General features: G+C 46.0%; 1 protein-coding gene across 3 annotated transcripts; it reads right to left on the bottom strand.

Annotated features, from left to right (window-relative positions):
- Window positions 1–31,985: 31,985 nt before the first annotated feature.
- On the bottom strand, window positions 31,986–67,480 carry LOC121007928 (nuclear factor 7, brain-like). 3 transcript variants are annotated; one of them, XM_040440193.1, is made up of 10 exons: window positions 67,323–67,480; window positions 67,029–67,290; window positions 60,383–60,457; window positions 56,273–56,430; window positions 52,393–52,854; window positions 51,198–51,293; window positions 50,869–51,102; window positions 50,762–50,784; window positions 50,553–50,683; window positions 32,208–33,217 (listed from the first exon to the last, which is right to left on the bottom strand). In XM_040440193.1, exons 2-10 carry the CDS (start codon window positions 67,237–67,239, stop codon window positions 32,625–32,627), a joined length of 1,983 nt encoding a protein of 660 aa, XP_040296127.1. In that variant the 5' UTR covers window positions 67,240–67,290; window positions 67,323–67,480; the 3' UTR covers window positions 32,208–32,624. The 3 variants fall into 3 exon arrangements, with proteins under 3 accessions (XP_040296129.1, XP_040296127.1, XP_040296128.1); XM_040440194.1 differs by lacking the exon at window positions 32,208–33,217 and adding an exon at window positions 45,553–46,316 and having other exon boundaries at window positions 67,029–67,480; XM_040440195.1 differs by lacking the exons at window positions 56,273–56,430; window positions 67,323–67,480 and having other exon boundaries at window positions 31,986–33,217; window positions 67,029–67,102.
- Window positions 67,481–72,089: the final 4,609 nt, after the last annotated feature.

The following is a 72,089-nucleotide window of genomic DNA, read 5'->3' as shown; positions in this document are numbered from 1 at the left end:
ATTTTCCATTTTAATCAATTTTTTTCTTTAACACATCGATGGTTAACAGCCAAACAAAACTCAATATTTATTACCCAGATTCTGCGGTTTACAGAAACACCCCACATGTGGTCGTAAACTGCTGTATGGGCACACGGCAGGGCACAGAGGAAAAGGAACTCCACATGGTTTTTAGATGCCATGTCCCATTTGAAGCCCCCTGATGCACCCTTACAGTAGAAACTCCCAAGAAGTGACCCCATTTTGGAAACTAGGGGATAAGGTGCCAGTTTTATTAGTACTATTTTTGGGTACATATGATTTTTTGATCATTCATTATAACACTTTATGGGGCAAGGTGACCAAAAAATTGGTTGTTTTAGCACAGTTTCTATTTATTTATTTTTACAGCGTTCACCTGAGGGGTTCAGTCAAGTGACATTTTTATAGAGCAGATTGTTACGGACGTGGCGATACCTAATATGTATACTTTTTCTCATTTATTAAAGTTTTACACAATAATAGCATTTTTGAAACAAAAAAATTATGTTTTAATGTGTCCATGTTCTGAGAGCTATAGTTTTTTTATTTTTTGAGAGATTTTCTTATGTAGGGGCTCATTTTTTGCGGGATGAGGTGACGGTTTTATTGGTACTATTTTGTGGGACATACGCATTTTTGATCACTTGGTGTTGCACCTTTTGTGATGCAAGGTGACAAAAATTGCTTGTTTTGACACAGTTTTTTTTTTTTTTTTTTACGGTGTTCACCCGAGGGGTTAGGTCATGTGATATTTTTATAGAGCTGGTTTTTACGGACGCGGCAATACCTAATATGTATACTTTTTTTTATTTGTTTCACTTTAACACAATAATAGCATTTTTGAAACCAAAAAAATGATGTTTTAGTGTCTCCATGTTCTAAGAGCTATAGTTTTTTTATTTTTTGAGAGATTTTCTTATGTAGGGGCTCATTTTTTGCGGGATGAGGTGACGGTTTTATTGGTACTATTTTGTGGGACATACGCGTTTTTGATCACTTGGTGTTGCACCTTTTGTGATGCAAGGTGACAAAAATTGCTTGTTTTGACAGTTTTTTTTACGGTGTTCACCCGAGGGGTTAGGTCATGTGATATTTTTATAGAGCTGGTTTTTACGGACGCGGCAATACCAAATATGTCTATTTTATTTTATTTTTTCTATTTTTAATTATTTTTTTTTATTCCTTGGGAACTTTTTTTTTTTTTACATGTGAAACTTTATTTTATTTTATTTTTTCAACCCTTTATATTTTTTTTACACTTTTCGTCCCCCATAAGGTCATGCAAGACCTCTGGGGGACATTTGCTTCACTTTTTTTTTTTTTTTTCACTGTTGATTTCTCCTGTAACTGGGGCTGACATAGTAGCCCCAGTTACAGGACAAATACACCCCTATAGAGGCTGTACAGCAGCAATCCAGCGCTGTACAGCCTCAGAGCAGGGCTGATCGAGGTCTCTGAGAGACCTCACACAGCTCCTGCACACTCCGGTCACGGCGGTCACATGACCGCCGGGCCGGAACAGGAAGCGCACAGCGCTTCCTTCTCTGCAGACACAGTGCTCGGTGAGCGCTGTGTCTGCAGTGATCGTGAAGGCAGGGACACCTGGGAACTGTCCCTGCCTTGTCTTAGGGTTGCCCTGCTGTCACTGACAGCGGGCAACCCGATCAGCAGCTGCACGATTAGCGTGCAGCTGCTATTTCTGACAGGACGTTTTAAAACGTGCTGTCAGAAATAGACGTTCACCCATAGGACGTTTATAGTCTATGGGCGGACGTGAAACGGTTAAACAATTATAGCACACTTTCTGTAAATCCAATAAACTTCATTTCACTTCTCAAATATCACTGTGTGTGTCTCCAATATGATATATTTAACTGACATTTTTTATCGTAACAACCATCGATTTATACAGGAAAATCATGACGATTAACAAGGTTGCCCAAACTTTCGCATCCCACTGTATACTATTGATATATAGGAGTATTGCAGGAGAGGATTCTGAAGTTGTGCAAATCCTCAGGCCTCTTTCACACGGGCAAGATTTCCGTGCGGGTGCGATGAGTGAGGTGAACGCATTGCACCCGCACTGAATCCAGACCCATTCATTTCTATGGGGCTGTGCACATGAGCGGTGATTTTCACGCATCACTTGTGCGTTGCGTAAAAATCGCAGCATGCTCTACTTTGTTTGTTTTTCACACAACGCAGGCCCCATAGAAGTGACTGGGGCTGCGTGAAAATCCCAAGCATCCGCAAGCAAGTGCGCAGGCGCAGTGCCGGCGACTGAGGGCAACAGCTTCAACAGCGTCACTGGGCATGCGCCGATCCCAGTGACGTGTTCGCTGTTTCCTCAGCCAGCTGGGATCGGCGCATGCCCAGTGACGCTGTTGCCCTCAGTCGCCGGCACTGCGCCTGCGCGGGATTTCGGATGCAGGCGAGAGGAGGATCGGGGGTGTTTGCCGCCGAGCGCGGCGCTTGGGGGGGGGGGGGGAGCACTTAGCCTCGCCTCTGTGAGGCGATCTTGGAGGAGTTATTAGTTTTCAAATTTAGGCGGGCACGGCACTTCAGAGGGGCGTTCCTGGACACCGTGGACAAAGAATAACGCCCCTCTGGGCTCCTTACAGCTTCATTTGAATATCATAAAAAGCGTTTTTTTTTGAAGAAATGACAAGACACAGAATAAAAAGAACAAGACATATGGAAATAAGGTACTTTATTACACATGGATTCATAAAAAAAAAAAATTGCTAATATGCTAGTGACAGATTCCCTTTAACAAATCTGATTCCTTCCAACTGTAAATCGACCTTTAAAAGTTTATACGTAACCTCACCCTGGCCCTCCACCTCTCTATCAAGGGGAACAAGAAGGAGAACAATTACTGGTGATAGTGAACGTAATGATGAAGAACTCCGTGGTAAATCACCTTCGGTACCCTCGGGCCTCAAGGCCCTATCCAGGTTGTACCCCTTGAAATCCAGGTCCACCTCCTACAGTCCTTCAGCGAGATGGTAGTGGCTCACTTCAATAAAATTGTCCCCACCAAAAGGAAACTCACTCTCCAGGAACAGGAAGCCTTCGTCTACCACCCCATCGACAAAGGCAGATCCATTATTATTCAAAACGACACTAATTACCAGGACGAAGCACAAAACATTCTGCATAACACCGATTACGAATCACTACAGATCCATTCCCTGAAGTTTCTAGGAAACTGAATCCCCCTTGATGAGGCCCAATGTAATCAAATAATAAATGAGCAAGAAAATAAAGTTTTACACACTCCATATCCAGGAATACCGTATTTTTACCACCTGCTGAAAATATATAGGGATCAAAGAAACCTACCTGGCAGACCAATTGTGGCCACAACCAATTCAGCAACCTGTCGCAGTACCTGGATACTTACCTTCAGAAGTATGTGGTACAATTACAAAGCTATGTGAAGGATTCTACCCAACTCATTAATGAAATCGCGGATGTAAGGTGGGACCAAGAGCTACTTTTGGTGACCATGGACGTCTCAGCCTTATATTCCAATATTGAGCATTCCCGCAGTCTGAGTTGTATCAAGCGATCTCCAGATCTGGACAAAGATTCCACCATCCCAAAAACGGTTCCTGTATGGACCCTCAGTTCTTATACCTGGTGAATAACCTTCTCCTTGGAATACAGCAGCGATAACATCAACTTCCTTGACATTTCCATATTACACAATGACAGCCATCTACACTTTACCACCTACCATTTCAAGAAATGGCTGATGAATGTCCCAATTAGTCAATTCAAACAAATCAGGAAGAATTGCACTGAGGACAGGACATTCGGCGAATAGGCCGGTGTTCTGAAATGTTCCTGGAGAGAGGGTACTCTCCCTCACTCATCAAGGAAGCTTACCATAGAACAAGAAAACTCCCACAGACCCAATACTTACAGCCAAGGAGTGGGAATAGTACTACGAATGAGGAATCTCAGAGAAGAAGTTTTGTTACAACCTATTCAACATCAGCGGCATCCTATCTAAACATTGGCCACCACTCCTCAAGGAACCGCACCTCAGCAGAATACTATCCACTAGGCCCTCCATTACCTTCAGACATGCGCCCACAATAAAAACTATCCTGGCCCCCAGCAGATTAGACAACATAAGGAGAAGAACGACACCTCTGTGACCAACCCTTTGCTGTTCTTCCATATCTCACAGCACAACAGTTTTTTGCTCCAGTGTCACCAAAGAGGAATCCCCAATGAAACATTCTAGAAACTGCAAGATCGATTATTTGATCAAATGCCAGTGTGGACTACAGTATGGGGGCCACACCACCCAGCAATTGCATGACAGATTGAATCAACATCACCGCAATATCACGAAGAAATTTACCAAACATGGGGTGAGCAGACACTATACTATGAAACATGAAGGGGAGGCGCTATCAATCAAAAGATTACATCTATCGATCATATTCCATCTACAACTTGATGTTCTGAGAAGAAAAGTAGTATTCTGGATCGACTCCAAACTATCAACCTGTTGGGCCTAAACGAATTAATCAACAGTCTTACAAATAGTTACAGGTTCACCCATTCTATGTGGCGCACAGATACACTCTTCAATTATTTATTACTATTATATGCAGTACAGACAGACCAAAAGTTTGGACACACATTCTCATTCAAAGAGTTTTCTTTATTTTCATGACTAAGAAGGCATCAAAACTATGAATTAACACATGTGGAATTATATACATAACAAACAAGTGTGAAACAACTGAAAATATGTCATATTCTAGGTTCTTCAAAGTAGCCACCTTTTGCTTTGATTACTGCTTTGCACACTCTTGGCATTCTCTTGATGAGCTTCAAGAGGTAGTCCCCTGAAATGGTCTTCCAACAGTCTTGAAGGAGTTCCCAGAGATGCTTAGCACTTGTTGGCCCTTTTGCCTTCACTCTGCGGTCCAGCTCACCCCAAACCATCTCGATTGGGTTCAGGTCCGGTGACTGTGGAGGCCAGGTCATCTGGCGCAGCACCCTATCACTCTCCTTCATGGTCAAATAGCCCTTACTTTCAAAGTTTTCCCAATTTTTCAGCTGACTGACTGACCTTCATTTCTTAAAGTAATGATGGCCACTCGTTTTTCTTTACTTAGCTGCTTTTTTCTTGCCATAATACAAATTCTAACAGTCTATTCAGTAGGACTATCAGCTGTGTATCCACCTGACTTCTCCTCAATGCCACTGATAGTCCCAACCCCATTTATAAGGCAAGAAATCCCACTTATTAAACCTGACAGGGCACACCTGTGAAGTGAAGACCATTTCAGGGGACTACCTCTTGGAGCTCATCAAGAGAATGCCAAGAGTGTGCAAAGCAGTAATCAAAGCAAAAGGTGGCTACTTTGAAGAACCTAGAATATGACATATTTTCAGTTGTTTCACACTTGTTTGTTATGTATATAATTCCACATGTGTTAATTCATAGTTTTGATGCCTTCATAGTCATGAAAATAAAGAAAACTCTTTGAATGAGAAGGTGTGTACAAACTTTTGGTCTGTACTGTATATATACAGTATATATTTTACCAACACAAACTCATTCTGTGTATACTTATTTTAGGTTATATGGCACCATCTAGTGGCTGTTTTTATGAATCTCATCCTAGCTTTCAAATAGTTATACACGAGTAATTCTGTTTATCTTTTTTTTGTTTTATGATCTTTTTAACAATTGACTTATAACCTTTGTTTTAGTTCATTGTGTGCTAATTTAAATGCTTGGACACGCCCCCTCTGTTCTTTGGCCTTCTCCAAAATCTTTTAAAAATGTCAGTGTGTATTATACCCTTACGGATGCGATCTGATGGTGCAGCTCCGAAAGTCATCATCTTATCATCCCTATCAATAAAGAATAAACAAGAAAATGTGATACTATAAATGGGCAGAGGGGAGAAAGCCGCTGTCAGACACCGCTTACCTCCCCAAGAACCAAAGGACTGGGTAGTAGAAATCAAACATGTCTGATCCTTATCTCCCCTGACATCAGCAGAGGAGTCAGTAGGCCATGAGGTAGCTGTAACACCTGAATAGGTGCTAATTACTTTTAGGCCCCCAATAATAAGCTGTCCAGAATAAATCTGAAATGCCAACCAGACATACTGGAGGCTCCAAGTATTATATCCAGCTTTGGAGTCCCACAGACCCTGCCGCCAAGCCAGTTGCCGAACTGCGGCCGGACCTCCGGCCTGCCCAATTATAGTGAATGGGGCCGGAACGGACTTCCGGCGGCACGGTGCACTAGCGGTAGCACGGATCCGGCAGGCTGTTCACCCGCCAGAACAGCCTGCCGGAGAAGGCTACCTCTAGTGTGAAAGTAGCCTAATTCGACCCTCCCCGCGCACGCTGCATTTTGCTGTACTCGCTATACAGCAGCACATACCTGTCACATCCGGTGCCTCCAGGTGACGTCTCCTCTGATGTGGATCTTCTCTGTCATCATCTTCTTCATTCAGTCCGGACAACTTCTCTCAGCCGCCTCGTCTCTGCAGAGTGTGACACACAGACATCTTAGCTTCCTCACATTTATATTATCATCCCCCAACCTGGAGCCCCCAGAGTGTTATCCTGCTGCTTGCTATGCCCCCCAATACTATCCTGAAGAAAAATGAGTGCTGTACAGATAGCTCCCCCCATAGTAATAGTGCTCCTTATAGTCCCACCAATAGTAATTCCCTTCTAGAATGCCCCCATTAGTAATACTGCCCCCTACAGTGCCCCCAACAGTGATAATGCTCCCCAAGTGTGCCCCCATTAGTAGAAGAGCCCTCTAGTATTAATAATGCCCTCACAGACCCCTCAGTAGTAATAAGGCCCCCATAGTGCTCTTTGTAGAAATAAGGCGGATCTATAAGTCACTCCTACAGAGCCCCCAGTAGTAATAGGAACGCCTAATGTCCCCTATATTTAAAATGCCCCCACAGTGCCCCCAGTATTTATACTGCCCCCTCCTGTTATAATGCTCTCCCCTGCAGTGCCCCCTGTAGTTATATTCCTCCTCTTAGTGTTCTCCCAAATTATAATTCCTCAGCCCCTCCACCATAAAGTCCCATTTAAATAACACTATTTCCCTCCCTCCGCCATAGAGTCCCATGTAAATAACATCACCCCTCTCCAGCCACCATCAACATACAGTCCCATGTAAATAACATCACACCATCTCTCGAGCCCCCTCCAATATACAGTCCCATGTAAATACGATCCCCCTCTGTCTACAGCCCCTCCAATATACAGTCCCATGTAAATAACATCACACCATCTCTCCAGCCCCCTCCAATATACAGTCCCATGTAAATACGATCCCCCTATGTCTACAGCCCCCTCCAATATACAGTCCCATGTAAATACCATCCCTCTCGGTCTACAGCCCCTCCAATATACAGTCCCATGTAAATAACATCACACCATCTCTCCAGCCCCCTCCAATATACCGTCCCATGTAAATACCATCCCTCTCTGTCTACAGCCCCTCCAATATACAGTCCCATGTAAATAACATCACTCCCTCTCCAGCCTCCTCCAACATACAGCTAGGGCTGAAACGATTACTTGATTGAATCGAGTAATTTGACACAAAATTTTTTGCATCAAAGATTCGTTTGTGTCACGTGACCACGGAGCGGGAGTGAAGCGCTTGCTATTACTCCCGCTCCGCGGTCTACCGCTGGCCCGCAATACTCACCTTTCCAGCAGGGGGCCTCCGGACACTCCACAGCACATCTATGGTTCCGCGCTGCACTGACCTCCTGACGTACGCACGCCGTGACCTGACGCGCTGTGACGTCAGGCGTAGAGCAGTGCGGAACGATGGAGTGTCGACGGCGCCTCTGCTGGAAAGATAAGTTGGTGCGACTAAGGCCAGGCGCCCGGAGTGCACAGCGTCATAGCGACCAATGATGCTGTGCACTCCAGGTGTCAGGAGGAGCAGGGGGGAGATGATTTCACAAGGGGGGAGAGTTGCTGGCACAAGGGGGGGAGCTGCTGGCACAAGGGGGGGAGCTGCTGGCACAAGGGGGTGGAGCTGCTGGCACAAGGGGGGGAGAGCTGCTTGCACAAGGGGGGGGGGAGCTGCTGGCACAAGGGGGGGGAGCTGCTGGCACAAGGGGGGAGAGCTGCTGGCACAAGGGGGGAGAGCTGCTGGCACAAGGGGGGGGAGAGCTGCTGGCAGAAGGGGGTGAGATGATGGCAGAAGGGGGTGAGATGATGGCAGAAGGGGGGAGAGCTGCTGGCACAAGGGGAGAGAGCTGATGGCTCTGGGGTGGGGAAGAGCTTATTACTCTGGGGTGGGGGAGACCTGATGGCACTAGGGTGGGGGAGAGCTGATGGCTCTGGGGTGGGGGAGAGCTGATGGCTCTGGGGTGGGGGAGAGCTGATGGCTCTGGGGTGGGGGAGAGCTGATGGCTCTGGGGTGGGGGAGAGCTGATGGCTCTGGGGTGGGGGAGAGCTGAAGCCACTGGGGTGGGGGAGAGGTGATGGCTCTGGGGTGGGGGAGAGCTTATTATTCTGGGGTGGGGGAGAGCTTATTATTCTGGGGTGGGGGAGAGCTTATTACTCTGGGGTGGGGGAGCTTATTACTCTGGGGTGGGGGAGCTTATTACTCTGGGGTGGGGGAGCTTATTACTCTGGGGTGGGGGAGCTTATTACTCTGGGGTGGGGGAGCTGATGGCTCTGGGGTGGGGAAGAGCTTATTACTCTGGGGTGGGGAAGAGCTGATGGCTCTGGGGTGGGGAAGAGCTTATTACTCTGGGGTGGGGGAGAGCTGATGGCTCTGGGGTGGGGGAGAGCTTATTACTCTGGGGTGGGGGAGAGCTGATGGCTCTGGGGTGGGGGAGAGCTGATGGCACTGGGGTGGGGGAGAGCTGATGGCACTGGGGTGGGGGAGAGCTGATGGCTCTGCGGTGGGGGAGAGCTGATGGCACTGGGGTGGGGCAGAGCTGATGGCTCTGGGGTGGGGGAGAGCTGATAGCTCTGCGGTGGGGGAGAGCTGATGGCACTGGGGTGGGGCAGAGCTGATGGCTCTGGGGTGGGGGAGAGCTGATGGCTTTGCGGTGGGGGAGAGCTGATGGCTCTGGGGTGGGGAAGAGCTTATTACTCTGGGGTGGGGGAGAGCTGATGGCACTAGGGTGGGGGAGAGCTGATGGCTCTGGGGTGGGGGAGAGCTGATGGCTCTGCGGTGGGGGAGAGCTGATGGCACTGGGGGAACGGAGCTGATGGCACTGGGGGGAACTGAAGCACTTTGGCTGATCACACAGGGGGGATCGAATGGTGTTGGGGTCTGATGAGTTTTTATAAAGGAAAACAGTCTATTCATAAATTTTTTCTTATTAGAATACTCGATTTCTAAAATAATCGTTTACTGCAGCCCTACATACAGCCTCATGTAAATAAAATCGCCCCCTTCCCAGCCTCCTCCAACATACAGTCCCATGTAAATAACATCACTCTCTCCCACAGCCGCCATCAACATACAGTCCCATGTAAATAACATCACTCCCTCCCACAACCACCATCAACATACAGTCCCATGTAAACATCACTCCCTCACAGCCGCCATCAACATACAGTCCCATGTAAATATCACTCCCTCCCCCAGCCACCATCAATATACAGTCCCATGTAAATAACGCCACCCCCTACCCAGCCTTATCAAACATACAGTCCCATGTAAATCACTCCCTCCCCCAGCCACAAACAATATACAGCCCCATGTAAATAACATCACTCCTGAACATTTAGTCCCATGACAACATCCCTCCGTTCAGCCCTAACATACAGTCCCAGTTAAATAACCACAACTCCCAGCATTGCTCTGCCTCTCCCTTCACTTACCTCTCCTCATGTAGCAGACATCACCACAGCTTCTTCCCAAGGACTTCTCCTCTTCACTGCGGGCCTCTCCTGCACTGGTCACATGATGGTGACATCATAGCAGGTCCTTCTCAAACCCTGCCTTCTGCACTGATCACATGACCTGTGATGTCATCAAAGGTCCTTCAGATCTTGCAGTGCATTATAGTCAATTGTATTGCCGTCCTAAGGACAGCAATACAGTTGTATCTGCCTGGCAGGCAGTACATTCAGGGCCTGAGACAAAACATCAGGGGCCCAGGCCCCGAATGTTTTATCAATGCAATGCCCTGTCATCAAAGCTGCAGCCTGCCGTGTGCCTATGAGTTGTCAGGGTACAGCTTACTTTAAGGTTACATTTTCACTTTTGCAAAATGCAGACAAGGACAGGGGTTTCCAGCAAAAATCCTGTATCAGGGTAAACCAATATTGTCACCGAATTTTTTTTTTTTAACACAGATATCAAACATCTTCTGACCATAAGACCTGGAAGCAGGTCATAAGATAATGAAGTAATTCAAGAAGGGAGCATCAATACAGCATAAGGCTAAGTGACAATCTTCATTTACCAGATTACACACTATGATGTAATCAGCGCCGTACAATAAAGATGAGACCCTCAATCAATACAGGGGTCTCAAGTGTCCTCCACAGAGAGACCTTCAACATCAGAAAGTCCTGAGGAGTAGTGATGGACGAACATTGGCTGGGACGTTTCGCGTTCGCTATCAAATGTTCGCGAACTGCGCGTTCGTGGCGGTCCCCATTCACTTTTATGGCAGGCAAAGCTGAAAAACCTTCGGGTCATATCTGCAGCCACCAAATACTTACTAGAAGTGCACAAATAGTCCCACAAAATGGACAGTGACATACCAGAGGGGGATCAATGGCAAAAATTCCCACAAAAAATATGTATTTTAATCAGGGGCCATTTTTTGGCGTCTTAAAGGGAAACTCTAAAAAATGTGCCCTGCTGGAGCCTAGAAAATTTTTATTTTAGGCCACGGGAGTACAGGCCCCAAACATTAGGCATTCACCTGACAGAAAAGAACAAGTGATTATGTGGCTGGAGGTATATTAGACGGTCAGTGGATAACAATTTTACTGTAGGCCAGTGGAGTACAGGCCCCAAAAATTTGGCATTCACCTTTACAAAGCGTTGGTGCGGACTCATCTGGAATATGCAGTTCACTTCTGGGCACCAGTACATAGAAAGGACGCACTGCAGCTGGAAAAAGTACAGAGGAGAGCGACTAAACTGTAGAGGGGAATGGAGGGTGTTAGTTATGAAGAAAGATTAAAAGAATTAAATTTATTTAGTCTTGAGAAGAGACGTCTAAGGGGGGACATGATTAACCTATACAAATATATAAATTGGCCACACAAAAAATACGATGAAAAGCTGTTCCATGTAAAATGCCCTCAAAAGACAAGGGGGCGCTGCCTCCGATTGTAGAGGAAACTGTTCAGTCTCCTGAAGCGTCAAAGCTTCTTTACTGTAAGAACTGTGAAATAGACTTCCTCAGGACGTGGTCTCAGCAAGAACAGTAGGGTTTAGACAAATTCTTAAAAGTAAAAAACATTAATGCTTATGAAAACGTGTAAAATTTCCGAGTCTCAATTCCTTTTAGGATTCGCATCACCACCTATGCCTTGGTTGAACTTGATGGACGTATGTCTTTCTTCAACCGTATTAACTGTGTAACTATGTAAAAGAAAAGAACTTGTGATAATGTGGCTGGAGGTACATTAGGCGGTCACTGGATAAAATTTACTGGAGTAGAGGGCCCAAGAATTAGGCATTCACCTGACAGAAAAGGCCTTTTATACTGCTGTATATACATAAGACAAGGACCATTCTTTGGCGGATATGTGTGGGCTGGCATGAGGAAATTCAATTACACATGGTCGTCACAGGTGTTGAATTCCTCTGAGATCCATGCCTCATTCATTTTTAGAAATGTGAGGTAGTCCACACTGTCGTGAGCTAGGCGAGTGCACTTATCAGTCATGATCCCCCCTGCTGCGCTGAACGTCCTTTCGGACAGGAAACTCGACAAGGGGCAAGCCAAGAGTTCCATGCCATATTGTGCCATCTCTGGCCACAGGTCAAGCCTGCACACCTAGTAGTCCAGGGTTTCCTCGCTTCTCAGAGCGTCCACATCGGCCGTTAACCCAATGTAGTCGGACACTTGTCGGTCTAGACATTCCCTGAGGCTGGATCCAGAGGGCAGCTGTCGATGGGTTGGTTGCAAGATTGATCTCATATCTACAGTGACCAACACATCTTCAAACCACCCTCTTCTTGCATGCGCGGTAGGATTGGTACCCGCACCTGTTTCGCTGTGGGTGGAAATACCTCTGCCAGCGCCTGCAACAGCAGAATTCAGCATCTCTTGCAGCAAGGCCTGGAAATGCTGCATTCTGCCAGCCCATTGTGATGCTGGTAACATGTCCGCCATTTTGTGTTTGTACCGGGGGTCGAAGTATGTTGCCACCCAGTACTGGTCCTTGTGCAGCGAGCCGGGACCGCAGGGGGATAACTTCTGAGGTGACGGCATACCAAGGAATAATAACAGTTAGTTCTTTACTCACAGTTTTGACGCTCCCTGGGCCAGCAGTGCAGTGACGGGGAGAACAGCACCAAATTCTCCGGGGCACACTCTTCTACAGGGGACACCGGCCAGGTGGTGATTGAGGTACCCTTGATGGTGACTGGATTTTCTGGGTGCTTGTGCGGCTGGGCCCCTGAATTATGTAAAATCGTGACGCCAGCACCTTGGTGGTGCAAAATGATGAGAGTGGTTGTAGTATGGAGATGGAAGAATGATACAAGGTTCGAATCCAACTAAGAACTTTACTGTAAGCAGGATCTTGACAGCAATTTACATCCAGATGTAAACAGTCTCTCATGAATATGGAGGTTGAATGCTGTAAATCCAGATAACAGGCTGTATATGTGGCTATATCTCAGGCTATGGTAGGAGATTGTGTACTCACTGGTGTTTAGCTCTTTGCCTTGTTCTAATCTCAGTAACGGTGGTTTAGGTCCTTATCTTCTACACACAAATGCTACAACAGATGGCCTGTCTGTCTTTGAAGTAACGCGGGAGGCTGACGGAAGCTAATAAATCCTTCACCTTGATACAAAAGGAGCCTAAAGCCTAGAATAATGGCTATTGACCTTCCTTTGTCTTATTACATAGAAAATGGTAAAATCCACTTGGCACTCCAGAAGAGTAGACGGTAGAATAAAGATCTCACCTCTGCCAGTTTCTTAGCTTGACACTGAGACAAACGAATTGGCTCCTCTGGGCCGTGGAGCCCAAGAGAGAGCTGAGAGGAGGGGGGTCCTCTCCTTCCCCCTGCTCCTCACTCCAGCTACTCCAACCAACAATCCTCACTAACTAGGCCTGAACTGTGGTATATATACTGTGGTGCTATCCCCATCTAGTGGTGGAATATGTGTAGTGCAATTAACAGCCTGTCAACAGGGATCTTTATACAAGAGTGCAATACAACATGATACAACATATAATATAACAAGATTTGCAATGCCCACGTACATGAGTGGGACGCTGCACTTGCCCTTTATGCTTTTTATACGGGGGTCCCTCTTCAAACACTGGAGCATGAAGGCCCCGATTTGCAATAAATTGGAAGCGGTGGAGCGCCCTGACACCTGCTCAGCACCCAGGATAATATTGTCCTCGGTCTCCTCCCCCCAGCCACGGACAACACAGGGATCCCCTAAAAGTTTAAAGTCCCCCTCAAAGCCTGCTCTTCTTGCTCCTCCTCCTCCCCCTTGCCACCATCCTCTTCTGACTCTTCACACTCCTGCTGACTTGTCTCCGATGGAGTAGCCCCTCCTGCTCCTCAACGGCCCTATCAATGACACAACGCCATGCATGCTCCAGAAAGAAGGCGTAAAGTACGATGTCACTGATGACACCCTGGCTGCGACTGACCAGTTTGGTGATCTCATCAAATGGCCGCAGAAGTCTGCATGCGTCACGCATGAGCAGCCACTGGTGCAGTGAAAAGAAACCAAGCTCCCCAGAACCTGTCCTGTTGCAGAGTTCGTACAGGTAGTCGTTAACGGCACGTTGCTGCTGGAGCAGCCTATCAAGCATATACAAGGTGGAGTTTCAGCGCGTCGGGCTGTCAAAAATCAGAAGTCTGACTGGCAAGTGTTGTCGCCACTGAACATCAGCAAGGCGAGCCATGGCTGTGTAAGATCTTCTAAAATGGCCAGAGATTTTCCTGGCCTGCCGCAAGACGTCCTGGACCCTGGGGTATTTGGCAACGAATCGCTGTTCAGGAAGTTTGCCATGCACAGAGTTGAAAGCAGTACAGGACCGGTGTGGCTCTTGGCTTCCAGGCACAACAATCGCAGCACAGCGTGGCAACATCTAACCTGGCACGTCGAATATGTTCTGGGGAGCTTGGGGGGTGCAGCGGAAGAGGCGGTAGCAGTGGGAAAGTAAGGAGTCAGCCGAGGAGGAGACGGAGGATGGAGGAGAAGAAACAGGCCATGCAATCCGTGCCACGGGTTACATGCTTGACGGTCGTCAGAAGGTTCACCCAGTGGGCAGTAAAAGTTATGTAACTTTCCTGCCCGTATTTGCTAGACCACGTGTCTGTGGTCAGAAGTATCTTGGCACTGACACTGTGTGCCAGAGATAAAGTTGTGTTCAAAATTATTCAACCCCCACTGAAATTGAGTGTTTTGGCCAGTTTGACATTGATTTTGATCATTTCAGTCATCTTGTTTACAATTAAATCAAAGAGGCACTTGTAAGTCAGACAAATATAACATAACATTTATAATGAAATAACCACAAATGTCTTTTCTGTGCTCACATCATTATCATTTTTTTTCAACCCCAAAGTGACATTCAATCTTAGTACTTAGTACAACATCCTTTTCCAGTTATAACAGCTTTTAAACGTGAAGCATAGCTTGACACAAGTGTCTTGCGGCGATCTACGGGTATCTTCGCCTATTCTTCATGGGCAAAAGCCTCCAGTTCAGTCACATTCTTAGGCTTGCGTGCTGCAACTGCTTTTTTTAAGTCCCACCAGAGGTTCTCAATCGGATTTAAGTCTGGTGACTGCGATGGCCACTTCAAAATGTTCCAGCCTTTAATCTGAAACCATGCTCTAGTGGACTTGAAGGTATGCTTGGGATCATTGTCCTGTTGAAAGGTCCAACATCTCCCAAGCCTCAGGTTTGTGACGGACTGCATCACATTTTCATCCAATATCTCCTGGTACTGAAGAGAATTCATGGTACCTTGCACACGCTGAAGCTTCCCTGTACCTGTAGAAGCAAAACAGCCCCAAAGCATGATTGACCCCCCGCCATGCTTCACAGTAGGCAAGGTGTTCTTTTCTTCATAGGCCTTGTTCTTCCACCTCCAAACATAGCGTTGATCCATGGGCCCAAACAGTTCTAATTTTGTTTCATCAGTCCACAGAACACTATCCCAAAACTTTTGTGGTTTGTCCACATGACTTTTGGCATACTGCAATCGACTCTTCTTATTCTTTGGAGACAGCAAGGTGGTGCGCCTGGGAGTTCTGGCATGGAGGCCTTCATTACGCAGTGTGCGCCTTATTGTCTGAGCTGCAACTTCAGTACCCACATCTGAAAAATCTTTTTTCAGTTCCTCAGCAGTCACACGGGGACTTTTCTCCACTTTGCGCTTCAGGTAGCACACAGCAGTCGAAGTCAGCATCTTCTTTCTGCCACGACCAGGTAGCGTTTCAACAGTGCCCTTTGTCTTGAATTTGCGAATGATGCTTCCTATGGTGTCTCTTGGTATGTTTAACATCTTTGCAATCTTCTTATAGCCATTGCCCTTCCTGTGAAGAGAAATCACCTCTTCTCTTGTCTTCCTGGACCATTCTCTTGACTTCACCATGTTTGTAAACACACCAGTAAATGTCTAGAAGGAGCTGAGTATCACAGTCCTTTTAAATCTGCCTAATTGGTGCTTATTATGCTTGATTGCTGCTCCTTGACATCCACAGGTGTTTTCAATACCTGATCGAAAACACTTGAATGAACCTCTGTTCTTAAGAGTGGTAGTCTTTAAGGGGTTGAATAATTGTGTCAATGAAGAAATCACAAAAAAAAACATTTAATACTGCATTACAAAAACAATTGATGTCATTTTAGTTGCATTTGGTTCTTTAAAAAGTCCTTGTAAGATTTCATTCTGAACACAATTACAAATGTACACTAAATTCCCTAAAACCCTTTACAGCATTGGGGGTTGAATAATTTTGAACACAACTGTATAATCACTTGCCGCTGAATGTGGCCATATAGCTCTGGGATGCCCTTCTGGGAGAAATATTTCCTTCTGGTGACCTTCCATTGCAGTGTGTCAATGGCCACAAATTTTCTAAAGGCCTTAGAGTCCACCAGTCTATATGGCAGTAATTGGCGGGCTAGCGGTTCCGACAAGTCAGCGGTCAAGAGGGTTATCCAGCGTCATTTGGGCAACGGATGGGAGGCCAGGTGCCTTCTTAAGGCGGTCGTCCCTAGGTGAGTGTTGGGCTTACCGCGACTTATGTGTTGACAGCACAGGCTGCAGATGGCAACACTATTGTCAGAAGCTGACACGTTAAAAAAAGCCCACATTGCGGAGCCATGTGCCGGCATTTTGGGAGAGCAAGATGTGACCGTGCATGGTGGATGGCTCACTCCAGATACATTTGCAGTCTATTTTTTGCCTCCGGTGCACTACGAGTTCTGCCTGCTTCTCCTCCCTATCAGCTGCTCCGTCTCTCCCTCTCAACTCCCCTCCTCTTCCTCTCTTGTGGGCACCCACGTGACATCCATCGACACGTCATTATCGTCACCTTCACCACCACTGACATTAGAGATCTCGGAGTAGGCAGCAACACTGACCACCACACTCCTTGGGCTGATCTGGGTACTGTTGTCGGACCGCTGGATGGCGGCTGTTGCTACCTTCTCTTCCTCATCCGATGCCAAGAATGGCTGCGCATCGGTAAAGTCTGGGAGTGGATGGGAAAATAATTCCTCTGACTCGAGTGGAGGGGCTATGGTGGTGGTTGTGTCTTTGGGGGTGCAAACAGCAGAGAGTGAGGAGGGTGCAGATACAGAGGATGAGGAGGGTGCAGAAGCAGAAGACTGAGTAAGCCACTCATCCAACTTTTGTGCGTCCTTTGACGTAATCTCACGCACCTTCTCCAACTTCCCACTTAGGCTCCGGCCTGATGTGTCTGCCAGACCTGACTCTTTCTCTGCCTGTCATTTTCAAAATTACCCTGTGCCAAAGTCCCTAGAGAAGAGAAGTATTTGTGGAAGCAGGTATATCGCAGGCCTCAATCAGTATTTGGTGGAAGCTGGTATATCAAACCCCTTAATCAGTATTTTGTGGAAGCAGGTGTATCGCAGCCCTCAATCTATATTTTGTGAAAACAGGTATATAGAACCCCTTAATCAATATTTGGTGGAAGCAGGTATATCGCACCCCTCAATCAGTATTTTGTGGAAGCAAGTGTATCGCATGGCCTCAATCAATATTTGGTGGAAGCAGGTATATCAATCCCCTTAATCAGTATTTTTTGGAAGCCGGTATATAGAACCCCTTAATCAATATTTGGTGGAAGCAGGTATATTGCACCCCTCAATCAGTATTTTGTGGAAGCAGTTGTATCGCATGGCCTTAATCAATATTTGGTGGAAGCAGGTATATCGCACTCCTCAATCAGTATTTTGTGAAAGCTGGAATATAGAACCCCTTAATGAATATTTGGTGGAAGCAGGTATATCAATCCCCTTAATCAGTATTTTGTAGAAGCAGGTGTATCGCAGGCCTCAATCAATATTTGGTGGAAGCAGGTATATCAATCCCCTTAATCAGTATTTTGTGTAAACAGGTATACAGAACCCCTTAATCAATATTTGGTGGAAGCAGGTATATCACACCCTTCAATCTGTATTTTGCGAAAGCAGGTATATCGCAACCCTCAATCAATATTTTGTGGAAACAGGTATATAGAATCCCTTAATCAATATTTGGTGGAAGAAGGTGTATCACACCTCTCAATCAATATTTGCTGGAAGCAGGTATATTGTACCCCTCAATCAGTATTTTGTGGAAGCAGGTGTATTGCATGGCCTCAATCAATATTTGGTGGAAGCAGGTATATCGCACCCCTCAATAAGTATTTTGTGTAAGCAGGTATATAGAACCCCTTAATAAATATTTGGTGGAAGCAGGTATATCACACCCTCCAATATGTATTTTGCGAAAGCAGGTATATCGCAGTCCTCAATAAATATTTTGTGGAAGCAGGTGTATCGCAGGCCACAATCAATATTTGGTGGAAGCAGGTATATAGAACCCCTTAATCAATATTTGGTGGAAGCAGGTATATTACACCCCTCAATCAGTATTTTGTGGAAGCAGGTATATAGAACCCCTTAATCAATATTTGGTGGAAGCAGATATATCGCACCCCTCAATCAGTATTTTGTGGAAGCAGGTATATGAAACCCCATAATCAGTATTTTGTGGAAGCAGGTATATCAAACCCCTTAATCAGTATTTTGTGGAAGCAGGTATATAGGGTCCCTTAATCAATATTTGATGGAAGCAGGTATATCAAACCCCTTAATCAGTATTTTGTGGAAGCAGGCATATTGCACCCCTCAATCAGTATTTTGTGGAAGCAGGTTTATCAAACCCCTTAATCAGTATTTTGTGGAAGCAGGTGTATCGCAGGCCTCAATCAATATTTGGTGGAAACAAATTAATCAGTATTTTGTGGAAGCAGGTACAGTACAGACCAAAAGTTTGGACACACCTTCTCATTCAAAGAGTTTTCTTTATTTTCATGACTATGAAAATTGTAGATTCACACTGAAGGCATCAAAACTATGAATTAACACATGTGGAATTATATACATAACAAACAAGTGTGAAACAACAGAAAATATGTCATATTCTAGGTTCTTCAAAGTAGCCACCTTTTGCTTTGATTACTGCTTTGCACACTCTTGGCATTCTCTTGATGAGCTTCAAGAGGTAGTCCCCTGAAATGGTTTTCACTTCACAGGTGTGCCCTGTCAGGTTTAATAAGTGGGAATTTTTGCCTTATAAATGGGGTTGGGACCATCAGTGGCGTTGAGGAGAAGTCAGGTGGATACACAGCTGATAGTCCTACTGAATAGACTGTTAGAATTTGTATTATGGCAAGAAAAAAGCAGCTAAGTAAAGAAAAATGAGTGGCCATCATTACTTTAAGAAATGAAGGTCAGTCAGTCAGCCAAAAAATTGGGAAAACTTTGAAAGTAAGGGCTATTTGACCATGAAGGAGAGTGATGGGGTGCTGCGCCAGATGACCTGGCCTCCACAGTCACTGGACCTGAACCCAATCGAGATGGTTTGGGGTGAGCTGGACCGCAGAGTGAAGGCAAAAGGGCCAACAAGTGCTAAGCATCTCTGGGAACTCCTTCTAGACTGTTGGAAGACCATTTCAGGGGACTACCTCTTGAAGCTCATCAAGAGAATGCCAAGAGTGTGCAAAGCAGTAATCAAAGCAAAAGGTGGCTACTTTGAAGAACCTAGAATATGACATATTTTCAGTTGTTTCACACTTGTTTGTTATGTATATAATTCCACATGTGTTAATTCATAGTTTTGATGCCTTCATAGTCATGAAAATAAAGAAAACTCTTTGAATAAGAAGGTGTGTCCAAACTTTTGGTCTGTACTGTATATCGCACCCCTCAATCTATATTTTGTGAAAGCAGGTATATAGAACCGCTTAATCAATATTTGGTGGAAGCAGATATATCGCACCCCTCAATCAGTATTTTGTGGAAGCAGGTATATTGCAGGCCTCAATGAATATTTGGTGGAAGCAGGTATATCGCACCCCTCAATCAGTATTTTGTGGAAGCAGGTATATTGCACCCCTCAATCAGTTCTTTTTTGGGGGCAACAGGTATATCACACCTGTTGCAAATAGTTGTTCCAATAGCGCTTGTCCTTCTATATACCTGCGGTACCGCAGCAGAAACACACACAACTGGTGCACAATACAAATGCACTATAATATACTTTCTATGTTAGAAAGTATATTATAAGTATATCACACCTATACCAGTCCTTAAAAGGACTTTTGTGGCCCTATTAGTTAGCGTTTGGTGTCCCTAACAGCCTGTCCCTGCTCCACACAGCAACCTCTCCCTGCACTGGCAAAACACAGAATGTAAAATGGCTGCCAGATCGGGTTCTGTTATAGAGTGGGGGTGTGTCCATGTGCTGAAACGTCTCAATTGGCGTTCCTGTCCCATCTGATGGATGTGTCATGGGTCAAAGTTAGGCGCAATGAAAAAGAAAATGGCACATGCGAACATCGTCATATGTTCGCATGTTCGGCAAATCGCTAACGAGCAACGTGCGCTGCGAAACGAACGCCGGGCGAACCGCAAGGCCATCTCTACTGAGGAGATCAGATCAGCATTAAAAAGGATATATAAAATATAGCAGCTTCCTCTCTAAGGAAGTTGCCTGAGCGTTGAGTTACCAACAGTAATAGTAAAGGTGTTCTGTTCTGATCTCCTGTGTTTGACCCAGACTATTTGCCTGCCGCCTGCATCGACTACTGGACCTGTCTGATCCTCTGTACCACGCGACTGATACCGACTTCTGACCTCTGGCTTGTCTCTGACCATGCTTCAGCTCCTGCCTCATCATCATCTGCTGCCTTTACTCCAGTCTTCTCTGTAATACCACTTCTCACCACCGTGTCTGCTATTGGACTCAGTTCACACTAACTGTGGTTCTAACCGCAACTTGAGCTATTGGAGTGTTACCTGTTGTCTGACTCAGTAAGTCAGCTGTTCTGTGGGTAGTGGTTCAGTTTCTCTCTTGCTGCGTTCAGTCCTGTCTCCTGTGAGAGTGCTGAATAACACCCTAGGGGTTAGCGGCTGCCACCCCTTGGTTGACACAGAGAATCCACACTCTCTCTGGTTTGACCAGTGGGTCCAACCCACTGGTTGTAACAATGTATATATATAGTGTGAAGTATGTAAGTGCTGTATATAAAGAAAGTAGTATCTCAAGCAGGGCCAGGAGACACACTATGTAGACATTGCATCTGTGCCTTCTTCTCACCCATTTACAGTTTATGTGCACTTTCAACTTTCTAACATCACCTTGGCCAGTCTTGCTCCATGAAGCAGCACAAAATACAAGCTCACAAATCACTCAACCATCTGCTATCTTTTTCTATTCTCCTGCCACCAACTTTAGGCGATGTCTCACCAAAGCCAGGTCCTTCTTCTGCTAATCTTAGCTCCTCACCTGCTACGGAAAACCCCCCTGAGAATGTGACTAACATTGGCTGTACGTCTTCTCCTGTCACTTTTAACGGTGTCCTCTGGGATTGTCGGTCAGCGTGCCTCACAGCCTACTTCTTCTGCCACACACAAAGGCAGCAATACACTTGATCTGGTCTTTTTCTGCTTCTGCTCAGTTTTTGAATTTTTTACTCCTTCTCGCTTTCTGACCACAACCTTTCCTTAAATATTAAGACTTCTCACGACACTCCTACCTTTCACACATACAGAAACCTATGTGCCATTAACTCCCAGCAACTTTCAACAACCTCCTCTCCTGTTCTGGCTCTCACTAATATCATGCCCTCAAAACCATCCTGGATGAAGTAGCCCCCACTAGACTCTGACCTTGCCGACACAAACAGCGGCATCCTTGGCATGCATTTGAAACACAGTTTGTTCAGCATTGCTCTAGGTGTGCCGAGCGGTGTCCCTTTAAGGACACTGTTCTCTCTTGAATTTCTTACTCTCTTTGGGTGCTTTTTTGGTGGATCATTCACTGGCTCTAGTTCTCCCCCTCTTGTGTTGGGTCCCTCATGGTTCAATGCTAAGCCCCCCCTCCTTTACTCAGCCCATATAGGACAGGCTATCAGTAGATTTAACTTTTTGTACAACTTCTGTACTGATGACATCCAATTGTATACTTCATCCCATGACATCACCTAGAAAACACCAGTAATTGTCTGCCCACTGTCTCTAACATCTTTCTTCCATTTTTATTTTTGGGGGGTGAAGGACTTAAGCTATCCTATTATAAAATAGATAAATGTAAAGTTGTGCACTTGGGGACTAATAATCTGCATGCAGCATATGTCCTAGGGGGGATAAAACTGGGAGAGTCACTGGTTGAGAAGGATCTGGGTGTATTAGTAGATCATAGACTAAATAACAGCATGCAATGCCAGTCAGCTGCCTCTAAGGACAACAGAATTTAGTCTTGTATTAAAAGAGGTATAGACTCGGGGGATAGGAATGTAATATAGCTGCTATACAAAGCGTTGGTGCGGCCTCAACTGGAATACGCTATTCAGTTCTGGGCATCGGTCGATAAAAAGGATGCCCCGGAATAAGAAAAAGTACAGAGGAGAGCCACTAAACTCATAAAGGGCAGTGAAGATCTTAGTTATGAGCAAAGATTAAATGAACTGTAATTGTTTAGCCTAGAAAAAAGACGTCTAAGGGGGGACATGATTAACCTGTACAAATATATAAACGGACCATACAAAAAATATCAAGGGAAGCTATTCTGCGTTAAACCCCCCAAAAAAACAAGGGGACACTCCCTTCGCCTGGAGAAAAAAAGATTCAGTCATAAGAGGCGACAAGCATTCTTTACAGTAAGATCTGTGAATCTCTGGAATAGCTGCAGGAGCCGGTCACAGCAAATACAGTAGATGGCTTCAAAAAAGGTTAAGATGACTTTTTGAAGGGTTTCTACCACCAGAAATACCGTTATGTAGCTGACTGATATAGCGATGCGCTAATGTCAGCACTACATAACAGTATGTTTTTGACATTTCTCCCTGCAGCCGATTTGGTAAAAAAAAAAGCACTTTTATAATATGCTAATGAGCCTCTAGGTGCTATGTGGGCGTACAATCAGCACCTAGAGGCTCCGTCCACTCACCATTTATCCCGCCCAGGTCCTCTGGTCTGCCCGCCCCGCTCCTCTTGATTGATGTGACGGTTCGCAGTATCGTTGACGAAATCCCGCGCCTGCGCCGTTCAGTTCTGTCTTCGGCGAAGTGAGTGAAGGCCGCTCTCCTGGTGCCGGCTTCCTCACTGTGACGTAGTCGGCGCAGGCGCAGTGAGGAATCAGGCACCAGGAGCGCATCATTCAATCACTGCGCCTGCGCCGAATACAGAACTGAACGGCGCAGGCGCGGGATTTCGTCAACGATGCTGCGAACCGTCACATCAATCAAGAGGAGCGGGGCGGGCAGAACAGGGGACCTGGGCGGGATAAAGGGTGAGTAGACGGAGCCTCTAGGTGCTGATTGTACGCCCACATAGCACCTAGAGGCTCATTAGCATATTATAAAAGTGTTTTTTTTAAACCAAAACGGCTGCAGGGAGAAATGTCAAAAACATACTGTTATGTAGTGCTGACATTAGCGCATCACTATATCAGTCAGCTACATAACTGTATTTCTGCTGGTAGAAACCCTTTAAAGGGAACCTGTCACTGGGATTTTGTGGATAGAGCTGAGGACATGGGTTGCTAGATGGCCGCTAGCACATCCGCAATACCCAGTCCCCATAGCTCTGTGTGCTTTTATTGTGTAAAAACCTCGATTTGATACATATGCAAATTAACCTGAGATGAGTCCTGTCCCTGAGATGAGTCCTGTATGTGAGATGAGTCAGGGACAGGACTCATCTCAGGTTAATTTGCATATGTATCAAATCGTTTTTTTTTTGACACAATAAAAGCACACAGAGCTATGGGGACTGGGTATTGCGGATGTGCTAGCGGCCATCTAGCAGCCCATGTCCTCAGCTCTATGCACAAAATCCCGGTGACAGGTTCCCTTTAATTCAAAATAACAATGAGGCTTCTGACGGTGTATAGAAATCTTGTTCTAGGCACCCTTTCCCTTTTGCCAAACCTCTTTTTAAAATGAAGATGGACACTGATGCGGGATTTGTTCCTTTGTAACTATCGCTGAGGTTTTGTGAAAAAGGAATTACCACCTGGTCTAATTTGTTTTTTCCCCTTTACCCTCCATGACGGCACCTCGACCATGAGATCTACCAGATCAATCAATAGTCTAAGGTGAGACTATTGCCGGTAATACATTTCTTCCAAAGGATAAATGCTGATTGCAGTTAATGTCTACCCCATAATGTAATGTTAATGTATGAGGACTGACCCAAGTCATAGCCCTACATATTTGTTCAATCAAAGCTGGAGATGTCTCTGCCCAAGACGTTGATGATGCCTTGGTCAAATGCGCTTTCAATCTTGCTGGAGCTTCTTTCCCCATGATCCTATAGGCTTCACAAATAGCCAATTTTATCTACCAAGCAATGGAGGTTTTTGATGCTTTCATGCCTTTACTATTTTCCTGAAACTGTATGAAAAGACTATGGGATCTTCTCTAGGACTTAGTAGCTTCTAGGTGTTGAAGGGGAAGGGTAGACAGAGGGAGGAGATGTAGGGGTGCAGCACTGTGGACAGCACGGGTAGGATGGTAGACAGAGATGAGGAGGAGATGTAGGGGGTGCAGCACTGTGGAGAGTACAGGTAGGATGGTAGACAGAGATGAGGAGGAGATGTAGGAGGTGCAGCACTGTGGAGAGTACAGGTATGATGGTAGACAGAGATGAGGGAGGAGATGTAGGAGGTGCAGCACTGTGGAGAGTACAGGTAGGATGGTAGACAGAGATGAGGAGGAGATGTAGGAGATGCAGCACTGTGGAGAGTACAGGTAGGATGGTAGACAGAGATGAGGAGGAGATGTAGGAGGTGCAGCACTGTGGAGAGTACAGGTAGGATGGTAGACAGAGATGAGGAGGAGATGTAGGGGTGCAGCACTGTGGAGAGTACAGGTAGGATGGTAGAGAGAGATGAGGAGGAGATGTAGGGGTGCAGCACTGTGGAGAGCACATGTAGGATGGTAGAGAGAGATGAGGAGGAGATGTAGGAGGTGCAGCACTGTGGACAGCACGGGTAGGATGGTAGACAGAGATGAGGAGGAGATGTAGGGGTGCAGCACTGTGGACAGCACGGGTAGGATGGTAGACAGAGATGAGGAGGAGATGTAGGGGGTGCAGCACTGTGGAGAGTACAGGTAGGATGGTAGACAGAGATGAGGAGGAGATGTAGGGGTGCAGCACTGTGGAGAGTACAGGTAGGATGGTAGACAGAGATGAGGAGGAGATGTAGGGGTGCAGCACTGTGGAGAGCACAGGTAGGATGGTAGACAGAGATGAGGAGGAGATGTAGGAGATGCAGCACTGTGGAGAGTACAGGTAGGATGGTAGAGAGAGATGAGGAGGAGATGTAGGGGGTGCAGCACTGTGGAGCACAGGTAGGATGGTAGACAGAGATGAGGAGGAGATGTAGGAGATGCAGTACTGTGGAGAGTACAGGTAGGATGGTAGACAGAGATGAGGAGGAGATGTAGGAGGTGCAGCACTGTGGAGAGCATGGGTAGGATGGTAGACAGAGATGAGGAGGAGATGTAGGAGGTGCAGCACTGTGGAGAGTACAGGTAGGATGGTAGACAGAGATGAGGAGGAGATGTAGGGGGTGCAGCACTGTGGAGAGTACAGGTAGGATGGTAGACAGAGATGAGGAGGAGATGTAGGGGGTGCAGCACTGTTGAGAGCACAGGTAGGATGGTAGACAGAGATGAGGGAGGAGATGTAGGAGGTGCAGCACTGTGGAGAGCACAGGTAGGATGGTAGACAGAGATGAGGAGGAGATGTAGGAGGTGCAGCACTGTGGAGAGTACAGGTAGGATGGTAGACAGAGATGAGGAGGAGATGTAGGGGGTGCAGCACTGTGGAGAGTACAGGTAGGATGGTAGACAGAGATGAGGAGGAGATGTAGGAGATGCAGCACTGTGGAGAGCACAGGTAGGATGGTAGACAGAGATGAGGAGGAGATGTAGGAGGTGCAGCACTGTGGAGAGCACAGGTAGGGGGGTAGACAGAGATGAGGAGGAGATGTAGGAGATGCAGCACTGTGGAGAGCACAGGTAGGATGGTAGACAGAGATGAGGAGGAGATGTAGGAGGTGCAGCACTGTGGAGAGCACAGGTAGGATGGTAGACAGAGATGAGGAGGAGATGTAGGGGGTGCAGCACTGTGGAGAGCACAGGTAGGGGGGTAGACAGAGATGAGGAGGAGATGTAGGAGATGCAGCACTGTGGAGAGCACAGGTAGGATGGTAGACAGAGATGAGGAGGAGATGTAGGAGGTGCAGCACTGTGGAGAGCACAGGTAGGGTGGTAGACAGAGATGAGGAGGAGATGTAGGGGGTGCAGCACTGTGGAGAGCACAGGTAGGGGGGTAGACAGAGATGAGGAGGAGATGTAGGAGATGCAGCACTGTGGAGAGCACAGGTAGGATGGTAGACAGAGATGAGGAGGAGATGTAGGGGGTGCAGCACTGTGGAGAGCACAGGTAGTATGGTAGACAGAGATGAGGGAGGAGATGTAGGGGGTGCAGCACTGTGGAGAGCACAGGTAGGGGGGTAGACAGAGATGAGGAGGAGATGTAGGAGATGCAGCACTGTGGAGAGCACAGGTAGGATGGTAGACAGAGATGAGGAGATGTAGGAGGTGCAGCACTGTGGAGAGTACAGGTAGGATGGTAGACAGAGATGAGGAGGAGATGTAGGGGGTGCAGCACTGTGGAGAGCACGGGTAGGATGGTAGACAGAGATGAGGGAGGAGATGTAGGGGTGCAGCACTGTGGACAGCACGGGTAGGATAGTAGACAGAGATGGGGAGATGCAGGGGATGCAGCATTATGGAGAACACGGGTAGGATGGTATACAGAGATAAGGTAAGAGATGTAGGAGGTGCAGCACTGTGGAGAGCACAGGTAGGATGGTAGACAGAGATGAGGAGGAGATGTATGAGGTGCAGCACTGTGGAGAGCACAGGTAGGATGGTAGACAGAGATGAGGAGGAGATGTAGGGGGTGCAGCACTGTGGAGAGTACAGGTAGGATGGTAGACAGAGATAAGGTAAGAGATGTAAGGGGTGCAGCACTGTGGAGAGTATAGGTAGGATGGTAGACAGAGATGAGGAGGAGATGTAGGAGGTGCAGCACTGTGGAGAGTACAGGTAGGATGGTAGACAGAGATGAGGAGGAGATGTAGGGGTGCAGCACTGTGGAGAGCACAGGTAGGATGGTAGACAGAGATGAGGAGGAGATGTAAGGGGTGCAGCACTGTGGAGAGCACAGGTAGGATGGTAGACAGAGATGAGGAGGAGATGTAGGGGGTGGAGCACTGTGGAGAACACAGGCAGTATGGTAGACAGAGATGGGGAGATGCAGGGGGTGCAGCACTGTGGAGAGTACAGGTAGGATGGTAGACAGAGATGAGGAGATGTATGGAGGTGCAGCACTGTGGAGAGTACAGGTAGGATGGTAGACAGAGATGAGGAGATGTAGGGGGTGCAGCACTGTGGAGAGTACAGGTAGGATGGTAGACAGAGATGAGGAGGAGATGTAGGGGGTGCAGCACTGTGGAGAGTACAGGTAGGATGGTAGACAGAGATGAGGAGGAGATGTAGGGGGTGCAGCACTGTGGAGAGCACAGGTAGGATGGTAGACAGAGATGAGGAGATGTAGGGGGTGCAGCACTGTGGAGAGCACAGGTAGGATGGTGGACAGAGATGAGGGAGGAAATGTAGGGGGTGCAGCACTGTGGAGAGTACAGGTAGGATGGTAGACAGAGATGAGGAGGAGATGTAGGAGGTGCAGCACTGTGGAGAGTACAGGTAGGATGGTAGACAGAGATGAGGAGGAGATGTAGGGGGTGCAGCACTGTGGAGAGTACAGGTAGGATGGTAGACAGAGATGAGGAGGAGATGTAGGGGTGCAGCACTGTGGAGAGTACAGGTAGGATGGTAGACAGAGATGAGGAGGAGATGTAGGGGGTGCAGCACTGTGGAGAGCTTTGTGGGTGAGAAGTTTAAATTGGATTCTATACTGTAACAGTAACCATTGCAATGACTGGCACAGGGTGGAGGCATCGGAGCAGCAGTTAGACAGATAGATGACCCTGGTTGCTGCATTAAGTATAGACTGGAGAGGGCAGAGTCCGGTGAGGGGGAGGCAAATTAATAGTGAGTTACAGTAATCGAGGCAGGAATGGATAGGGGCAACAATTAGAGTTTTTGTTGTTTCCATAGTGAGAAAAGTGATAGCATGACAAGATGAATGAGCAAGTGGATTGTTTTTTTTAATTACCCACAAGTCACAAAAGATGCTGAAAGGGGTCCCTGTTCACATCTATGGATCTTTGGGCACGTCGGATTATGTTGGATGATACTTGCAGCTCTTGAGCAGTAATGCTGCAGAAGAAAAAATGTCCTGCTTTTTCCAACAAGATGGGGCACCATACCACAACTCACTGGCATGGGTTCAAGAACTGTTTACGGAGGAGCGAACTGTGAGCAAGGGGTTATGGCCACCACATTCCCCAGACTTGTCCACATGTGATTTTGATCTGTGGGGAAATTTAAAACAGAAAGTTTACAATCCACATTCTCTGGATGAACTCAAGGAAAACATCCCAAACACCATCCGCAGCATCACAAGCAGTATCAGCCGAGAGAATCAGACCTGCCCAAAGATGCAGAGACCTGAACGGGGATCACTTTCTGCATCTTTTGTGACTTGTGGGTAGTTAAAAATAAACAATCCACTTGCTCAATCATCTTGTCATACTATCGCTGGAGGCGGCTACTTTTTTGTGGGCTACCCTGGAGTATCAGCCTTTCAGGATCCATGCTGTCAGATGTAGCCTTCCTATTTGAGGATAGCAGATCAACAGAACCTGATCTCAAAGTACACTGCTCAAAAAAATAAAGGGAACACTTAAACAACACAATGTAACTCCAAGTCAATCACACTTCTGTGAAATCAAACTGTCCACTTAGGAAGCAACACTGAGTGACAATCAATTTCACATGCTGTTGTGCAAATGGGATAGACAACAGGTGGAAATTATAGGCAATTAGCAAGACACCCCCAATAAAGGAGTGGTTCTGCATGTGGTGACCACAGACCAATTCTCAGTTCCTATGCTTCCTGGCTGATGTTTTGGTCACTTTTGAATGCTGGCGGTGCTTTCACTCTAGTGGTAGCATGAGACGGAGTCTACAACCCACAAAAGTGGCTCAGGTAGTGCAGCTTAACCAGGATGGCACATCAATGCGAGCTGTGGCAAGAAGGTTTGCTGTGTCTGTCAGCGTAGTGTCCAGAGCATGGAGGCGCTACCAGGAGACAGGCCAGTACATCAGGAGACGTGGAGGAGGCCGTAGGAGGGCAACAACCCAGCAGCAGGACCGCTACCTCCGCCTTTGTGCAAGGAGGAACAGGAGGAGCACTGCCAGAGCCCTGCAAAATGACCTCCAGCAGGCCAGAAATGTGCATGTGTCTGCTCAAACGGTCAGAAACAGACTCCATGAGGGTGATATGAGGGCCCGACGTCCACAGGTGGGGGTTGTGCTTACAGCCCAACACCGTGCAGGACGTTTGGCATTTGCCAGAGAACACCAAGATTGGCAAATTCGCCACTGGCGCCCTGTGCTCTTCACAGATGAAAGCAGGTTCACACTGAGCACATGTGACAGACGTGACAGAGTCTTGAGATGCCGCGGAGAACGTTCTGCTGCCTGCAACATCCTCCAGCATGACCGGTTTGGCATTGGGTCAGTAATGGTGTGGGGTGGCATTTCTTTGGAGGGCCGCACAGCCCTCCATGTGCTCGCCAGAGGTAGCCTGACTGCCATTAGGTACCGAGATGAGATCCCCAGACCCCTTGTGAGACCATATGCTGGTGCGGTTGGCCCTGGGTTCCTCCTAATGCAAGACAATGCTAGACCTCATGTGGCTGGAGTGTGTCAGCAGTTCCTGCAAGACGAAGGCATTGATGCTATGGACCTGCCCGCCCGTTCCCCAGACCTGAATCCAATTGAGCACATCTGGGACATCATGTCTCGCTCTATCCACCAATGTCACGTTGCACCACAGACTGTCCAGGAGTTGGCAGATGCTTTAGTCCAGGTCTGGGAGGAGATCCCTCAGGAGACCGTCCGCCACCTCATCAGGAGCATGCACAGGCGTTGTAGGGAGGTCATACAGGCACGTGGAGGCCACACACACTACTGAGCCTCATTTTGACTTGTTTTAAGGACATTACATCAAAGTTGGATCAGCCTGTAGTGTGTTTTTCCACTTTAATTTTGAGGGTGACTCCAAATCCAGACCTCCATGGGTTGAAAAATTTGATTTCCATTTTTAAATTTTTGTGTGATTTTGTTGTCAGCACATTCAACTATGTAAAGAACCAAGTATTTCAGAAGAATATTTAATTAATTCAGATCTAGGATGTGTTATTTTTGTGTTCCCTTTATTTTTTTGAGCAGTGTATTATTCAGGGTTCCTCAGTTATCATTGAGGTCAAATTCTTGGGCCAGTTTGGAATATTCAGGATAATCTTCAACTTTTATTCTCAAACTTTCTTCAGAACACTCAGTGTTAGAGCTTGAGCAGGAAAAGCATACCCCAGACGAAATCTCCAAGTCCAAAAGTATTGGGGAAGCTTTGCATTCTTGTGACAAGCAAATAAGTCTACTTGTGGAAGCCCCACTTCTGAATTATTACCTCGTCCTTGAGGCTCCATTCCCCCAGATCCAACGTTTTTCGGCTTAAATAATCCACTTTGACATTGACGGTACCTTTTTGATAAATTGGACATGCATAATTTTGCTTCTGGTACCTCCCCGATGGTTTATATATGAGACCACAGTCCTGTTGTCTGTCCGAATCTGGACATAGTGGTTCCTTATATCAGGAGCAAAGTATTTTAAGGCCTCCCAAACCGCTCTCAGTTCTCTGTAATTTGAAAACAATCATCTGCATATTGGGTTCCAAAGCTCCCTGAGATGACATCGCTGAAGGTGACATCCCCAGAGACTGGTGTCTGTGGTTACAATCTGAGGGTGACAACTTATCCAGGGAATAACTGATCCTAAATTTGTCCTTGCCTTCCAACAGTATAAAGAATTTTTAACCTTGTGATGGATCACCATATTCCTCTCCAGGGAATCCGTTCTTCTGTTCCATTCTTCAGCAATGAATCTTTTCAATGGGCGTCAATGGAACTGGGCCCACCTCAGTGTTGTGATGCAGGCTGCAAAGGACCCTAGCAGTGCCATTGTTTTTTTTTTTTCACTTGCTCCTGCATTTTCTGTATTTTGTCTGGTGGAAGAAAGAGTTCCTAGAAACACAATATTTTGGGTCAGAACTAACTGAGCTTTGTCCCAGTTTATTAACCAACCCATTAGTCAACTGTTGGCATGTTTGGGAAAGGTGAAAACTTAACTTCTTCTTTGTCTTTGCAATCAGCAACATATCGCCTAGATATGGAACGATAACAATGTTTAACTTCCTCACCCAAGCTAGTACATGCATTACCTTCGTGTTGGAGCCGTTGTAATTCCAAAAGGTAGAGTCTGGAATTGAAAGTGTTTCAGGGCCACCTTTATGTATAATGCTATTCTTAAATATCTTTGATATGGCAGATGGATAGGTATGTGAAAGTAGGTGTCTTTCAGATCTACAGAGGCCATATATACCGACCCCCCCCCCCCCCCCCTTGTAAAAGATTTACCGCTGATTTTAAAGACTTCATTTTTATTCTCATGTATTTTATGACTTTGTTTAGCCTTATTAAGATTATCAAACAGAATTTTCAGTAGTTTTCTTAGAACCAAAATGACCATGGAATAATATCCGGTTTCTTTTTGATCTTAAGGTGGGACCCGCACCTATAAGACAATGGGGGCATATCCTAGCGATATGCCCCATTGTCTATGATGAGACAACCCCTTTAATGAAGGCGCGATCAGAGTGGAAGTGCCAATGCTAAATGCATTGGGCAAACCAACTATATAGGCTACTTTCACACTTGTATTAACATTTTCCGGTATTCAGATCCGTCATAGGATCTCAATACCGGAGAAAAACGCTTCCGTTTTGTCCCCATTCATTGTCTATGCTGTGGGACTGGACTAAGAGGCAGAACCTCTGCAATAAAAAAAAAAGGCATATTTTGGCCATAATGTAAGGAGAACCTTGTCCAGTAAAACAGATAATACTTAACCACATCAGCTAGAATGCTGAGCCACTGCAGACGGGCATGTCCTGCTGAGTATGTCACTCGTCTTATAGTAATCTTAGTATGGTGGCCATTACATTGTAACCTGGGACCATAAGGCTAAGAAAACACTAGTAATTGGTTTTGAAGCACAAACGGTCATCCTGGCACAGGTGACGAGGTGTACAGAACATGCAGTATTGTACTATACTGTAGAGAGGTGCTACTACACCGCCAATCAGTGCAAGAGGACAAGGTGTTTTACCACTGAAATGCCCACGCTGATTGGCTGGATCTTCACATTGTCTGTGGCACTGTATGTTGAAAATGGATTCAAGTTACAGTGGCCCAAAAACACCACTGTGTGTTGAAAATATTGCATCTTGAGGCCACTGTAACTTGAGGGACCACTAAACCAGAACAGAACAAGGTCCTTTCACTCTGCCACAGGATCCAGACATAAGCCTACTTCGAGCTCTGACCTAACAGGAGAACGAGGGCTTGTTCAACAGCATTTTGCAGTCCTGATAGAAATATGTCCAAGCCGTTATCGTTTAGCAGAACGCCATCCTCCAGCATTAGCTCCCTGTTGTCACCTTCTAACTGACGGTGACGGATCACTACACCCCCATTCGATCTAACATGCCTGGACACTCGCATATTAAGTTGGCGCCGTGCCCTTTCTACAGATGGCTGGTTGCGTGCTCCATTCCACCACGCCCGGGGGATCACTTCCGACCACACTACTATTAAGTCTGTGAAAAAAGAGGTAAAGCGGTCAAAATCTAAGCGTATCATTGAAATGAGCTCCGCTAGTGGTACTAAGCATAAGTCGTTGCCACCAGCGTGGATAACCAACACCGTGGGTGCCTGATTCCGTGTGCTTACAGAAACCACCTCAGAAAGAACTTCAAACCACTTGAGACCTTGAATACCTCTCCAGGCCAAGTCTGCATTAGTAAATCCCAGGTTGAGACCACATGGGCTATCTGACGCCCGCTGAGCTGCACAATGAATATACGAGTCCCCAATCAGCCAAACAGTAGGCCTCTGAACATCTGAAAGAAAGGGAGTAAGAGAAAGAACAAATGTTAACAACTGAGGACAAACAACTTCGGAAGCAAATGATGTAAACCGAAAAGAGAGGTGTAAGCTGCTAATGCCGCAACGCACGCTATTACTGCACAGGATCTCTCCCCTGAAATAGGAAGTCATGTCTATAGTTCATGCCATCTAGATAGTATCAGAGAGCTCCCAGTACAAAGTTTTCAGTTATCCCTTCTGGTTGGTTCTTAGTTACCTTTTCGATACTCAGCAAACTGAAACTCATACATAAACTGGACTTGCAACTATTTAGCTCGCTCCGTACAGTATTGAAACAAAGTTTCATGCGAATCAACTTCGGATGTTTCATCCGAAGTCGATTCACTCATCCCTATTCGTAACATTGCTGAGGTAGTCCAACATGCTTAGTTCCATCCTCCAACTGCCACCAGAAGCATCTACTGTTAGCAGCTGTGACAGTTATAGCAAGAGAAGAGCAGCAAAATGCCCCCCCCCCCCCCCCCCCCCCCCCCGAGCTGCCAACCTGAAGAAACTCTAGACGACCAGTTGGGGCAATAAATGGGGAGATCTCTGGATCCATATGAGCTACAGGGCTGGATCCAGCTATGTTGGAAAGAGATTGTCATGCACTGCAAGTCTGATTTTCATTTTCTACATTAATCATGGGATCACGCCTTTAGGGACCTCTTTTCTGTCCTTAACCCCTTCCCGACCGTCATACGGCTATATACGTCAGCGGTCAGGATTTCAAAGATGGCGCCCGCTCCTGCGATGTGCTGGCGCATTGCCATCCATGAAGAGGAAACTAGGCCTGTGTTGTTCATGCACAATGATTGGATTAATGATGTTCTTCAAGTAGTATGGGCTTGTCACTGGACCATTTACAAAGTGTAGGACAGTTCTGTATTGTTCTGTTGGCAGCCATCATTTCTGCTCAGCATGAATCGAGTTTCATCAGTGAACAGCACTGAGGCCCACTGGTCCCTTGTCCAGCATAGATGCTCCCTGGCTAGCGGTCATTAATGTGGCCAAAGGACGTCCACTTCTCTGCCTTTCTATGACTCTTCCAGTCTCTTTGTATCTCTGATATAACCTGCTGATGACACTCAGACACTGTAAGCTCAGGGGCCACTTCCATCTGAGAACACCCTGTTTGAAGCCTCGCAATGGCGAGGTACTGTTCATCAATTGTTAGGTGTAGTCTTGGTCTCATGATGTCAAAATGTGAACAGCGTGATGAGGAGGACTGTTGAAATACCAGTTCTAATTGAACCAGGAAATTTATTGGGCGATTCATGGATCAAACACTTGTTATGAATCTTGCCATTAAGCTCCTTGTTAGAGAACAGCAAGTTGTGCAACAAGTACTAAAACATTGAACAGTTGAACATGTGCATTCAGTGTAATGTATGTCTGTTGTTGAATGACATATACAAACCTTTAGAGTCCTGCAAGAGAACTACATCTTTATGCGATAAACCAGAAGGGCTGGAATGTTACGCAGACACTAAGGGCTCACTCACACGAGCGGATGCCGGGGCTTGGCTCTCTTTCACGCAGATTACCCGCACGGCATCTGCTCGTGTGAAAGAGCCCTAACTCACCTAGAAGCATGGCATTGAAACATGCTAACAAAGAGGAACACTTGAGTAACTTACTTATAACTGGATCAACATACAGACAAGGCAACATTAAACAAAGAGCTTTTTTCTTTTTGAAACCTTTTTCAAGTCTGTCCAAAACCTTTGTCACATCTCTGATATGTATACTTTAACGCAAGAACTACACCGGTCAATTGTTTTTGAATAACGGACGCAGAAATGCTGCAATAAAGAACTTCGGGAAACCAATGTGAACTGATGTCAAGACTGAGATGGGGGAGCAGCATGAGGTGCACACTGCAACCATTCATCCCATGCCTTAGGGTCCATTCACACGTCCGTAAGTGTTTTGCGAATCCACAAAACACGGACACCTGCAATGTGCGATCCGCAATTTGCGGACCGCACATCGCAGACACTATAATAGAAAATGCCTTTTCTGGTCTGCAATTACGGACAAGAATAGGACATGTTCTATTTTTTTCAGGAACGGAATTGCGGATCCCGAAAAAACGGAATGCGGATTCGCATCTGTTCCAGCCCCATTGAAAGTGAATGGGTCCGCAAATTGTGGAATGAATGCAGACCCAAATTACGGACGTGTGAATGGACCCTTACTGTGACAATTCCATGTCATCGCTGAAGCAGAATTCTGTAACAAGGCTGTTGGGTGTTCACTGGCAAGTCCCGCAGTAGAGCAGGGCAGGGGCAATCTTCCAGATCCACCAGGGGATTTGGACCTCTCATATTACGCCAATAAAAGAAGACAAAGGGGGTCATTTTTTAAGACCGGCACTTAAAGAGGACCTTTCACTTTCAAAAACTAACTATATCAGTGGGCAGAGCGGCGCCCAGGGGTCCCCCTGCACTTACTAGTATGTCTGGGCGCGGCTCCGGTGTGTGCAGCTCCCTCTGTTGTACGGGGCAAAGTTTTTGTATTAGGGTTGTCCCTTGCTGCAGCGCTGGCCAATCGTAGCGCACAGCTCATAGCCTGGGACTCCCAGGGAGCTGCAGACACCGGAGCCTATACCGGGCGAACGGAGCGGCGCCCAGACATACTAGTAAGTGCAGGGGGACCCCTGGGCGTCGCTCTGCCCACTGATATAGTTAGTTTTTAAACTAGTGAAAGGTCCTCTTTAATATCCCCTATAGCTTGCGGTCTTTACATAACTTAAGCGATCCAACGCCCCTTCTAAGTATAAGCTTACTTGCGGTCTTATATTTAGACTATTTTCTACGCCAAAACCAGGCGTAGAAAATGGTAAATGAGATGGGCCCTCCGACCCATAACCTTCCATGCCACGCCCACTTTTTTGATCTGGCGTGAGCGGGGAAAAGTTGCAGATTGCAGCCCAAAGGACCTTTGCGCCGCAATCTTCTCCACAAATACACCTAATATAGGCAGATTTCTTGTTAGTAAATGACCCTCAAAGAGTCAGCGAAAGCCTTCCTTTCTCATAGTGCATGTTATATTCTGAAAACCATATGCATTCATATGTGAAGGACTGCCAAATCTTGAGATTGTCTTTTAAAGTTCAATGCTCAATGAAGTGTTTTTTTTTTTTTTTTTTCACCATTGAAATCACCATAGGCAGTCAATGAAGGAGAACCTGACCCATTGATTGTATCTTGCCAGTTAATGCCAACTGGCCAAGCCGGACTAAAGTTCATGTAATGTTATCATGCAAAACAAAATAGAGTGACTGCCAGCTGGTCAGAGATTACACAGTTTATCAGCCGGTAGGAGGAGGCGCAAGGTAGATTCTGTGCCAGATTTTGCTAATAACGATAAACGAGAACGTGCTCTAGGGACTAGCCAAACCGCCCTATCGAGAGAAAACATACAAGCGACTCCTCTTGGACACGGTCATAGCTGAGCAGAAAGACAGAGGATAAATAGGCCAGACATTCTTTTTCTGCAACAGAAATAGCCTACAGTTAGGGAAAGAAAAGCTGTAAAAACTAAGGCAGTCTGAGAAGAATGTTGGACACAGAATCTAAAAGTACAACCTTTAAGATTAACCTAAACTTTTACTTGCAGCAATCCATACTAGTACTACTTCTCGCACAAATAAATTTGAAAAGGTGACAGAAGATGTTGGTTTGCAGCAAGAGAATCTTCAGGTCTTTTGTGTACAAGTGAGGAAAGCTGAGGATCAGATTTCTCAGAAGACACTCATGCTCCAGTCCCAAAGAGCAGATGACTTGGAGAATAGATGCCCAAGTGGTTGGAATGACAGAATCCCTTTTTTTTGGGGAGAAGTTGTTAAAGCCAAATTTCCTATTCTGTTTGTTACTGTCCAGACCAGCACCTCCAAAACCCATGATGGCTTGCTTTATCAGTAGCAAAGTTTGCGATGCAGCTCAGCAAGCCACTCTGCGTATTCCAGAACTTACGTATAATGGAGCTACTATTTCAATGTTACCTGATTTTAAGCTGCAGTTAAAAAAAAAACAAAAAAAAAAAACAATGTATCATTTGTTAACATATGGCGGCGACTAACAATCCAATACACTGATACCTCAAGGTACAATGACCTCAGGATACAATACAGTCCTGATCAAAAGTTTAAGACCACTTGAAAAATGGCAAAAAATCCTATTTATCATGGCTGGATCTTACCAAGGTTCCAAGTAGAGCTTCAACATGCAACAAGAAGAAATAGGAGGGAGACAAAACATTTTTTGAGCATTTAATTTAATGAAAACAACAAATAAACCGAAAACAGCTGTTTATCAGCTGATCAAAAGTTTAGGACCACTGCAGGAAAAAGCCCCCCTGACCATTATGGCGCCCCCTCTACTGTGGCACGTAGAAAACATCTCAGGTGGGATCTGCTTGTCATGCCAGTAACGTTGGAAACCATCAGGACCATCAAGGTTACATTTTTTTCTCATCAGAGAATAAAACTTTCTTCCACCTTTGAATGCCCCATGTTTGGTGCTCTCTCGCAAAGTCCAAACGAGCAGTTCTGTGGCGTTCAAGGAGACAAGGTCTTTGAAGACGTTTTTTGTTTTTGAAGCCCTTCAGTCTCAGATGCCGTCTGATGGTTATGGGGCTGCAGTCAGCACCAGTAAGGGCCTTAGTTTGGGTCGAGGATCGTCCAGTGTCTTGACGGACAGCCAATTGGATCCTCCAGCTCAGTGCTTATGAAATTTTTTGGGGTCTTCCACTTGACTTTTTTGTTCCATAACCCTCAGGATCATTTAAGAAATTCCAAATGCCTGTCTTACTGCGTCCCACCTCAGCAGCGATGGAGCGCTGTGAGAGACCCTGCTTATGCAGTTCTACAACGCAACAATGTTAAAAAAGAGAGAGTTTCTTTGCCATCACAACGTGTGACTACCTGACAGAACATGACAATGAATCCACATCTTTGCACAGATATGGCCTTTTAAAAGGCATGTGGTCCTAAAATTTGGATCAGCTGAAAAACAGCCTGTTTCAGTTTATTCGTTATTTTCAATTAATTGAATACTCAAAAAATGTTTTGTCTCACTCTCATTTCTTCTTGTTGCATGTTGAAGCTCTGCTTGGAACCTTGTTAAGATCCAACAAGGTTAATTTTTTCAAGAGGTCTTAAACTTTTGATCAAGACTGTATTTCCAACATACAATGGTCTTTTCTGAACCATCGTAAGTTGAAAACGGACTCAACATACAGATGAAACTTGAAAAATTTGAATATCGTGCAAAGTAATGCAACTTAAAAGGTGAAACTAACAGTCCTGATCAAAAGTTTAAGACCACTTGAAAAATGTCAAAAAATCATATTTTACATTGTTGGATCTTAACAAGGTTCCAAGTAGAGCTTCAACATGCAACAAGAAGAAATGGGAGCATTCAATTAATTGAAAATAACGATTAAAATGAAACAGGCTATTTTTCAGCTGATCTAAAGTTTAGGACCACATGCCTTTAAAAGGCCAAATCTGTGCAAAGATGTGGATTCATTGTCATTTTCTGTCAGGTAGTCACACGTTGTGATGGCAAAGGCAAAAAAACTCTCCCTTTCTGAACGTGGTCGGGTTGTTGAACTGCATAAGCAGGGTCTCTCACAGCGCGCCATCGCTGCTGAGGTGGGACGCAGTAAGACAGTCATTGGGAATTTCTTAAATGATCCTGAGGGTTATGGAACAAAAAAGTCAAGTGGAAGACCCCAACAAATTTCACCAGCACTGAGCCGGAGGATCCAATTGGCTGTCCGTCAAGACACTGGACAATCCTCAACCCAAATTAAGGCCCTTACTGGTGCTGACTGCAGCCCCATAACCATCAGACGGTATCTGAGACTGAAGGGCTTCAAAAACAAAAAACGTCTTCAAAGACATTGTCTCCTTGAACACCACAGAACTGCTCGTTTGGACTTTGCAAGAGAGCACCAAACATAGGACATTCAAAAGGTGGAAGAAAGTATTATTCTCTGATGAGAAAAAATGTAACCTTGATGGTCCTGATGGTTTCCACCGTTACCGGCATGACAAGCAGATCCCACCTGAGGTTTTCTACGCGCCACAGTGGAGGGGGCGCCATAATGGTCTGGGGGGCTTTTTCCTTCAGTGGAACAATGGAGCTTCAGCAAGTGCAGGGGCGTCAAACGGCCGCTGGCTATGTCCAGATGTTGCAGAGAGCATTCCTCATGACTGAGGGCCCTCGTCTGTGTGGTGACAGGACAACGCTACAGTACACAATGCCCGCAGGACAAGGGACTTCTTCCAGGAGAATAACATCACTCTTTTGGCCCATCCTGCGTGTTCCCCTGATCTAAATCCAATTGAGAACCTTTGGGAATTGATGGCAAGGGAAGTTTACAAAAATGGACAACAGTTCCAGACAGTAGATGGTCTTCGTGCGGCCGTCTTCACCACTGGGAGAAATGTTCCAGATCACCTCATGGAAACGCTTGCATCAAGCATGCCGAAACAATAACGGCGGAGCTACTCATTACTGAGGTCATGTTTGGAGGTTGGATTTCTGTTTTGGGGGGGGGTTTAGTTTTTTTTTGGAGGTGTGGTCCTAAACTTTTGATCAGCTGATAAACAGCCTGTTTCGGTTTATTCATTGTTTTCATTAAATTGAATGCTCAAAAAATGTTTTGTCTCCCTCCCATCTCTTCTTGTTGCATGTTGAAGCTCTACTTGGAACCTTGTTAAGATCCAGTCATGCTAAATAGGATTTTTGCCATTTTTCAAGTGGTGTTAAACTTTTGATCAGGACTGTATGAGAGAGACTCATTACATGCAAAGCGAGATATTTCAAGCCTTTGTTTGTTATAATTTGGATGATTATGGCTTACAGCTTATGAAACCCCAAAGTCACAATCTCAGGTCCCCTTTGCTCAGGGGTTATGGATTAATTAGCTGACTAGAGTGCGACACTGAGCCTAGAATATTGAACCTTTTCATAATGTTCTAATTTTAAGCTGCATTAATGCAATTCCTTTTAATTTGCATTACTGAAAGACTTTTGCACGATATTCAAATTTTTCAAGTTTCACCTGTACAATGTCTCAGACTCAGATCCAACCAGTCACCATGGCCATTTCTCTGGTAAAATAGTTGTATTAGTTGTTAGTTAGCAGCTATTTCTGACTGTTATATGTAAGGACTTGTTTTATATGTCTTAGTTATCTGCTTATTTTTCTTAAAACTTAATTTTCTTTTATCTTGGATGAAGTTTTGGAACCGATTACTCAAGGTACAATGGTTTCAACATACAATGGTCGTCCTGGAACCAATTAATATATTAATATCCTGCTCGTCTATGGGTGATCTGCAATCATAAGACTCATCTTCTTCTCCTAAAGAAGCTGACGACTGGCTGAATACTCTTCCACTTTCTCAGAGATGTTGAACTGGCTGATTTTGTTCCTGCTTCACTCCGGTTATCTGAACTTTGACTGCACCCGCTTTCTCCAGCAGAAAACTATATTATACCATGAGCCGCTGATAGCCTATTATTTATTTTACTCCAGGTCAAATACTTTATTTTATATGGGCTCATAAATGTTCATTTGTCCTGGTCATTTACAAAGTCTGTGTCCCACTGGCTCCATCTTCATAGGGTGCACACACTTCCTCCATTTCCTCTGGTGCACTTTTCCCGAGATTACTGACCAGGAATTTGGTCCATTTTGGCTAATACTTCTTAGGTACCTTGGCTAGAGCAGGCATAAACCTGCTATAACTTACATAAAAAACTAGCATAAGTTATAGTAAATCCAGCGTGCGGCTCCAACCCTCTAGACCTGCCCCTTTTCTCATCACTTTAGAAAATTGGCAAGAAACTCAAAGTTGCAAATATAGTGTATGTCATCATTTTCAACTTTTTAACGCCACAATAGTGGCATAAATAGCTCAATAAATGCCCCTCATTACATTTGCAAGAAACCCATCTACAGGTGAAACTCGAAAGATTAGAATATTGTGCAAAGTTCATTTATTTCAGTAATGTTACTTAAAATGTGAAACATGCGAGATAGACTCTTTACATGCAAAGCGAGATATTTCAAGCCTTTATTTGGTATAAATTGGATGATTATGGCTTACAGCTTATAAAACCCCAAAGTCACAATTTTGAGGTACCCTTTTCTCAGGGGATATGGATTAATTAACTGACTAGAGTGTGACACTTTGAGCCAAGAATATTGAAACTTTTCACAAAATTCTAATTCCTTTTAATTTGTATTACTGAAAAAAAATGGACTTTTGCACGATATTCTAATTTTTCGAGAGTTCCCCTGTAGTTCTAGCCAAAAGTCTCAGCTAGGAAAAAAAAAAAACGCTTTGTCCAATGGTCTGGTCACTCTACCCACACCTTATATTCTTAGGGGTTTCCTTATTAGCTAATTGATGATTACAATGGGAGCCAGACCAGATGCTTACAGATCCCGAGGCCTGGATTGTCTTTTTGCAGGCTTGGGTTGAGGATTACCCAGATATTCTATTCGGTATCTACATGCCCCCCTACACACCAACTTGAATATATTGTATCGAGCTGTTCAATTTTTGAATGCCACCTTAATGCTAAATAATTCACACTATAGGTTCCATGCTATCCCGATCACATGCTCTTTAACCCTGGCCTAACTAGTCCATTAACATTATTGTGTCACTCCTTATCAAGTCCTGCACAGCTGTGATCTCTATTGCCTCTCACTAGAGCGGTGTCAGATCACTCTTCTCTGCTAGTGGACCATATCGTTTCCAACACTTCCGACTCAAGCCATTGTTGGAGCATGCATTCATTTTTGGCTAAAACTCCTGCTATCTCCAGATCATATACCAGACCAATTTTAATTTTTTTTTTTTTAGCATCCAATGTATCATCCTCTGATCTTATCCTTCTGTGGGAAACCTTTAAGGCTACTTTCACACTGCCGTTTCTGGGTCCGCCTGTGAGATCCGTTTCAAGGCTCTCACAAGCGGCCCCAAACGGATCAGTTTAGCCCCAATGCATTCTAAATGGATAAGGATCCATCCAGAATGCATCAGTTTGGCTCCGTTCCGCTCTGGAGGCGGACACCAAAAAGGTGTATCTTAGAGGTTTTCCTAAATCTTCTATTTCTATGTGAAGAAAGAATCTTTGAGACGGGTGGAGGAGGCGGCGGCTGCTGCTGCATGCTCATCTTCACAAGCCGCTTTTATTGCAGATCCTACAGACGAGACTAGAAGTCGTTGGTTGCAATTGGGTAGGCAATATCTTCTTTTGCAACAAAAGGCCTGCAGATCTCCATTTGCCAGAGGTTTTAGGAGGTAATCAATCTAGTAGTCTACTGGCACATCTAGTTCCCTGGCTATCCTTTGAATTTACTCATCTTGGGGGGGGGGGGGGGGGGGGATTGCCGACTGATAATTTAGGTATCAGAACTAGGTTTTCCCAGTTTGATGACGACCTTTATTGTACTAGATCTTTACACACCACTCAAAAACTACTGAACGGTCTTTTGAATGTACAATTTCCTACCTTAAAAGGGAACCTGTCACCAAAAAATCGCCTATTAAGCTGTTAAGAGTACCTTATAGTGTTACATAGTTGTGTCCTATAGCACTTTTTCGTCCTTTTCCTGCATTTATCGTCACTGAGAAATCGATGTTTTAATCAGCCGCTGCCCCGTGTTTCAAGTCAGGCTTGAAGTCAAAGGGGCAGAGGCCTAGGCGTCTCCAATCCTGCTTTTCCGGCCTCTCACCGCCTTGATTGACACGCCGCATCTCAGTGCCGGGACCGCGCTCTCAGCCCGCATGCGCAGTAATGGGCTGCTGTAGCACGATCCCGGCTCGTACACTCAGCCGGCTTCAGTCTCACTACTGCGCATGCGCCCGCCAGCCTTACATACTCGCGCCCGGCATCTTCTCTTCCTGTGCATACAGAGCGCGAGTATGTAAGGCTGGCGGGCGCATGCGCAGTAGTGAGACTGAAGCCGGCTGAGTGTACGAGCCGGGATCGCGCTACAGCAGCCCATTACTGCGCATGCGGGCTGAGAGCGCGGTCCCGGCACTGAGATGCGGCGTGTCAATCAAGGCGGTGAGAGGCCGGAAAAGCAGGTTTGGAGACGCCTAGGCCTCTGCCCCTTTGACTTCAAGCCTGACTTGAAACACGGGGCAGCGGCTGATTAAAACATCGATTTCTCAGTGACGATAAATGCAGGAAAAGGACGAAAAAGTGCTATAGGACACAACTATGTAACACTATAAGGTACTCTTAACAGCTTAATAGGCGATTTTTTGGTGACAGGTTCCCTTTAAGTCCTACTTTTTTTTTTTTTTTTTTTTTTTTTTTTTTAAGGAGGAGCTTTTGGTGGCACTTAATGCAACTGGTAGTATTTTATTAATGGTGTGCTCCTGCCACTACGGAGCCTATTCTTGTGTACGGATTCCACAGTTCTACAGCATACATGGATTACTTGTACAGATTCTGTTAACAGTGAAAAGCGCTACAGCCAAGCCCAAACATCAGGGGCCTTGTTTTGACATTTGTAATAGTATAGAAGCAAATTGTATGACAGTTTAGTGACACCTTAAAGAGGACCTTTCACCGATTATGACAATGTGAACTAAGTATACAGACATGTAGAGCGGCGCCCGGGGATCTCACTGCACTTACTATTATCCCCGGGCGCCGCTCCGTTCTCCCGTTATGCCCTCCGGTATCTCCGCTCACTAAGTTATAGTAGGCGGAGATTCCAGTCACTAAGTTATAGTAGGCGGAGTCTGCCCTTGTTCTGCTCTAGCGTTGGCCAATCGCAGCGCAGAGCTCACAGCCTGGGAGGTTATTTTCTCCCAGGCTGTGAGCTCTGCAATGCGATTGGCCAGCGCTACAGCAGAACAAGGGCAGACTCCGCCTACCATAACTTAGTGACCAAAGATACCGGAGGGCATAGCGGGAGAACGGAGCGGCGCCCGGGGATAATAGTAAGTGCAGTGAGATCCCCGGGAGCCGCTCTCCATGTCTGTATAGTTAGTTCACATTGTCATAATCTGTGAAAGGTCCTCTTTAAGTAGCAGGGGCACCAGTCTAACCATAGAGATATATTTTAGGAATTTCCCTGGCAGTCTGCCAGACTGAGGAGGGTACAAAAGTAATTACCTGTGCAGCAACATGGGCAACGTTTCTATGAAAAATAAAAATGTTTTTGAAATCAAAGACTCTTCCGATACAGTGGATGTGCGCGGTACAGTGTTTTTCCTGTATAGAGTATACATGTGTCTTCTATCCACTCCCTTCTCAGATATTGCTGACAAGCTAAGATTTAGGGGGAGGATATCTTTTAGAAGTCTCTTCATATACACCATTATTAGCCATAACATTAGGGAATAACATAGGTTCCCTTGTGACTACTGCAGGCAGCAAGTAAAGAGTCAGTTCTTGACGATGTGTTGTAAGCAGGAAAAAATGTGCAAGAATAACCATCTGATCTGCTATGACTATGGCCAAATTGTGATGTCTAGAGGAGTCTAAGCATCATCAAAACTGCAGGTCCTATCAGGTGTTACTGTGGTCCAAGGAAAGACCACCAGTGAGCCAGCAACATGGTCAGGGGAACTCAGGGCTCAATGATGTGTGTGGGGACAAAGGTAGCCTTTCTGGTCCGATCCCACAGCCAGGCTACTATAGCACAAATTGGTGAAAAAGATACTCGTGGCAACGATAAAAAAAAAAAAAAAAAAAAAAAAGTGTCAGAACGGACAGGACATTGCAGCTTGTTGAGCAACAGACCTGTTAGACTGCCCATACAGACCTCTGAAAGCACCTGTGCAAGTGGGCCTCAGAAAGAGACCATGACGAAATGTGGGATGTTAGAAAAATCTGAAACATGGAGACCCTAGCTCATAACATACAGGACCTACTGGTGCCAGATACCACAGGACTCCATCAGGGATCCCATAGAGTCCATGACAGAGCCGTTTTGGAAGTATACAATATTAGGTATATTTTATTGTGATGGCTGATTGGTGTATTGCCGGCTGTGTGCGAGTCAAACAGCAGCAAATGTAGTTATATATATATTAAAATATACTATTTTGGCTTGATGCTTCTTTAAAAAATATTGCAGAAAAAAAAAGGGTATTCTGGTCAAGACCCTGCAAACAGTGTGAATGTAGCCCAACTGACGGTGCTCTGACCAGAGGGAAGGTATAGGGGAGAAGCAGCAGGCGGATACATGATAGCAGTAACCAGACGACTTTGTATTATACCAGAGGAAAATAAATGACTACACGCCTCTTTGCTCATCGTGGGTCGTTTCATGAATTTAATTGAAAATTACAAAAAACAAACAAACTAAAAGAAAAGGTTAAACTACAGTAAAATCACAGTCTCATGAAACATTGACCTCTGACAAGAAATGCTACCAGACCACCAACGTGAGCAGCAGGAGACATTCAGAATTCGATCAAATCACAACCAACTTGGGAATGGAAACTATTACCCCTCAGCCAGGACCACACGAATGCTCAGTTATGTACGAGACGCAGAGCATCGACGTTGCGGCCGGAGTCATGCAGGAACGGGGACAGGTAAGGAAACAGTTTCTCAGTGAATGTGGCTCTGAACGTGTAGATGGCAGACATGTCATCAGCGTTGTAGAAGGAGATCTGGCCTCCATCGTAATCTATGTACACCCCGATTTTCTTCGGCTTGGAATCCAGGATCAAGGTCTTGGAAGGAGACTCCAGAGCCTTGTAGGCATTACCGTTCCTCAGCCAGATGGCCCAGTAGCCGTTCTTGGGGTTCAGCTTGATCTTACCCTTGCGGTTACTTGACTCGCTGGCCATGCCAACATCCCAAGCGGTCTTGTCTCCCACTTCCACCTCCCAGTAATGGCGGCCAGAATCAAAGCCCTCAGAACCCAGGACCAGGATGCACTGGCTGAAGCGTTTGGGATTGTCAGGGAGTGGGAGCTTAGAGTCTCCATATTTAACACTGGTCAGGCCGTTGGACAGGATCAAGTTGGGGTGCGCCGTGGAAGGGTCTAGCATCATAGGGGACAAGTCTAGGCAGCAACGATAAAAAAAGAAAAAAAAAATACATTTCAGTTTGTCACGTATCAGCCTGTGTAAGAGAACATTATGGAGGACGGTGCAGTGAAGAGCTAAGCTGCAGCACCACCGTCCACTAGGATCCAAGAACTGTCTGCATGGAATTCACATGTCCTCTTTGCCCTCGTGTTAACTCACATACTTCCAAAAAAATATAGGCTCTAGTGGGCGAAAGATCTCCATGTACCAGTATAAAATAGTGGGCCCTACTGGGACAGGGAATGTGGAAATACCGGAAAATATAACCATTTGGTTCTCTGGAACGTGGTTAATAAAGCAATGGGTCATAAAATATACCTTAATCAGCCATAAAGTTAACCCTGTCCTGTCTCATTACATACTATATCATAAGACCTATGTAGTTCCTGTGAGTTGATATAACAATATGTAACGGTGATGGTGCAGGCATTGGTTGTATTATACAGCCGTTCCATTGCTCTAGTGGCCAGAATACTGATCCTCTAGATGCCGCCTGAGGCCTAACACAATACTTCAGCATATTATATGCATGATCAAACTCATAGACCTTTAAGTCCCTGTGGAAATAAAATGAAACTGAATTTCATATGAACCACACAGCAATCACTGCTGCATTATTCCTCCCGCTTCAAAAAAAAAAAAGCATTAAAAAGCGACCAAAAAGTATTTCGGATCCAGAAAAAAAAAAAAAAAAAAAAAAAAAAAAAAAAAGCAAGCAGCATCAATTTAGCATCACTAATTTGAATGACCCAAAGAATAATGTAAGGGCTATTCCAGTTATAACAATCCACAGGACAGGGGATGATAGGGGGATCAGATCGGAGGCGGTCCTACAGCTGGGACCCCCAATCATAAAAACAGAGGCCTCATCCCCTGTGGAGTCCCCCTGAAGTGGACAGAGCGACCCCTGCTCCAATCATTTCTACGGGAGCACCGGAGACAGCAGAGTGAATGAAGCGGGGCACACTTTTCTGACCATCCGCTCTGTCCACTTTAGGGGGCTCCCAGCAGTAGGACCTCCGCCGATTTTTCCTGTGGATAGGGGATAACTTGTAATAACCGGAATACTCCAACATGTTATTTACACCACATGGTGAACACCATAAAAATAAAACCGAAAAAGCAAAACTTAAAAGAACTGCATTTTACATCCCCCACATGAAAGATTTAATAGAAGTATCTCAAAATTAGAGCATCCAATTAAAAACAACTTGTTTAGCAAAGAGCAAACTCATGTCTAAATGGACAGAAGCGGGGGGGAAAAAAATTAAAGTAAAATATAAGCCAGCCGGGAATGCGGCAGCAGTGACCAACCAGAGCCAGCCGTATCGCGAATGGGAGTGCAGTGGATCGGCAGGGGGAGTATTAAAACTTTAATCATTTACAGGGCACAGAGAATTGTTCGAATTGCACTGGAATATCCCTTTAAGGAGCTACAAAAAAAATAATTTGTTAACTTTATGTATGCCCCCCTCCCCGTGTGGCCAAAAAACACTCACCTATCGAGGTCTCCTGTGGTACCCAACACCAAAAAGTAGAAAAGCAGATCTTTTAACCCCTAAGAGGGAACCAATCTCAACAGGCTCCCTCATTACAGAGAACTACTTTTAGTACACCAGGCGTGTGCTTCATCACCCAGTCCTCCTTCACTGATAAGTTGCTCCAAATTCATGGATAGGAAGAGGCCTGTCCGATCAAGGAAAAGCTGCATAGCGGCCTCTTTTCAGAAGCTGTGGTATACATTAGAGCAGGGGTCTCAAACTCAATTTACCTGGGGGCCGCAGGAGGCAGAGTCTGGGTGAGGCTGGGCCGCATAAGGGATTTCACAAAAAAAAAAAGTCCTCAAATGTCATTATTAACAGTTTTAATTATTTCTTCTGAACATGAATAGAACATTGAGTGAAGATCATGAGCAGTTCTTCTGGACATGGCATCTTTTGCCTACTCCTTGCTGCCAGAGACTTGACAGCGCTTCTTCTCACAAATCTGAACCACATTTGGCTTTAGAGAGGAAGCCGTTGAGACCCTCAGTATGGCTTGAAGATGATCATCATTAAGTCTAGACCTGTACTTTGACTTATTGAAGTTCAAGGTGGAGAATAACTTTTCACACAAATATGTGCTCCCAAAAAGGCACACGGTCCGCTTGAACATTCGGGAAAGCTCAGGGAAGCTGGGGGGCAATTCTCTCAAAAATTGCCCATGCATGTCTGCTTTTCCACTCATCTCCCTCAACTTGGCTTTGAGATCAGAGTTGCATTGCAGGTCAATGCACAGGAGGGGCATCTTGCACATCAAAGGAAAAGGGGTCCACAAAAATTTGGAAAGTGGTTCTGTGCGTTTTGAGGTCTGCAAATCTGTGATCAAATTCCTTCTCTAGCTTAAAAATAGCATCAACATATTTCTCACCACTGAATGGTATGCCTGCATCCACAAGTGCCTTGCATGCTGGGAAATGGCAAAGGTTTGTCTGAGAGCTGGGATTTCCATAACACAAGTTTTGTGGAGAATGCTCTCACGTTGTCATAGGCTCCCTCCATGTTGTCACATTTCTCCCCCTCTGGCTCCCTCCATGTTGTCACATTTCTCCCCCTCCATGCCATCCATTTTTGCGCAGGCCGGCCGTTGGTGCGGGCCACAAAATATTGTGCTGAGGGCCGCAAATGGCCCGCGGGCCGCGAGTTTGAGACCCCTGCATTAGAGGAATAACACTACTTGTGACCATATGAGGACTTTTGGAAGGTACTATCATGTCTCTCATAGACCAAACATGGAAAAACAGGAGATTTTGCTTCCCGATCTCTCTGCAGCACACCTCCATAAGCAGCAGCAACAATAGTAATTATACAGCAGTGAATTATGGCTGCAGCTCTGTGGATGGACAGTGGGGGCTTCTAACCGGCAATGAGGTGACCGAAGAAGCGGTCAAGTCCCTTTAGGCTGACCATACAAATTAAAACTGTAGGTAGGTGGTGCGTGTCACTTCCTGAAGCCGTGGTGTTCAGCAAAACTTTCCCTGGAGCATCACACTGCATCCGCCCGTTTGTCTGCTTTCCATAGTACATACAAGAATCTCTTCACCAGATTAGTGAGACAGACGCATCCAATCAACATCACGTGATGTAAAAGAAAACCGGATGCATCAGACCCGGAAAGTTTCCATTTCTCTGTCATCTTCTGATGTCCACATGCCCAGGTGTTTTGGTGGTGGATGAGGTCAGCATGGTCATTCTGACCAGCCTGTGTCTACACAGCAAGTTGAAATGCCCTATGTGTTCTGACAACTTACTAACATAGGCAACAAATTTTGGTAAGTAGCTCTTTTGTGGGACAAGCTAGCCTTCACTGCCCACACAAATCAATGATCCCTGTGCGGCTGGGACGCTGTTGCTGGTTCAGTAGGTCTCGTTCCTTGGAGCACTTTTGGTAGGTTCTAACCACTGCATAATGGGAACAACCCACCAAAAACTGCTGTTTTGGAGAAATATATATATATTCCATAAGAAAACTGTGGCAGCATTCCCTTGAAAGCTGTATAGGATGTAGGGTGCCCGCGGTGGTCCCTCGATTCAGGACAGAAGACAGCAAAGAAAGTTCGCAGCACTCCTTGAAAGATAAAATGTGCTCTTTTATTCACACATATCAAGTGACAACGTTTCGGTTCTCTCACAGAACCTTTCTCAACCTGACTTGAGAAAGGTTCTGTGAGAGAACCGAAACGTTGTCACTTGATATGTGTGAATAAAAGAGCACATTTTATCTTTCAAGGAGTGCTGCAAACTTTCTTTGATATATATATATATATATATATATAGCTTTATAATAAATTTGAATTAAAATATTAAATTATAAATGAAAAATGTAATTAGCATTTTTCCAGTTTTGATTAAAGATTTTGGTCCCACTGCAAAAAACAAAAAAACACCTGGCATCTGAGGGCCTTGGTCCAGAGAGGGTTAATGTTATGGCTGAGCAGTGTACATTCCAAGCATCATTTCACGTCATCACCCTATGAAGCAGGGTAATATGATGGCCAATATATTTAGTGACATTGAGAATAGTAATTTATAGAAAGGAGGAAAAGATTGAAAACCGATCGGCCTGGGTCCGCAGCACCACAGAGGCTGCGGCAGATGGGAGGATTTCCCTGACACTGCCCTACGCTAACCAAAGAGGAATGGAAATATCACCTCTACATGTTCAGTACTTACATGGCACAATGAAAGATTTCATCTGCTTCCAAATCGAGTACTGAATGGGCCCCTTGAATGTTCCCTGACACAGATCCTTAGAGAGAAGCGTGTTCCCAGCTACTATTACATCCTTCTGCTGCTCCTGGCACCTGGACAGTAAGGTAGAAACATCAGCACAAACCAGTCTAATATCTTAAACATCAAACACAAATGATACACAAACTTACTTTTCAATGAATGACTTGATGCCCTGGAGAAATAAAGGAAAATTGTCATTAGGAAAACAAAAGTGAGACGACAAGGAGCCAGCACCATAAAGCTCAGCAGCACTTACTGTGAGGAAAGAGATGGAGTCTGTATCGTTCATTCTCTCATCGGCGACCGAGATGGTCTGTTTAATGTTGTCCTGGTTCTCCTGCATCTTCACCATGTTGCTCTCCATCTCTTTCAGCAGGTTTTCTCCCTGTTCCTGAAGCTGCTCCAGAAGCTTCTCCTCTCCCTCCTTCAAGAACGTGAGCAGCTTCTCAAACTCGGACTCGATGTGCTGCCGGCACTCAGATATGTTGGTCTGAAGAGAAAAAAAAAAATACCAAAACGCTAAAGACACCATCTGTCCACCACACATGGAGGCCGATGCACAGTGTGTAGACTTCCATCACTCACCTTGTGCTGCTCAACCTTCTCGCTCTGCTGGCTGGTCAGCTGTTCAGTCACCTTCAGAGCTTCTTCTAATGGAGCCACAATGGCCGACAGCTCTGTCTGCGGAGGAAGCAATACTTGTAATGCTCTTCATCTTAGATTTACACAGTTTTAAATTATCCTAGTGACTAACTTCACAAATACTTTCACAGAAATGGTGTTGTATTATAGAATATATAGTGCAGCGATTGGCAGAATCTCCCGCCTGCCCAGAGCAGCAGAGTTCCCACCAGTGACGGCAGGGTCATCTAACTCACTGACCTTCACTATATAACAACATATTTGGGGATTTCAGTTAATCATTCAGCAGTGCTATTGGATTCCAAGTGTCAAGCTGAAGAAATCAGAATGCAGCTCTCGATGACTCGAGTATAAGAAGTGTGAACATGGCTCTGGATGTTGATTGAGTATAAGATAGAATTCAGAAATGGAGCTTCCCACTGTAAGAGGTTCAGCACCGCGCACCTCCACAGATCAGCCGTTACCCAGTTCTGTCCATTGATGAGTGAAGCACTGCAAGCAGCTCCGCAGCACCTCTGTCTATTGTGGGGGTGTCAAAACACTCAATATGGGAAGCTCAATTTTGTTACTGGAATTTCTCTTTATATGTGCATAAAAGTTGAGAAACTGGTGTGACACTAGGCCAGGCATCCTCAAACTGCGGCCCTCCAGCTGTTGTAAAACTACAACTCCCACAATGCCCTGCTGTAGGCTGATACCTGCAGGCTGTTAGGGCATGCTGGGAGTTGTAGTTTTGCAACAGTTGGAGGGCCGCAGTTTGAGGATGCCTGCACTAGGCCATCAACATCTTAGACAACCCCTTTAAAGGGCACCTGTCAACCAGTTTTCTGCTGCTCTCCCTTTTAAACCCTAACATCTCAGCGCGCTCCAATGAGTTTTCATATTCATGAGCTCACGGCTCGCCTCACCCATCTGCCATATAAATCAGCGGCAGGGAGAGCCATGAGCTCATAATATGGGGACTCCTTGGCATGTGCTGGAGATGTTCATTATAAGATTTTGGCTGGAGAATGGCCCAGCATTTTGCTGGTGACAGATGCCTTTCAAGCTGGCAGCGGCACAATCAATTAACACTGTTGGAGGTGAGCTTTGAGATCTGCACCCAGCAGACTGTGAGGAGGGCCTCCTTACAACGTACCCTGTACACTCCCACTGCATCCAGGATGGGCAGGAAGGTGTGACTTGCGTGTTTCAGAGAGTCCCGGCAGATGACGCAGCTCAGTGTCCCATCATCTTTACAGTACAGCTTCAGCCTCTCGTCGTGCTCAGGACAGTTCTCTGATGGTTTAGGTTTCTCGGAAGGTTTAGTCGTGGTCAGGGAAGCATTACTACCAACCGTCTTCTTCACCAGGTTAGCCAGGGCTCTATTGGTGGTGTACCTCTTCTCAGTGATGACCTCCTTACAGTCAGGACAGGTGAAGGATTCCTGCCCGTTCCAGGCCTTGTCAGCACAGTTACGGCAGAAGTTATGGCCGCATTCCACCATGACTGGATCCTTGAAGAGCTCGCTGCACAGAAGGCAAGTCAGTTCTTCAGCAAAATCCCCAGATGGCATTGCTGAATTGGTTGATGGAGCAATTTCAACATCAACCTTCGCTTTCTAAAGAAAGAAGAGAATAACTGGGGTTAAGGCAGGTGTTCCTGGGGTAGGACGTTACGATGGCAGCATCCGTAATCACAGGAAGGACTCGGAGAAGGTGAAAACCTTGGGCAAAAAAAAGAACAATATAGAAGATCAAACCATAACAAATGTAAGTGAAGTGCTAGCACCACGGAGTCAATGTGCACAGGTCATCGTGACATCTCCACTGTTAGGCCTCATGCACACGGCCGTGTTCCGCGGCCGAGAGCGGTCCGTGGTAACCCGGCCGGGATTCCTGCTGACAGCAGGAGCGCACGGCGTCATTGGTTGCTATGACGCCGTGCGCTTCATGCCGCCGCTACTGTACAGTAATACTCGTATAGATCATACAAGTGTATTACTGTACAGTAGCGGCGGCATGAAGCGCACGGCGTCATAGCAACCAATGACGCCGTGCGCTCCTGCTGTCAGAAGGAATCCCGGCCGGGTTACCACGCACCGCTCTCGGCTGCGGAACACGGCCGTGTGCATGAGGCCTAACAGTGGAGATATATCACAACTGCAGTATGGAGACTCATAAGAGCAGAGCTACAAGTTTTCAAACACTTTTAAAAGGAGGTCCTCCGTTTTTTTTTTTTTATTATCATTAACAATGGCCAGAATGAAAGAAATGATACTCACTTCACGGCTCCTAGTTGTTTTCTATTTCCTTGAGAAATGCCCCTGGCCACCCCCCTCCCCCAGGATTGTCTGACCAGTGATTTCCTATGTGTTGAGAGGGACCAGGAAAGATGGAGTGGTGCAAAGTAAATTTGCCTTGTATCGTAATGGTGTCTCCGTGTGCCATACTGGGCGGATGGGTTGTGCAGTATCTGTGCAGAGTGGAAACTACACCTCTCAGCATCCCAACTAAAAGATATATGTCATCTGTGAGCAGCTTCACATGCACAAATCTCTTACCACCCTGGAATGGCTCTAACACTAAAGACATTGAGGGGGGAAAAAAAGGATCCTACATTGCACTAGTGAAGAATAAGGTGGAGGCTGCACAGGCCCTTGTGTGATGCAGGGGTTGTGTCACTGTAGAGAAAGTTAATACCTGGCACTTACTAATGTATAGCGATTGTCCATAGGATCTCCTTTGCTGGTTTCATTCATGTTCTCGTCGCATTTATACACTGCTCGTTTCCATGGTTACAGCCAACACTGCAGCACAGATAAAAGGAGCACGGGCAGCACGGTGGCTCAGTGGTTAGCACTGGTGCCCTAGGTTCGACTCCGACCAAGGGCAACATCTGCTTGGAGTTTGTATGTTCTCCCCATGTTTGCGTGGGTTTCCTCCGGGTTTCCTCCCACACTCCAAAGACATCCTGATAGGGACCTTAGATTGTGAGCCCCATTGGGGACAGTTGTCTGTAAAGCGCTGCAGAATATAGTAGCGCATAAAATAAATAAATTGGGATCTGCTGCACAAGCGTGCCTACTTGCGCTCCAACGATCCCAGCCACCAAAGAGTCCAACGCTTTTCCCTATAGTGTGCAAGCATGTCCACCACTGCTGGATTGCAGGGTGGTCATAACCATGGAAACGAATCATGTATAATGTAATGGAAAAGGAGGCAATATGGAGAATCACAATACATTAGTAAGTGCCTGGTATTAACTCTGTCTACATGATAAATGCCATTTGCTGAAGTGAGAAAACCGTTGAATAAACGCTTTTCACCATTTAGACTAATAGTAATCTCATACTTGAAATAAAAAACTGCAGCTCCAGCCCAAGTCTAGGGCTTCATGGTGACTTTGGCTGCACAACAAGAGAGTATATCGACATCCCATGTAATGATTGAGATCGTGGTCAAACTGCATCACGCAATATAATTCGCCTGTGACGTGGCAGTTGCCCAATATTTGGTCGCATTTGACTTTGCATAATAAACTTCCATTTAAGTTGCATAGAAAGGTGACTCACCTGCGATAGGTCTGCCATTTTATACTATCTTTTGAGTATTGCAAATCTTAAAGAGGTTGTCCAGAATTTGTACATTGATGGCCTATACGCAAGAATATCTGAATGGTGGGGCTCCGACGCCCTGCCAATCAGATGTTACCCAGTAGCTCTGGCGTCGGAATTACACAGCTCCATAGCTATAGAGGGAACGGGACTGGTTACTGCACCGCTGCTCTCATTCACTTCAATGGGAGCAGCGCTGATCTGATCCGCCAAATAACTGGACTTACTGGATGCTCCAGATAAACAGTAATAAGAGGTCAACTGTACAGACGAGACACTTATTATAGTCCGTTCTGGAGCCTTATGGACGCTGCAGTCATGCAGAGCATCAGGTGGACTTTTTACAGAACTACATCACCTGCGAAGATGTAACAATATTAAAGTGCCGAAAAAAAAGAGCTAAATCGTCCCGTTATTTGTGGCAGGAATGGCAGCAGGTCTTCTGCCGTTTTCAACCTCTGTACTGCAAGGGTTAAGCGTCACGGGTAAAACCTGCAGCAGAAGTTGACATGCTGTGGATTGAAACCCACAGCTCAAGTCAGTTTTTGCTCCAGGTTTTTCACAAATTATGGAAAGGTTGAAATTCCACTGTTATGGTAAGATTTTTCTGTTATGGTAAGATTTTTCTCCAACGTGCAAAAATCAAGGTTTTCCCTCACCCCTCAAATGGTCCTGGTGTCACAAAGACTGCCATGAAAAAAAGAAAAAATCATCCCGTATCGGGGTAAAATGTCACCCAAGATACAAATGTAACGCAGATATCAAACATTATCTGACCATAAGACCCAGGAAGCAGGTCATCAGATAATGAAGTCATTCAAGAAGGGATCAATACAGCACAAGGGTAAAAGATGTAAGATTAAGGCAGGGCATACAGCAGTGACATAGTCTTCATTTACCAGACTGCACACTGTGACGAAATCAGCGCTGTACAATAAAGAGGAGACCCCCTATCATTACAGGGATTACAATGGGTGGGATTCTAAGTACTGGATCCCAATAACACAAGTGTCCTCCATAGAGAGACCTCAGAAAATATTGAGGAGATCTGCTCAGCATTAAAAAGGACATTGAAATAATATATAAGAGATATATGCCCTCCCTTCAGATGAGTGAGGGTGCCTTCACTCATACTTAATGCCATCCATAGATTCACCTTGTAGAAAGGCTGCTCTGATCTCACAGGGTGGCACGTGATCCTATCCTTATGTACAGAGCCTTTAGGGGTGGTTTAGAGAAATATAAGGGAGGGCACAGTCCCCAGTCATGGAGATCCTATATTTTGAGTGTGCATTTCCTCTATAATCCAGCAGATATCTGGATCAATAGAAGGAGGGGAGATGCAGCAGCTCTGCCAGCAGAAAGAGCGGGCGTTGTGGCAACAGCTGGCAGGGTAGACCGGGAGGACTGAATGCCGCATTACCTTTGCTTCAGAGGTGCCAAAATCATTTTTTCGTTTCAGAGGAGCTTTTCCCTCTTCCGCTGTTCCGGGGTCCGTACTGTTAATCACCTGCCCTTCTTTCACTGGTTTGGGAATCACCAGTCGGGTTTTGTCCACCCATTCGTTTTGGCGGCGGTTCACTGCGGAAACAAGTGAGCTCTCATAATCAGGGGACAACGGAGGTGTAAGCTCCTCTAGCTGGACACTTACCAGATCAGCCATCCGGGACAGTGAACAGCCAGGGAATACAATGGAGACTTCAATTCCAAATACATCACATGAAAAACCATAAAAAGTACTTAAAAGAAAAAAAAGTGTGATCCAGCTGAAAATGTGAGACTGCAGTGGTAATCACCACATGTAGATGGATGCATGAAAAACAAAAGCTGTGAGCCTAGGTGGAACAATTCCTCATCTCTGCGTGGAGATGGCCGTCTCCCACCAGTACCTCCAGCCATCAGCTATAGAGGCGCCCAGATCCAGCAGTAGTAAAATTAAAATCACTGAATAAAAATAAAAATATGGCAGTCCATGGACACAATTGTGTTTTTCCTGGCCATGTGTACTGGTCGATACGGTGAATGCCACCTGGTCTGAAGCATTATGGACTACTTTCACACGGGCGTTTTGGCTTTCCGTTTGTGAGGTCCGTTCAGGGCTCTCACAAGCGGATCAGTTTTGCCCTAATGCATTCTGAATGGAAAAGGATCCACTCAGAATGCATCAGTTCGGTCTATATTCCACTTTGGAGACGGACACCAAAACGCTGCAAGCAGCGTTTTGGTGTCAGTCTGATGAAACTGAGCCAAACGGATCCGTCCTGACACAATGTAAGTCAATGGGGACAGATCCGTTTTCACTGACAATAGAAAAAGGATCCGTCCTCCATTGACTTTCAATGGTGTTCAAGACGGATCCGTCTTGGCTATGGTAAAGACAATACAAAAGGATCCGTCCATGACACGAGTGTGAAAGTAGCCTAAGAAGGCGTCACTCTGCACTGCCATGGTGGCTAGCAAGTCCCTGCTTGCAGGGCAGACGACACACCAAGGCTAGAGAGGACTACTCCTCACACTGATCCCCAATGTCACAATCCTTATCAAACACTTAGGGGCCACTGACGTAAAGTCACATATGATCCCCCAGGGCCTGCTTAGCAGTAGAAATATTCTAATGCTGCATTTACATGGCCCTGACCAGCCATATGCAGTAAATACAGCTCTTCACCTCCAATAAGAGCAGGCAGTTATCGGGAAGAAACTGTTGCTTCCGTGGAGGTGAAGAGCTGTATATACATGCAGCGATCACCTCCACTGTATGGTGATGAGCAATCACCTAGTTTTTGGGCAGCAGATAGCTGTTCACTGCTGCCCAGAAATGCGGATTTCAAGGGGTTTTCTGAGACTTTAATACTGAAGACCTATCCATCAGCTGCTTGAGAAGGCAGCAGCACTCCCAGTATCCCCGTGGCCTTAACTCAGCTTTTCCTAGGCCAGTTCATCAGTCACAAGATCTAGGCGCAGCTCAGCCCCATAGAAGGTGAGTGATACCAAGCGCGGCCACTATACAACGTACGGCACTCTGCTTGGCGGGCACGGAGAAGGCCACAGAGCTCACAGGAGCGTCGGTACCTTCTCCACTAGCTGATCGGCGGTGGTCCTGAGTGTCGGACCCCCACCAGATACTGATGATCTATCCTGAGGATAGCTCATCAGGATTAAAGTCTTGGAAAACCCTTTAAATGTGCAACATCAATGATTAATTCCCCCGATAAACAAGCGTTTTGTTGGCAGCACATTTACACGGGCTTATATTATCGGGAACAAGCATTTGTAGTAACGTTCATTCCTGATAATTGCCACTACAATTGGGCCGTGTAAACCCACAATAATAATCAGTGAGCGGCCACTCACATAGGCTGTCCAGCTGGCCACATACCGCCACTTTATATACCAGATTTATTGCAGACATTTCTGTCGCTGTTCTATTCATCGGAATGGTGTTTGCAGAAATGCATGTGCTTGGGACTGATCTTCTGTCACAGGCATTTCTGCCACATTCGTAGAGTAGTTAGAAGAGCCCCCCGCACGCTCTTAGCAGAGGGCTGAGTGGTCAGCTTACAGCAACCAATCGCCCAATTTTGGGCCTCTGCACGTTTCAGGATTTTCAGTTTGGATTCTGGTTCTCATCCAGCAGAATAAATCCACATGGAACTAACAAAGGGGATGATGTAAATCTGCAGCACTATCTACCATATCCGAGATCTGCAGTTTTTACCTGAACTTTACATCGACATTTATCCTCTGGATTTTACATTCACCTTCAAGTTCAGATTGCAAATCCAAAGCTGCTAGCCGCTGTGATCAGAGCCTCACACGTGCCCCGCTGCTCTAGAGCCGGCCGGTCATACTGCATGGTTGCTTCTATTACTACGGCTCGGAAAATGAATCAGAGCTCTAAATCTATTCAGGCTATGTTGGCACTCCAAAGGTAAGTGGGCAAAAAGGGGCCCCTAAGGAAGAGGGGAGGGGGGGGGGGAAGGGGGAGTGTGATTATATTAAAATATAACTTTTAATGTGGTCTGAAGATAACAGAATAATATGACTCCCTACAATACACAGACATACATAGAGGGACCAAAACAATGGTACCCTGGTCGCTGGTAAAGAAAACGAATCTGCTCCGTCTATTGAAAGGCGTGAGCAGTCTTACCAGACCCTTGTAGATGATAGGATCAGTCAGGGGGGATGAGGTTCAGGAAACGATGGATGTGTACCACACGGGAAGTTGCGGTCTTGCTCTGTATAACCCTACCAATTGGGGTGGGGGCTATTTTACTTCTACCTACCTACACAGAGCACCCGCCCCGAAAGGGGCGACCCCGTCTAGATACCTGCCCCCTAAATCTACAAAATAATTGCCAGTGCAAAAGAAAACGATTGTGGTACTTCCAATGTCATTAGAAGTACCACAATCGTTTTCTTTTGCACTGGCAATTATTTTGTAGATTTAGGGGGCAGGTATCCAGACGGGGTCGCCCCTTTCGGGGCGGGTGCTCTGTGTAGGTAGGTAGAAGTAAAATAGCCCCCACCCCAATTGGTAGGGGTGGGGGCTATGATACAGCAACAGAGCAAGACCGCAACTTCCCGTGTGGTACACATCCATCGTTTCCTGAACCTCATTCCCCCCCCCTGACTGATCCCATCATCTACAAGGGTCTGGTAAGACTGCTCACGCCTTTCAATAGACGGAGCAGATTCGTTTTCTTTACCAGCGACCAGGGTACCATTGTTTTATTACTACGGCTCACACACATTTCTGACTGATGTGGTCATGTGATTTTAGGGCGCCCTTCAGTCACTTTGGGGGACAATAAAATAAGAAAAGGAGCTGCAGACAGATGTCTTCAGGTGAGAGGAGAGGAGCAGGATCCACAGGATTGGTTCATTCATTTGTCAGAGAATGGACACACAGGACAGCGTGGATTTATCAGCTATCTGCAGGATAATGTCTGATTACTGGGGGCCCCACCGATCACTGGAGGTTGATTCCTCAGACCCCTGTTCCTACTGCACAATGAGAAGAGGTTTGAATGCGACGCTGGTCAAGCATGCATACATCTATGGAACTGACTCAGACAGCGAGTACAGCGCTTGTCCGTTAAGAAGCATTGTAGCAGAGGAGTGAGGGCCTCATGCACACGTCTGTGGAACATGGACCGTGAGATACCGGCCTGGATCCCTGCTGAGAGCACAGCGTCATTGGTTGCTATGACGCCGTGCGCCTCGTGCCGCCGCCACTGTACAGTAATACACGTGTATGATCTAAACTAGTGTATTACTGTACAGCAGGGGCAGTACGAAGCGCACGGTGTCATAGTAACCAATGACGCTGTGCGCTCCTGCACTCAGCAGGAATCCAGGCCGGGATACCACAGTCCATGTTCCACGGACGTGTGCATGAGGCTTAAGGGTCTCGGCAGAGGTCAGACATTTATCACCTATCCTGTGAATAGATGATAAATGTCCTCTTTATATCTCAGTTGCAGCAGGTTTTAGTGCAGCAGCCACCGATGTAATGATTGTTGCTTACAGCCGACATAATGGACAAAGAACTCCTCCCGGCCCGCCTGCTTATTCACTCGGGTTTTCACAATCTCCGCATCATCTGCAAAGAGAAAAAGAAAAAAGATAAGAATAATCAACATGTGAGACAAGGCGTGGAGGAGGAGCACACAGAACCGTGAGAGGATCAGGTCTGCTCTAAATACACAGTGGGACATTAACCAAAACGCGCCCATCCCGCTCAGCCCCATTGAAGTGAATTGGGCGGAGCTGTGACACTAAGCACAGGCGCTCTCCAATGTACGGCACCGTGTCTGGTGAGCACGGAGAAGGCCGCGGTGCTCACCGAAGAGTTGGCGCCTTCTCCTACAGCTGATCGACGGGGTGCCCTGTGTCAGACCCCACCAATCAGATACTGATGACCTTATCCAGAGGACAGGTTGTCAGTAACAAAATCCCCCCAAAAAACCTTTGTTTGCTGCTCTGTATAGGAGTATGTTGGCACTATATATATGAAGATTATTATATGTCCTGTATATGAGGTAGTATAGAGGGGGTATCACACTGTACAGCTGCATATGGGGGGGGTATCACACTGTACAGCTGCATATGGGGGGGTATCACACTGTACAGCTGCATATGTGGGGGGTATCACACTGTACAGCTGCATATGGGGGGGGTATCACACTGTACAGCTGCATATGGGGGGGGGTATCACACTGTACAGCTGCATATGGGGGGGTATCACACTGTACAGCTGCATATGGGGGGGTATCACACTGTACAGCTGCATATGGGGTGGGTATCACACTGTACAGCTGCATATGGGGGGGTATCACACTGTACAGCTGCATATGGGGGGGTATCACACTGTACAGCTGCATATGGGGGGGTATCACACTGTACAGCTGCATATGGGGGGGTATCACACTGTACAGCTGCATATGGGGGGGTATCACACTGTACAGCTGCATATGGGGGGGTATCACACTGTACAGCTGCATATGGGGGGGTATCACACTGTACAGCTGCATATGGGGGGGGTATCACACTGTACAGCTGCATATGGGGGGGGTATCACACTGTACAGCTGCATATGGGGGGGTATCACACTGTACAGCTGCATATGGGGGGGGTATCACACTGTACAGCTGCATATGGGGGGGTATCACACTGTACAGCTGCATATGGGGGGGTATCACACTGTACAGCTGCATATGGGGGGGGTATCACACTGTACAGCTGCATATGGGGGGTGTATCACACTGTACAGCTGCATATGGGGGGTGTATCACACTGTACAGCTGCATATGGGGGGTGTATCACACTGTACAGCTGCATATGGGGGGTGTATCACACTGTACAGCTGCATATGGGGGGTGTATCACACTGTACAGCTGCATATGGGGGGGTATCACACTGTACAGCTGCATATGGGGGGGTATCACACTGTACAGCTGCATATGGGGGGGTATCACACTGTACAGCTGCATATGGGGGGGTATCACACTGTACAGCTGCATATGGGGGGGTATCACACTGTACAGCTGCATATGGGGGGGTATCACACTGTACAGCTGCATATGGGGGGGTATCACACTGTACAGCTGCATATGGGGGGGTATCACACTGTACAGCTGCATATGGGGGGGTATCACACTGTACAGCTGCATATGGGGGGGTATCACACTGTACAGCTGCATATGGGGGGGTATCACACTGTACAGCTGCATATGGGGGGGTATCACACTGTACAGCTGCATATGGGGGGGTATCACACTGTACAGCTGCATATGGGGGGTATCACACTGTACAGCTGCATATGGGGGGGTATCACACTGTACAGCTGCATATGGGGGGGTATCACACTGTACAGCTGCATATGGGGGGGGTATCACACTGTACAGCTGCATATGGGGGGGTATCACACTGTACAGCTGCATATGGGGGGGTATCACACTGTACAGCTGCATATGGGGGGGTATCACACTGTACAGCTGCATATGGGGGGTGTATCACACTGTACAGCTGCATATGGGGGGTGTATCACACTGTACAGCTGCATATGGGGGTGTATCACACTGTACAGCTGCATATGGGGGTGTATCACACTGTACAGCTGCATATGGGGGTGTATCACACTGTACAGCTGCATATGGGGGTGTATCACACTGTACAGCTGCATATGGGGGTGTATCACACTGTACAGCTGCATATGGGGGTGTATCACACTGTACAGCTGCATATGGGGGGGTGTATCACACTGTACAGCTGCATATGGGGGGGTGTATCACACTGTACAGCTGCATATGGGGGGGTGTATCACACTGTACAGCTGCATATGGAGGGGGTGTATCACACTGTACAGCTGCATATGGAGGGGGTGTATCACACTGTACAGCTGCATATGGAGGGGGTGTATCACACTGTACAGCTGCATATGGAGGGGGTGTATCACACTGTACAGCTGCATATGGAGGGGGTGTATCACACTGTACAGCTGCATATGGAGGGGGTGTATCACACTGTACAGCTGCATATGGAGGGGGTGTATCACACTGTACAGCTGCATATGGAGGGGGTGTATCACACTGTACAGCTGCATATGGAGGGGGTGTATCACACTGTACAGCTGCATATGGAGGGGGGGTATCACACTGTACAGCTGCATATGGAGGGGGTGTATCACACTGTACAGCTGCATATGGAGGGGGTGTATCACACTGTACAGCTGCATATGGAGGGGGTGTATCACACTGTACAGCTGCATATGGAGGGGGTGTATCACACTGTACAGCTGCATATGGAGGGGGTGTATCACACTGTACAGCTGCATATGGAGGGGGTGTATCACACTGTACAGCTGCATATGGAGGGGGTGTATCACACTGTACAGCTGTATATGGAGGGGGTGTATCACACTGTACAGCTGTATATGGAGGGGGTGTATCACACTGTACAGCTGTATATGGAGGGGGTGTATCACACTGTACAGCTGTATATGGAGGGGGTGTATCACACTGTACAGCTGTATATGGAGGGGGTGTATCACACTGTACAGCTGTATATGGAGGGGGTGTATCACACTGTACAGCTGTATATGGAGGGGGTGTATCACACTGTACAGCTGTATATGGAGGGGGTGTATCACACTGTACAGCTGTATATGGAGGGGGTGTATCACACTGTACAGCTGTATATGGAGGGGGTGTATCACACTGTACAGCTGTATATGGAGGGGGTGTATCACACTGTACAGCTGTATATGGAGGGGGTGTATCACACTGTACAGCTGTATATGGAGGGGGTGTATCACACTGTACAGCTGTATATGGAGGGGGTGTATCACACTGTACAGCTGTATATGGAGGGGGTGTATCACACTGTACAGCTGTATATGGAGGGGGTGTATCACACTGTACAGCTGTATATGGAGGGGGTGTATCACACTGTACAGCTGTATATGGAGGGGGTGTATCACACTGTACAGCTGTATATGGAGGGGGTGTATCACACTGTACAGCTGTATATGGAGGGGGTGTATCACACTGTACAGCTGTATATGGAGGGGGTGTATCACACTGTACAGCTGTATATGGAGGGGGTGTATCACACTGTACAGCTGTATATGGAGGGGGTGTATCACACTGTACAGCTGTATATGGAGGGGGTGTATCACACTGTACAGCTGTATATGGAGGGGGTGTATCACACTGTACAGCTGTATATGGAGGGGGTGTATCACACTGTACAGCTGTATATGGAGGGGGTGTATCACACTGTACAGCTGTATATGGAGGGGGTGTATCACACTGTACAGCTGTATATGGAGGGGGTGTATCACACTGTACAGCTGTATATGGAGGGGGTGTATCACACTGTACAGCTGTATATGGAGGGGGTGTATCACACTGTACAGCTGTATATGGAGGGGGTGTATCACACTGTACAGCTGTATATGGAGGGGGTGTATCACACTGTACAGCTGTATATGGAGGGGGTGTATCACACTGTACAGCTGTATATGGAGGGGGTGTATCACACTGTACAGCTGTATATGGAGGGGGGTGTATCACACTGTACAGCTGTATATGGAGGGGGTGTATCACACTGTACAGCTGTATATGGAGGGGGTGTATCACACTGTACAGCTGTATATGGAGGGGGTGTATCACACTGTACAGCTGTATATGGAGGGGGTGTATCACACTGTACAGCTGTATATGGAGGGGGTGTATCACACTGTACAGCTGTATATGGAGGGGGTGTATCACACTGTACAGCTGTATATGGAGGGGGTGTATCACACTGTACAGCTGTATATGGAGGGGGTGTATCACACTGTACAGCTGTATATGGAGGGGGTGTATCACACTGTACAGCTGTATATGGAGGGGGTGTATCACACTGTACAGCTGTATATGGAGGGGGTGTATCACACTGTACAGCTGTATATGGAGGGGGTGTATCACACTGTACAGCTGTATATGGAGGGGGGGTATCACACTGTACAGCTGTATATGGAGGGGGGGTATCACACTGTACAGCTGTATATGGAGGGGGGGTATCACACTGTACAGCTGTATATGGAGGGGGGGTATCACACTGTACAGCTGTATATGGAGGGGGGGTATCACACTGTACAGCTGTATATGGAGGGGGGGTATCACACTGTACAGCTGTATATGGAGGGGGGGTATCACACTGTACAGCTGTATATGGGGGGGTATCACACTGTATAGATGGGGTATTATATAGGCGGTATCACCCGGTATAGATGTATATGGAGAGTATTATATAGTGGTATCACACGGTATAGATGTATATGGGGGTATTATATAGGGGGTATCACACGGTACATAGGGGGTATCACACGGTACATAGGGGGTATCACACGGTACATAGGGGGTATCACACGGTACATAGGGGGTATCACACGGTACATAGGGGGTATCACACGGTACATAGGGGGTATCACACGGTACATAGGGGGTATCACACGGTACATAGGGGGTATCACACGGTACATAGGGGGTATCACACGGTACATAGGGGGTATTATATAGTGGTATCACACGGTATATAGGGGGTATTATATAGTGGTATCACACGGTATAGATGGGGTATTATATAGTGGTATCACACGGTATATAGGGGGTATCACACGGTATAGATGTATATGGGGGTATTATATGGGGGTATCACACAGTATAGATCTATATGGAGGGCGGTATAGATGGGGTATCACACGGTATATAGGGGGTATTATATAGTGGTATCACACGGTATATAGGGGGTATCACACAGTATAGATGTATATGGAGGGGGGGTATCACACTGTACAGCTGTATATGGAGGGGGGGTATCACACTGTACAGCTGTATATGGAGGGGGGGTATCACACTGTACAGCTGTATATGGAGGGGGGGTATCACACTGTACAGCTGTATATGGAGGGGGGGTATCACACTGTACAGCTGTATATGGAGGGGGGGTATCACACTGTACAGCTGTATATGGAGGGGGGGTATCACACTGTACAGCTGTATATGGAGGGGGGGTATCACACTGTACAGCTGTATATGGGGGGGTATCACACTGTACAGCTGTATATGGGGGGGTATCACACTGTATAGATGGGGTATTATATAGGCGGTATCACCCGGTATAGATGTATATGGAGAGTATTATATAGTGGTATCACACGGTATAGATGTATATGGGGGTATTATATAGGGGGTATCACACGGTACATAGGGGGTATCACACGGTACATAGGGGGTATCACACGGTACATAGGGGGTATCACACGGTACATAGGGGGTATCACACGGTACATAGGGGGTATCACACGGTACATAGGGGGTATCACACGGTACATAGGGGGTATCACACGGTACATAGGGGGTATCACACGGTACATAGGGGGTATCACACGGTACATAGGGGGTATCACACGGTACATAGGGGGTATTATATAGTGGTATCACACGGTATATAGGGGGTATTATATAGTGGTATCACACGGTATAGATGGGGTATTATATAGTGGTATCACACGGTATATAGGGGGTATCACACGGTATAGATGTATATGGGGGTATTATATGGGGGTATCACACAGTATAGATCTATATGGAGGGCGGTATAGATGGGGTATCACACGGTATATAGGGGGTATTATATAGTGGTATCACACGGTATATAGGGGGTATCACACAGTATAGATGTATATGGAGGGCATTATATAGGGGGTATCACACGGTATATAGGGGGTATACGGGGTATTATATAGTGGTACCACACAGTATAGATGGGGTATTATATAGGGGTATAGATGTATATGGGGGTATCACACGGTATAGATGTATATGGGGGTATCACACGGTATATAGGGGGTATCACACGGTATAGATGTATATGGGGGTATCACACGGTATATAGGGGGTATCACACGGTATAGATGTATATGGAGGTATCACACGGTATATAGGGGGTATACGGGGTATTATATAGTGGTACCACACAGTATAGATGGGGTATTATATAGGGGTATATATGTATATGGGGGTATCACACGGTATAGATGTATATGGGGGTATCACACGGTATATAGGGGGTATTATATGGGGGTATCACACGGTACAGATGCACACACAGGGGTGAGTACTTACGGAAGGATCCGTCCTGCCTCTTGCAGGAGTAGGTGGCCCCGATCTGGACGACCACATCTTCCTCCACGTCCTCGTCTTCTCCGTCTCCGCCATCATCGTTCTCATCATCATCGTCCATGGGCTCCTCGGGGTTGTTGTCCGCATCCTCCCCGGCCGCCGAGTTGTCTTTCTTCTCCAGCTCGGAGACATCGGGCTGCGCTACGGAGGCCATAATGGCGGAGCACGTGAAGCGGTAACGAGCGGGAGGCCTGGAGACTATCACCTCACACACAGGGGGGAGCTAGAAACTATCACCTCACACTCAGGGGGGAGCTAGAAACTATCACCTCACACACGAGTCGCACACTGGGGAACCTGGAAACCGCGAGAGCGGGAAACACCGGGCCTAGGCAGGGAACGCGACTGCGAATGCGACTGTTCCTCAGACCTCCGGCGGACGGACTGCGCATGCGCCGCCTCCATCTTTACATGCAGCTGAGGAGAGGAACAAAGGGGCAGGGACTGCATGTGGTGATAGGACAGTGTAATGGCGGCGTGCAGCTCCTCAGGGGGATGTGGGACCCTCTCACCCCACAGGCTGACAGTGGGCAGAGACATTTTCCTGGCTGAAAATCAGTTGTATTCACTTAACTGTTGCTTTCAGAAATACACGTTTTTGCCAGCCATTACAATGAAAGCGATTTTCAGTTGCTCGAAGTCGGCAGCGTGTGAACGCGCCCTTACAGGAGCGGTGCTCAATACGTTATCTACATAACAAAAAAGCCAGTGGAACCAATTATCAAAAATAGTATCGACCTTATTATAATAATATATATAAAACATGGAAGAAAAAAGTCAAGCTGGAAAAGGATATACAGCGAAACAAAGGGCAAGGCCTCACTGGACAGCCATGTACCGCCGCAGATACCAGGCCATACGCTGCGTGTCACAGTAACTGGTAGTACGTCTCTTAGAAGAGTATCTACACAACAACTATGGGGATAGTACATATCACCCACCCCGTATGGTACTATGTGAGATCCACAGCATAAGCCCCCAGTAACCGTGAAAGGAAGAAAAGCCTAAAGAAATCCATGTATATGGGGATGACGTACCTTCCTACTACCAAGTAAAGTTTTGGGACAAGCAGTTTACGTGGGGTAGGGAAGCAATTGAAGACCCCCATTCGGGATGACCTGTCGAAGAGGAAATGTGCCGTAAAGTGGCGGCCATGATTTTGGAAGATTGTCGGGTCACAGTCAGTGTTATGGCTCATGAATTCGGCATTTCAGTTGGCTCAGTTTCCAGGATCATTCATGATGTTTTGATGATGTCATAGGTCAGCACCCAGTGGGTGCCACGAATGTTGACGTCTGAACAAAAAACTTGTCATTAGCAATTTAGCCAAGAGAATTTCGATATGTTTAGAGAAAATCCAGGACAATTCTATTCTCGTATTATTATTATTATTATGAGTGATGAAACACGGGTCTACCACGAGGATCCTGAGACCAAACAGGAGTCCATGCAATAGAAGTAAGTACACGGGGTCACCAACTCCAAATAAATGTGTGCAGCAGTCAGCTGGGAAGATCAAGGCAACGTTTTTTGGGATTTTATTACTAGAATTTATGCCACACAAGACAACCATTACCCTCTGCTTCAACAATAAAGGATTTACATGAGGCAAAGAGAAATGCCGTGGAAAGTTGTCAGCAGGCGGGTCGTTGCTACTTCACCACAATGCACCAGCTCGCAAATCACAAGCTGCTATCAGCGAATGTGGCTTCATGGAGCTTAAAGGGGTCTTCCGAGATTTTTATACTGATTACCTATTCTCTAGATAGGTAATCAGTATCTGATCAGTGGGGTTCCGACCCCTAGGGCCCCTGCTGATCAGCTATTTAAGAAGGCAGCAGCACTCCTGTGAGCACCGTGGCCTTCTCACAGCTTTTCCTAGGCCAGTGACATCATTTCATCATTCCAATGGCCTAGGAGCAGCTCAGCCCCATAGAAGTGAATGAGGATGAGCGCGATACCAAGCACAGCTGCTATACAATACATGGTGCTGTGCTTGGTGAGCTGCAATAAGGAGTGCCGCTGACTTCTCAAAACATGTCGAACTACCACCAATCAGATACCAATGACTATCCAGAGGAAGTAAAAAAAAATCCTGGAAAACTCTTAACCCTTTCGCTACCAGCGCCAGGTACGGTGCTGGAGCGATACCGCTGCACGTGCAGTTTCTAACAGCAGAGACCTGCGGCTAATTACCGCGGCCGGCAATAATGCCGATTACGATAATTAAAAGGTTTAAGATGCCGTGATCAAGTGAGATCACGGCATCTAAATGCGCAAAACCCCCAAAGCAGTGCGGCCAATGGGGATGCCGGTAATTGATTTGAATGCACTCTGCCCCTCTAAAGAGGCTGAGAACATTCAAACTGCAATTCTTATTTTGGCCACCAGATGGCAGGCCAACATAAGAAATGAGCAATTCCCTGTAATAGGTCCAGTTTCAACATGATTGTTCAAAATTAAAAAAAAATTGATATTGCAGGCTCAAATACAAACTTCAAAATCATTACAAAAAATAAAAACAAATATATTAAAAAAATATAAAAGTTTAAATCACCCCATTTTCGTATAATAATAATAATAAAAAAAAATCTAAATAACAAAATATACAGTATAAACATCATGGGTATCACCGTGACCGAAAACGCCCATACTATTAAAATATAAAAATATTTTTCCATTACGGCGAATTTGCCATTTTTTCATTGCTTATCTTACCCCAAAAAAGTAATAAAATCACACACACACACTCCAAAATGGTATCAATAAAAACTATAGATTGTCCCACAAAAAAATGAGCCCCCACACAGCTCAGTAGATATAACTATAAAAAAAAAAGTTATGGGGTGAGAATATAGTGATGTAAAAAAAAATATATATATTTTTTTCAAAGTTAAAATGTATTTTTACATTATTTAGACATAAGAAACCTATACATACGGGGTATCATAATCGTACTGACCCAAAGAATGAAGGGCATTGGCCAGTTTTGCCACAAACGGAACGCAGTGGGAACAAAACCTGTAAAACGGTGGAGGAATTGCATTTTGTCTTCCAATTTCACGCTATTTGGAATTTTTTTTACCGCTTCCCACTACATTGTATGCCATAATTAATGGTGGCATTAAAAATTACAACTTGTCCCGCAAAAAATAAGCCCTCATACAGCTATGTGAACGGAAATATAAAAAAGTTATGGCTCAAGGAAGCTTCATTGCGAGAAAAACGCAGCATGTTCTATATTCTGCATTTTTTTCACGCAGCCCTGGCCCCATAGAAGTGAATGGGGCTTCGGTGAAAAACGCATTGCATCCGGAAGCAAGTGCAGGTGCGATGCGTTTTTCACCGATGGTTGCACAGAAAAAACTGAACGCAATCGCAGACAAAACTGACTGAACTTGCTTGCAAGATGGTGCGAGTTTCACTGAACGCATCCGGACCTAATCCGTCACGCTCGTGTGAAAGAGGCCTAAGGGTTAAATGCCCTACTTTCATGATATATCATCACTGGAGCGGGAACTTTTTACATTTCCATCAATTTCACCCGAAAGCCAAATATCCCTAACTTTTTGTGAGTAGTGTATACACAGTGTACACTCCTCTGTAGTATGTATATATATACAGGGAGTGCAGAATTATTAGGCAAGTTGTATTTTTGAGGATTAATTTTATTATTGAACAACAACCATGTTCTCAATGAACCCAAAAAACTCATTAATATCAAAGCTGAATATTTTTGGAAGTAGTTTTTAGTTTTTTTTTGTTTTAGCTATTTTAGGGGGATATCTGTGTGTGCAGGTGACTATTACTGTGCATAATTATTAGGCAACTTAACAAAAAACAAATATATACCCATTTCAATTATTTATTTTTACCAGTGAAACCAATATAACATCTCAACATTCACAAATATACATTTCTGACATTCAAAAACAAAACAAAAACAAATCAGTGACCAATATAGCCACCTTTCTTTGCAAGGACACTCAAAAGCCTGCCATCCATGGATTCTGTCAGTGTTTTGATCTGTTCACCATCAACATTGCGTGCAGCAGCAACCACAGCCTCCCAGACACTGTTCAGAGAGGTGTACTGTTTTCGCTCCTTGTAAATCTCACATTTGATGATGGACCACAGGTTCTCAATGGGGTTCAGATCAGGTGAACAAGGAGGCCATGTCATTAGATTTTCTTCTTTTATACCCTTTCTTGCCAGCCACGCTGTGGAGTACTTGGACGCGTGTGATGGAGCATTGTCCTGCATGAAAATCATGTTTTTCTTGAAGGATGCAGACTTTTTCCTGTACCACTGCTTGAAGAAGGTGTCTTCCAGAAACTGGCAGTAGGATTGGGAGTTGAGCTTGACTCCATCCTCAACCCGAAAAGGCCCCACAAGCTCATCTTTGATGATACCAGCCCAAACCAGTACTCCACCTCCACCTTGCTGGCGTCTGAGTCGGACTGGAGCTCTCTGCCCTTTACCAATCCAGCCACGGGCCCATCCATCTGGCCCATCAAGACTCACTCTCATTTCATCAGTCCATAAAACCTTAGAAAAATCAGTCTTGAGATATTTCTTGGCCCAGTCTTGACGTTTTAGCTTGTGTGTCTTGTTCAGTGGTGGTCGTCTTTCAGCCTTTCTTACCTTGGCCATGTCTCTGAGTATTGCACCCCTTGTGCTTTTGGGCACTCCAGTGATGTTGCAGCTCTGAAATATGGCCAAACTGGTGGCAAGTGGCATCTTGGCAGCTGCACGCTTGACATTTCTCAGTTCATGGGCAGTTATTTTGCACCTTGGTTTTTCCACACGCTTCTTGCGACCCTGTTGACTATTTTGAATGAAACACTTGATTGTTCGATGATCACGCTTCAGAAGCTTTGCAATTTTAAGAGTGCTGCATCCCTCTGCAAGATATCTCACTATTTTTGACTTTTCTGAGCCTGTCAAGTCCTTCTTTTGACCCATTTTGCCAAAGGAAAGGAAGTTGCCTAATAATTATGCACA

Source organism: Bufo bufo, chromosome 7 (genome assembly GCF_905171765.1).
Source record: "Bufo bufo chromosome 7, aBufBuf1.1, whole genome shotgun sequence".
NCBI classification, from domain to species: Eukaryota; Metazoa; Chordata; class Amphibia; order Anura; family Bufonidae; genus Bufo; species Bufo bufo.
This window is presented reverse-complemented; position numbering and strand designations above follow the sequence as displayed.

Coding starts and splice junctions, on each gene's coding strand:
- LOC121007928 (XM_040440193.1), bottom strand. CDS start 67,239: ATGGCCTCCGTAGCGCAGCCCGATGTCTCCGAGCTGGAGAAGAAAGAC. Junction 51,294..52,392: donor ATGCAGTGGGAGTGTACAGG/GTACGTTGTAAG, acceptor CTTCCTCCGCAG/ACAGAGCTGTCGGCCATTGT. Junction 33,218..50,552: donor GAAATCTTTCATTGTGCCAT/GTAAGTACTGAA, acceptor CCTTTCTTTCAG/ATGTTCAGAGGCCTACTGTT.